The following is a 72,089-nucleotide window of genomic DNA, read 5'->3' as shown; positions in this document are numbered from 1 at the left end:
GCATTGTGGAAGGTCCAAAAATTTGATGTATGGATACCGCATGCACTAAGCCAAAATCACAAAAATCAGTAGATGGCCATATGGCCATCTCTGTTTGCTCATCATCAATTGCCTCGTGAACAATACTGACTATACTTATCCTTTATCATTAGTGGTGACGAGAAATGGTGTCTTTATGCTAACATAGGAATAGTTGAGCCCAAACAAAGCCAGCAACTCCCCGTCGCTCGCATCCACAGAAGATAATGGAGTTCATCTGGTGGAACAGGGACGGTGTGGTGTAGTACGAACTGCTTCCTCGAGGTGACATTTACTGTCAGCAACTGAGACAACTTGCAGTCGCAGTCCGAGAACAAGGATCAAGAAGTCTGTGTGAAGTGATGCTACTCTACGATAACATCCGCCTGCATTCAATTGGACTTACAGAGAACACTACAGAGGAGTTGGGCCGGGAAACTATTCCGCACCCTCCTTATTGAACTTACCTTGCACCCTCAGATTTTCACCTTTCCCGCTCTCTATCGAACAACCTTCAAGGAACTCCTTTCCGGATGAAAATGCGCTCCGATAATGAATCGATGAGCTCTTAGCCACAAAACGATATGATTTCTATGTTTGCGGAACATAAAAGTTATAAACAGTGAAGGAGAACGTAATACTGATGACTAAATGCTCTGTTATGTGTATCTGCTGCCTTTATTAAACTTGTGGAAAAACACTACGAACTTTTGCACCGACATAATAGTAGTCCCTATACTGTACGCTATTCATCTGTGTAAACGAAACATTCTCGTATAGAGATGGTACAGCCCAAACCGATTACCAGAAAATGAAATAAAAGTAATTCTGACTGTATCAGCCGGCCGGTGTGGCCGTGCGGTTCTAGGCGCTTCAGTCAGGAACCGCGCGACCGCAACGGTCGCAGGTTCGAATCCTACCTCGGGCATGGATGTGTGTGATGTCCTTAGGTTAGTTAGGTTTAAGTAGTTCTAAGTTCTAGGGGACTGATGACCTCAGATGTTAAGTCCCATAGTGCTCAGAGCCATTTGAGCCATTTGATTGTATCACGATTAGTAAAACAGATGAATGTCCTGTAAAAATTGTTTTTGGTTAGGCATTTACTAAGTATTCAAAACACACACACATTATATAAAAAGTAGTACGTGCGTATTCCTTTCCTAACACTAACCTATCCTTTCTTGAATTATCTTTTTTATAAGTGAGGCGCAACAGTTTGATATGTGCTCTGAGGCAAGAGCAACAGTACTATACATCTTTAGGAAGGTACACCTTTACTACTCGGATCTGTACTGATTACTATAGGATGTAAACGATAACTCCTTACGGCAGACCACATTGACGTAGTGGAAGTCGACACGAACAATTTGATATGAGACACTTCTGGTCTGTCAAGCTGGGAAACAGCTTCAAACTGGCCTACAAGAGCCACTTACGCTTCAGTGCATGCCTGGACCGCTAGATGTTGGAATATACTCTCGTATTGTTACGCCATCGGCTTAATTGTGCCGGTGTGGCCGAGCGGTTCTCGGCGCTACAGTCTGGAACCGCGCGACCGCTACGGTCGCAGGTTCGAATCCTGCCTCGGGCATGGAGGTGTGTGATGTTCTTATGTTAGTTAGGTTTAAGTAGTTCTAAGTTCTAGGGGACCGATCACCTCAGAAGTTAAGTCCTATAGTGCTCAGAGGCAATTGTGCTCTCAAAAACTGTAAAACTGACTCTTGTGAAAATTATACCTCACAATTTAGTGAATTTTAACAACATACGTTTAACAACTATACCGTTCTATTCCTCTGGTCTTCTTACTAAGTGACTACTGTACTTGTAAGGCGTAAAACCCTCTTCGTTCCCTCGGCCTACAATTTTTTTCCTCCATAAGTAGGCGTATTTTTTTTCTTCTAGATCGATGGTCCAGGAGTGTGCGCCTTCTAATTCTTAGTTTTAAAACCAGTGCGCGACACCTTGCAAGGAACGATACATGTGTTAGTTTACGCCTAAATATTAGACTGAGAAACTGTGTATTTTACTTAACGTTGGCTAAATTATCTAGATGTTGAGAATTAGTTCAGATTTGCAAAAACTTTTGTCCCTTAGTATGAAATGAAACATTTTCTGAAGGCCCTCGCATGTGGACCTCAGGTCATAATGCATATTTGTTAATTTCAATTTGGTCTTCGATAATGTAATACTGAAATAACCCTTGTTGTTACACTCTACAGCATTGCATGAAATACGCAGACGGCAAAAAAGAAAAAAAAATTCCCAACACCAAGAACCAGTTGTGCAACCTAAACGAAAGTTAGTAGACGTGTTTCTGCATCTTCTAACAACCCTACCACAACAAAGGTCCAAAATTAATTATGACTGTAGTGTTGCTCACGCTGCTAAATATTACATTTTCGGGGAACAACTAATTTATATTATGTGGCAGGTGTCATTAGAGCACAGTTAATAAAGTCATTCCTTGAAATAATGGATAAACTAGGCACTCATCTTTTTGTGTTTCCCACGCTGGTCTCGTTGTGAACTCATGGCTCAATCGTCGAAAGTCTAGGTAGTGATGATTCCAAGCTCGAATGCAAAGAGGCCTGGGTGTTGTTCTGCGATATCCAAAAGTTTTATAGATGTGTTTCATAAACCAATCTTGAATATTAAACTTTTTTCAAGTTAGGACAATGGTGATGTAAAAAAGTAATCAGCACTCCGATTTTAAGTTACACTTCTTTTATATTACTTTTGTTGCAATATCACGTAACTCGTTCCAAAACATCACTTCACAAAATACAACATACTTGAAAATATCTTCCTCACTGTTAAAGTTCACATTTCATAAACTGACTACAATTTACGTCTTTTTAACATGACGACCAAAGCTTGACTCTCTAATAACCGCTTACGCGCCCAAAAACCAGAGTAGCAAGTACGTCAATGATCATAGTGACAAAAGAAAGAATACACATAAGAATAATATCATTGCAATATATACATATCGATGTATCGAAGTACCTCTACATTAATGAAATCAAATCTGAATGTTGTCACAGAAATATGTTAACTATTTTACAGAAACACAGTAGAATATTGCTGGTATCGAGAGGTTGAGGTGAGGTGCCGTAATGGTTACGTAATTCAAGTACCATTACAATCTGAAAGACAATGTCTATTTAAATTTCGTGACAGTCGCATTAGAGTGGCGCTAATAGCACCACTGTGAGGATGCAAATCAGGTTTACTTTAAATACACGCTGGAAACATCGTGAGGGTTAGTTAACTTTGGGACTGGACGTGGTGGGTCGCTGTTAGACAATAATACCTTAAAGCGACAAAGATGTCATTTCAACATCTGACTGTGTTTGGACGAGGTCGTGTAATAGGGCTACGGAAAGCTGGATGTTCCTTCTGCGATACTGCAGACAAACTTGGCAGGAATGCAGGCTTCTGATTGCTCATCAGTTAATAAACTGACGGAAAAAGTCGCAACACCCAAACATAATTAATGTAGAGAGCTTCGAGCCAGACGCCATGTAGCGTGCAGTTCACTGACCTGACCCCAAACCACTGCCCTCTGCGACTTCAGTGGTCTCCAGTGGAAGCTCATTGGAGGACAGGATGGACGTATGTTGTATTTTCCGATTCAAGCTCGTTCGTCCTCGGTGCCAGTGATGGCCGCGTGTTGGCGCTTCAGTCTCGTGATTCGATATGTAATGCTGAAGTTTATGAACAGCATTCCAGGGTTTTTTTCCACCAGGATAGCGCTCGCTCACATACTGAACATGCTCTACTGAGTGTCGGCATGTTGCCTTGGACTGCTCGATCACCAGATCTGTCTCCAATCGAGCACATATGGGACACCAACTCCAGCGTCATCAAAAAACAGTATTAACCGTCCCTATATTGGCCGACCAAGTGCAACCGGCATCGAACTCCATCCCGTAAACTGACATCCGGCACCCGTGCGACAAAATGCATGCACGTTTGCACGCTCGTATTCAACAATCTGGCGGTTACATCGGTTATTAATGTACCTGCATTTCACATTTGCAATGCCTTATATCGCGCTTACATTAACCTATAATCTTGAAATGTTAATCGCTTAAATATGTTACGTAGATAAACGTATTTCCGAATGGTTAAAATGGCTCTAAGCACTATGGGACTTAACATCTGAGGTCATCAGTCCCCTAGACTTGGAACTACTTAAACCTAACTAACCTAAGGGCATCACACACATCCATGCCCGAGGCAAGATTTGAACCTGCGACCGTAGCAGTCCCGCGGTTCCGGACTGCAGCGCCAGAACCGCACGGCCACCGCGGCCGGCAATTTGAACAAAAAACCGAAAAGAGCTGCTCTGCAACCAGTTTCAGTAGTTAGGCCTTACAATGTTGACCAACTCCGAAAAAATGTTGAGACAAGGAATGCTTCAAACTGCAGGACTTGTGGCTGCATTCCAAGATTAGAGACGTGGGAGTCAAATGCGGAATGTGGAATGTATTTATGTATGGTGAGAAATAATTTTTTCCAACATTATTATGAAATGTAAAGACTTATTAACTGACAGAAACATATTATTACTCGCCAGAAATCACTGTATGATTATTTCCTTGCATTTATGACGTTGTTTTATCAATAAAATTCTGTATTAGAATTTATATATTTCAAAAATATTAACATTAATGAATCTATTTTCAGCGTGCACTAGCATATACAGTTTAATGTTTCAAATAAAATATATATCATTGAAGAAAGGGGAAAGAAAATACAAAGAAAAAACTAGTACGTTTTCACAATAACTGAGACTTGAGGTCCAGATACGTGAACTTCCATTTATGCCTTACTGAATTATGAAGAAAATATTTCATTTACATCTTTGGCAAACTTTCTATTAGTTTGCTGGAAAATATTAAAAGAAAAATTTCCTGCAACTTCTTTTTACCTCTGGTGTGAAGAGGTTAAGTGTCAATCGAATTTCGGACGTAATTAGTTTTCTCATTACGTGTTCAAAAGTTTGTTTTCTTGTTTCATTACCCTCGCGATAAAGCTTAACTTACTATGATTAACGAAATATGGTGGTATAATAGGGCAAGACTTTATTCAAGATCTCTCACGGCGCCCATGTTCTGTAGCTTTTGTATGCCATTTTGGGTCTGTTTCCGGATTTGACAGACCACAAGTGTCTCATATAAAATGGTTCACCTCGACTTACCCTACATCATTGTGATACGCGACAAACAGTAATCATTTACACCCTGTATGGTTTACAGAAAAGTTATTACTCTGCCTCCACCAAGCTTCATATAGGAACTAGGTCAATAAGTACACCCCCACATCCAGGAAATAGTGGTTGTCATTGTCCATCACTAAACAATCCGTATCTCTCACACGTGGTGCTCCCACGCCGCGCTCACGGCACCTTGTCAGCATCACAGACTACGCGGACGGTGGCGGGCTTAGCGTGTGCTGAGCTCGCGTGCCTGCTTTGTGTCGCGTGCGTAGCTGCATTTCCACTCGAGCGTGCCTCTGGGCATTCGCATGATCGTGGCTACCGTCTGTTGACAGAATGCTGTTTTGTTGCTACCCAGTCGAGAACAGCCAATGCAGCCACTGCAATAGTTCGCAAGGCAGCTCGTATCCTATTGCCGCCTCAACCGTCTCCTAGTAGCAACAGTAGCTGACCTTAATGGCATACACTCCTACTGACCTTTCCTATCCGCCAAAAGCGTCATACAGGCAGTGTCCCTACAGCTATGTCTGAGTAAGCCATTCGCTGTATAATCAAAAATGTTCGAACAAGCTTTCCCCATGGAGGCATGTTTAAAGTTAATATATTTTGACGTTTTGAGAACAATTTCCACGCAGTCCAAACGTTAATATCATCTCATTTTTCGTTGTCAATTAATCGACTGTATTAGTCGTGACAGCAGAGAACTACATTCATACAGGCAGACTGTTCATCCTCTCATACTCGGGTCACAGACTTTCCATATCAACATTTTTTCTTGGTGTGGTCTTCAGTGTGAAGACCGATTTGACGCATCTTTTTTCGCTAGTCTGTCTTGTGCAACTCTCTTGATCTCTGCATAATTGCTAAAAATTATACAGGTGGCAACGGGTATACACAGATCAGCCAAAACACCTACCTAATAACCAGTACGTCCACCTTTGGCACAGATAACACACCGTAGCATGGAAGCAATGAGGCCATGGTAGGTCGCTGGAGGCAGTTGGAACTACATATACACATACATTTCACCGAATTACCGTAAATTCTGGGGAGGGAGGCGATGAGTTCTGACGCCACGTTCAATAACATCCTACATGTGTTCGATCGGGTCCAGATCTGACGAGTTGGGGACTAGCACATCAACTGGAATTCGCCACTGCGTTCCTCAAATCACTCCATGCCACTCCTGGCCTTGTGACATGACGCATTATCTTATTAAAATTCCGCTGCTGTCGGGAAAAATGATCGTCATGAAGGGGTGTAGAGTCTATGCAGAATACTGTGGCTAGCAGATGCGCAGAGGGCAGGGATATGTGGCGAGAGCAGCAGTGGTGGCTGTGGGCAGGTGCCGTAGGGGAAATGTTGAGCTCTGGAACGGAAGTGCTGTTCCAGACTGAAGCCTACGCCCACATTTTTTGTATATATTAAGCGGGATCCCTCTTCCCCTACTCTTACATGGCGACCATTCAAAAAGATCTGTCTCCTCTGCTTTGGTTAGTATCTATATCTGCCGAAAGTACAGGAATTTGTTTTCGCCTGGTTTGTTGTTAACCATCTGCAACTTTCAGATAAGTTTCACCAGTGGCGAATTTTGAGTAAAGTCTACACATTTCTCTTGTTGCTATGTTAAAATTTGCTTCTTTTGCTAAAACACAGCGGAGTTTTTATCAGCTCACTAACATGTTGTGCAGAAACAATTGCGAGAGAATTCTGACACAGTGGTTTATTAAGTTTATGAAGTGAGGAAATGGAGAAAGGTAAGGTCAGTATTTTATAAAAAAGTACATCCTCGCTACAAAATAAACGTGTAATGTCTTCACTTATGTTGTTCCAAAACCCATAGGATTTCTCGTTTCACCAGCTAATGATGGCCCTTAAAAATCTTGCATCGAAAAAGTCTGTAGTTAGTGGAATAACACAGTAAATAATGAAGAATTGTATAATAATCATACGGCAAAATACTGTTCTCTTTGCATGCTATCATTTACCAAAATCCAATTCTGATATCTCAAACCGTTTATCAAATGTGAGGAATGTTGTGGATATTTCACTGGCGCGGGGCGATCGCCAACGAGTGTGCTACGTCAGATCACTTTTCTCGATATTGGTGACAGAGACCTGCACCCAAGTCTAAAGAAAAATTCAATATGTTAGCTAAATATCATACGCAGCAACATTATGCAATACGCACAAAGCGCAAAATCATAGCGACCCCTACTTTTCATTTCACACTTCTTCGAATTTCACACAATGTCTTACTTACACGTAAATATCACAATAACTATGAGCCTTACCTAAACCTTCAGAAAAGAGCTCAGCGAATTCTTTCAGCAACCTAGCTACACTGTCTTTTGCACTGAATGCAGTCACTGACAACACATTGTCCTGAGTTTGAAATCCAAACAAATAAAATCAATCAAGGCCAAATATTTTCTCACAATCGCGTGTTTGTAGCACAGTAAAAGTCACAGTTCGTGTAAGCGAGCGATACATGGCAGGCAAAGTACATTTTACAAGAACGGAAATGTCTCGTCCATTATAAGCTGTCAGGTGCATGCTGGTTTTAGACAGGAATGGGGAGCTTAACAGTTCATATGTGTTACGATTTAGCAGTGCAACAGAGGCACCAATGTCCAAGTGAAATTTCACACGCTTTCCATTAATATGCGAATGAACAAAAAGCATGTTGGGCTCGCGTAGCACTAAAGAAACTGTTTGCTTGCTAGTTTTGCTAAAGCCTGCAGCAGGCTTTGAATACACTACATTTATTACATGAGCCTTTTGACTATATTTATGTCAGTACATTTGTTCTGTTGCAAACATATGGATTGTACATGACCTGTCTTGCCACAAGCGTAACGTTCAAATGGTTCAAATGGCTCTGAGCACTATGGGACTTAATATCTATGGTCATCAGTCCCCTAGAACTTAGAACTACTTAAACCTAACTAACCCAAGGACATCGCACACATCCATGCCTGAGGCAGGATTCGAACCTGCGACCGGTAGCTATCGCGCGGTTCCAGACTGAAGCGCCTAGAAGCGTTCGCCCACAGCGGCCGCGACGGCCAAGGAGTATCGTATACTGGTTATAGACCATGTAGAAGCTACGGAGGATACGGTGGGTGAGTAGTAGTAGTAGTAGAAGGGTTTTGTGGGCGCACGACAGCAAGGTCTTCAGCGCCCGTTCAGTATCAGAGTGAGACGGGTGTCAAGAAAAAACTCAGAACATTTACATCTAACGCAACATAAAACGGAACATAAAACACGGGGAACAATCATTGAAAAATATGTGCTCACCCACACCGAAGCGTGGGATGAAGCAGGGCGTCAGCAGTAAAACATGGACAACACAGGAAGAAAAAGGTAGAGGGAGCTAAAACAATGGAGCACATGGAAGTGGCTGGCTGACCGCAAGGAAAAAAGGGAGGAGTCAGCCACTCTGCAATACACTAAAACCGCCAGCCTAAAAGCTTAGGCCAGAGTCCAGACACATCACAAAACTTAAAAACCCTAGACACACATGTCTCATCATTAGCTAAAACACAGGGCAGATCCCCATCAACTTGTGCTTCTGCCCTTGCATCACGGTATAAAACGCAGTCTGTCAAAATGTGCCGGACAGTGATGTGCACACCACAAGCATCACAAAACGGAGGATCCTCCCGCCGTAATAAATAGCTATGTGTCAGAGGACAGTGCCCGATCCGAAGACGTGTGAGCGCCACCTCTTCCCGCCTGAGCAGCCGGCAGGAGGAACGCCACGGCCGAGTGGTTGACTTTACTAACCGCAGTTTACTGGCCGTCACCGCCAGCCATTCAGCCTCCCACAACTCCATGCATTTCCTGTGGAGTGCAGCGATGACTGACTGCAAGGGGATAGGACACTGGACCACATCCTGCTCTCTGCAGGCCTCCTTGGCAGCCCGATCAGCCTGTTCGTTGCCCCATATGCCGACATGACCAGGCACCCAGCAGAAGGATACCTCTTTACCCCGCCGTTGGAGCGAGTACAGTTTGTCATGTATCAGCTGGACCATCTCTTCAGTCGGGTACAGGTTCTGCAGTGATTGTAAGGCACTAAGAGAATCGGAGCAGAGAAGAAAACGATCGCCCCGAACTCGATTCATCTGCTCCAGTGCCGTCAGGATCGCGTGGAGCTCCGCTGAGAAAACGGTATATTCAGCAGGGAGGCGAATCCGGGTAACATGAGCAGGGAACACCACAGAACAGCCAAGGAAAGTCTCCTGTTTGGAGCCATCAGTATAAACGACAGTGAAACCGTGATGCACATCTAAAATGTTAAAAAACAGAGATTGGAATGTAGAATCTGGTGTGCCATCTTTCTTAAAATTAGTCAAATCTAAAATAAGTTTGGGTCTCCGGAGGAGCCAAGGTGGAGATCTGCTCCAACCGCGACGTAAAACACGAAGACCAGCCATAGACATCGCACTGAGGCAATCCTGTGCGCGAATCCCATAGGGCTGCGTCGCACGTTGCCGGTTATGAAACAATCGTGCCAGAGGAGGCTGAGCAACGGTATGGTATGCAGGGGTGTAGGGTGTGGACAAAGTTTTATACGCCTGGCGCACTGTAAGTAGCCGTCGCCGCATATGAAGTGGCGGTTCACCAGCCTCTGCACAGAGGCTGGGGATGGGGCTAGTTCGGAATGCCCCAGTGGCCAACCGAAGCCCTTCATGGTGCACAACGTCCAACATTTTTAAGTAAGAAGGCCTCGCAGACCCATACACCGTGCACCCATAATCGAGCCGAGACCGCACAAACGCCCTGTAAAACTGGAGCAGACAAGTCCTGTCAGCTCCCCATGTACTGTGGCTAAGACATTTTAAAATACTTAAAGCCTGAAGCGACCGCCGTTTCAGGTCTTTAAGATGAGGTAACCACGTGAGCCTCGAGTCAAAAATGAGCCCCAGAAATCTCACCGTGTCTTTAAAAGTAAGAATAGTATCCCTCAAGCGCAACTCAGGAAAGGTTAAAAGCGAACGAGAACGGTTAAACAGAACACATACAGACTTCTCGGTGGAAAACTGAAAACCACTCTTCTTCGCCCAATCATCCAAACGCCTAATCGTAAGTTGCAACTGACGGGTTGTCGTTGCAAGGCTTGAAGAAGAGCAGAACAAAGAGAAATCATCCACAAACAAAGAACACTGGACAGGACTTTTCACTATGGACGTAATGCTATTAATAGCGATGGCAAACAGAGTCACACTTAAAACGCTACCCTGAGGGACACCATTCTCCTGCTCAAAGCGATCAGACAGGACGTCACCAATTCGGTATCTAAAATATCGTGGCGAGAGGAAAGACTGAAGAAAAAGAGGAAGACAACCACGAAAACCCCATTCGTGAAGCTGCTCCAGGATGAGACGCCTCCAAGTAGTATCGTAGGCCTTCTCGATGTCGAAAAATACACCTAGAAGGTGATGACGGCGTAGGAAAGCCTGTTGGATAGCCGCCTCCAGGAGGGCAAGGTTATCGAAGGTGGAACGAAACCTCCTGAACCCACACTGAAAGCGACTAAGGAGTTGCCGGGATTCTAACATCCAGACAAGGCGGCGGTTGACCATCCGCTCCAAGGTCTTCCCTATGCAACTAGTGAGGGCAATGCTACGGTAGCTACTTGGGCTCGAGCGGTCTTTCCCGGGTTTTAAAAAAGGGATTAAAACCGCCTCACGCCACGCGTCAGGAAAGTGACCCGACGCCCAAATGGCATTAAAAAGTGCGAGGAGGATGTCTTTGTTGCGCATTGTGAGGTGCCACAGCATACTGTAATGGATCCTGTCGTGGCCAGGGGATGTGTCACGAGCACCAGACAATGCAGAATCCAGCTCCCACATAGAAAATGGGCAGTTGTAAACTTCATGAGAGGTGGAATGGAAGTCCAGACTACATCTCTCAGCAACGGCCCTATGGCGCTGGAAACCTGGATCCTGACTGGTTGTTGCAGTAACTGTGGCGAAATACGCTGCCATAGTCTGGGCAATGTCTCGCGGATCCGTGTGGAGAGTGCCATTATTCATTACAGCAGCTATGGGGCACCGCCCTCCTCTGCCAGAAATTCTCCTGATGGTCTCCCACACAATGGAACTTTTGGTGGAACGATTAATGGTGTTCAGGAACGTTTGCCATGACCTCTTCTTGCTCTCACGAATAATGCGGCGACATCTTGCCCTCGCCACCCGAAAGGCTGCAAGATTCTCAGCAGTCGGCCGACACTTGAACCGACGCAGAGCCGCACGCCGGGTCCTGATCGCAGAGCGGCATTCGGCACTCCACCAAGGCACAGGTGGCCTCTTCCGGTGGCCTGTGGACTGTGGAATGGATGCTGCAGCGGCGTGGTGGACCGTTTTGGTAATATGATCCACCCACATCTCAACATTCGCACAGTGGTCGAATTGGGCCAACTGGCTATAAAGTGTCCAGTCAGCTCCACTGAGCACCCATCGTGGTGGTCTCCTTTCGGGGCCCACGCCATCGGGCAGGTGAATCCAGATTGGGAAATGATCACTGCCGTGCAAGTCAGCGACCACTTCCCAGTGAGCACTGGCGGCAAGAGCCGGAGAGCAAAGCGAGAGATCAATGGCAGAGAACGACCCAGTCGCTGTGGAGAAATGAGTACTCTGTCCTCCATTGAGCAAGTAGGCACAGGATGACAGGAGAAGCCTCTCAATTGCTCTACCCCTGGGGCAGGTAATTGCAGAGCCCCAAAGCACATTGTGGGCATTAAAATCACCACAAATAATGAATGGCTGGGGGAGCTGGGTAAGAAGGTCGGTGAGGGCTGCTTCATCAAGAGCATCATGTGGGGGCAAGTAAAGTGAACATACCGTCAATGGATGACGCACGTGCACAGACACAGCGACGGCCTGTAGAGTCGTTGTAAGTGAGAGAGGCGAGGAGTGGTAGTCCGTCCTGACGAAAATACCTACGCCTCCTCTAGCTCTCTCTCCACGCAGGTCGTCCTTTTTATGGAGTGTGTAGCCTCGTAGCTCAGGGGAGTAAGATGGATGGAAATACGTCTCCTGGAGACAGAGACACAGTGGTCTACCCTGAGACAGTAGACGAAGTTCCTCCACATGCGTCCTGAACCCTTGCAAGTTCCACTGGAGTATGGGAGCCATCTATGTTGGGGGTAGCACCTTCATCCTGTCTCTCCGACGGGGCGGGGAGACCGCAGCAGGTGTAGGGGCAGGCGTGGGACGAGATGGTTGCCCCACACATACATCGTACTCCATCAACTCTGGGGAAGAGTCAGATGAAGCCTCACGTAAAACAACAGCCGCATGGTCCGAAGGTTTACCACGGGATTTGACGCGCTGTTGCTGCTGTACGGTAGCTTTCTGTGGTTTGGTGGACTTTGGGGGAGCTGATGTGGGAGTGGGAATTGGCGCACTGGGTGTGGGAACAGCCTCAGCTGTTGGAGGAGCTAGGGGCTGGCCCAAGTTCGCCACAGTACCTTTGTCTGCCATTCGAGTAGGGGCTACTGGCTCTGAAACACTGGGTGCGTTGCAAGTGCACTGACAGCTACAGGTGTTAGTGCCAACACTCACCACCTCGGTCTGCGTTGAGGCATCGACTTTTGGAGTAGGCTTCTGAACCAGGGAGGCAAAAGATGTAGCAAATGTGGGAGGTTGCATCGACTTAAAGATCTTCTTGGCCTCACCATAGGGGATACGCTGGGTTGTTTTTATTTCCTGGACCTTGCGTTCCTCTAAAAATATGCGGCAGTCCCTACTCCAAACAGGGTGGTTCCCAGAGCAATTAATACATTTTGCCGGACGCGAGCAACCAACTCCTTCATGAGCAGCCAGACCACAGTTTCCACAAGTCGCTTCGCCTTTACAGCCTAAGGTGGTATGCCCAAAACGCTGGCATTTGAAACAGCGCATTGGGGCCGGGAAATAAGGCCTCACACTAAGGCGAAGGAAGCCAGCTTTAACATGTTCAGGAAGTTTTGTGCTACTGAAGGTCAGAATAAAGGAGTCGGATTTGACAAGAGTGCCATCAACCCTCTTCATGATGTGTTGGACATCAACGATACCTTCTGGAGCCCACTCACGTTGCAGTTCTTCCTTGGGAATATCAGCTAGATCTCGGCATGTCACAACACCTTTGCTGTAGTTCAAGGTGCTGTGCAGTTCAGTGTCTATGGCAAACTCTCCAAGGCATTTAGCAGACTGAAGTTTATTGGCTTGCTGGGAAGTGGAAGTTTCCACTAGCAAGGTTCCATTACGTAAGCGCTTTACCGATTTTAAGGAGCCACAGATTCCCTCCAATCCCTTTTGTATATAGAAGGGCGAAACCTTCTCGAAACTACCCTCCTTCCGTTTCACAATGAGAAACACATTCGGATTACCAGAATGTATTCTGTTACCTAAGACTGGACTTTTTAAAGAAGCGCCGGAGTCAGGGGGACTGACTGCACGGGCCCTCTTAAGAGACTGGTGTTAGAACCTTCCAGCGGCCCACCCGTTCCGCTGGGAGGAAGAAAAGAGGAGTTCGAAGGATCCATCTCGGTCCCACGAGCAGCTAGGGAACTAGAAGTCCGCCTAGACAGAGCCCCGCGTGCCTAGGTAAGCCTTATACAACTGAGGTGCGGCAGGTTCCCCAGAGGTTGCCCGCTAACGACTGTTCCACCTCAACAGCCATGCATCTCATCAGCGCGCAGCACACCTTGAGATTGAGGGGTTTTTTATAGAGGTTTGTTCCATCCTCGCGATCCGGGCGGTCAAGCCAAGATCCCCATTCCCTGAGACACACAACGTTCCACCGCCGCGCCGCACGGTGGTCGCTGAAGTACGCGCAGAGCTTACGGTGACGGGGGACTGGTGGCGCCTACCAGTCTCCAGCTCAGGAACCCCGGGGTCGCCAAGCCCGTACCCAGCAAATGAATGCTGAGCCCCTGGGGGCACGGTGGGTGATAAGCAGTGACAAATTTTCATCCAAAGTGCAGGGAAAGTCCACTCGTTCGTTAGAAAGGCAAGGCAGGCACTACTTCAACCTAACTAACCTAAGGATATCACACAACACCCAGTCATCACGAGGAGGAGAAAATCCCTGACCCCGCCGGGAATCGAACCCGGGAACCCGGGCGTGGGAAGCGAGAACGCTACCGCACGACCACGAGCTGCGGACCAAGCGTAACGCTCTGCTTTTCTGAATGGGCAGTCTTGGAGTTTGTGTCCCGAATAGCACCGACTTGCATGACTTAATTCTGTTCGCCTGTTTGGAGAGCTATTTACGCGGCGTGGAGAACTGTTTACACGGCGTGGCTCATGCAAGCTGTTGCTGCCTAATGGGCTGGTCACGAGCAAGAGGCAACTCGAACCGACAAATTTTTGGCTACTCAAATGTGTCAGCTGATACGGCACCTGAATCGTGCTGATCTAGTATTTGCACTACGTGTTGAAACGATGGATCGGACTGTTTCATAATCTGTTCTCTAAGTTTGACATCAGTTGCACAGTACACGATCGCATCACGCAACATAACGTCTGAATATAAAACACAACAGGCACATTTGAATTTACATTTCCTCGTCATACCCTGCAAACCTGTTGCGCACTCAAGATAAATTTGTTCTGACCGATGGTTGCAATTAAAGAATTGATACCCAGCTGCTACCACATACACTTGTTGGTCATAATAGTTAGTTAGCGAATCTAGAACCTGCTCTTAGGAAAGTTCACTCGGAGTGGCGTTAGGGAACAGTTTCTGGATGAGGCGAAACACTACTCTTCCTACTGAGGAAAAAAATAATGAAGTTTCACAGTACCTGGTACTTTGTGAGCAATTACATGGGCTTCAAACCATTGCATGGCACTCAAAGCTACGGCGGATAGTGCTTGTTGTTCTGTTGGGCGCGCAGCACTGGCTAGTACCTGTTGCACTGTGTTAAGCAGTGTCGATGTCTGCTGGCTCTGAAACTGAAACATATGTGTAAGCTTCGTTGCATCAATTGCTTGAAGCTGTTACACCTGAGGAGAGGGTGGGAGAGTTGGGGTGGGGTGGCCATGTTGGAAGAGACAAATGCAATAAACAGACAAAGCAAGCAATAAAAATAACAGCACAAGCAAAGAAAATTTCTGCAACGCCCACCGGAAAACACTGATCAGCAAAAACACTATAGAGACACTATTAAAGGAAGTAAACACACCCTGGCAAAGAAAAGACAATGTAGAATTAAGGCACCAGCAAAACACAATAGTCCATGACAAAACAAAACAGAATCAGTGGTGGCTGTCAGCTTTGGGCTCCTTGTACACCTCGTCGCCAATGTTCTATCTTGCCTACTTCTCCAATATAGGGTGACTAGGAAACCAGCTTTCTCGGATCACTAGACAACAATTCAAGTAAATCATATTAATGGACTTTACAATAGGAAATGATCACAAAATAAGAAATCTCTTCAGTATAGACAATGCTACATAGTAGAAGCAAAGTAGCTAGTCTTGATGCTATTCTTGAACTCGGTGCAGTAGAACTTGCTGAACTTGGCTCCAGCCAGGCAGCGGAGCCTTTATGTCCTCTTCATGTAGAAGACGCTGTTGTCGCGTTGTCATCAAAAAAATGGCTCTGAGCACTATGGGACTCAACTGCTGTGGTCATAAGTCCCCTAGAACTTTGAACTACTTAAACCTAACTAACCTAACGACAGCACACAACACCCAGCCATCACGAGGCAGAGAAAATCCCTGACCCCGCCGGGAATCGAACCCGGGAACCCGGGCGTGGGAAGCGAGAACGCTACCGCACGACCACGAGATGCGGGCGTTGTCATCCTACAGAGGAGTCGGTCCACATGCAATTGGCTAGTGTTTTCTACACATCCCTCTCTGCTCTAACGTTCCTGACCGGCGTGCCGGCGCTTGACTTTACGCTGGAACAGTATAGAATTCCCGTTTTGCGCCTGTGCATCCACACTGCAACACCTGACCTGCTGATCAGGGGAAAATAAACATTAATGACTTGCTGTTGCCACATGTACTTGGAGGTACCAACAACCGAAAAACATACAACTAGTAATGGCTATAATTATTAGTCTGGAAATTAAGTAAATATTGGTGTAATGTTGTTCAGTACACCTTCCTTAGTCACGAATAGAAATATCTGCACTTGTAGCCGCTACACCCTGTATACGTTTGAGGTTCACCTCTGTACCTGAATGGTCAGTGTAGATGGCTGTTTTGCGGAGCATTCCCCATACTGCCAGGGATTTTTCCTTGATGGGAGGACTGGTACCCAGAGCACTCAGCGCTATGATGCCTATTGAGGGACTACTTGACCAAGCAGTAGCGGCACCAAGTTCTAGAAAATCGGCAAAACGGCCGGAAGTGAACTGTACTGCCCACATGCCCCTCAATATCGCATCCACACGAAGCTGCGAGGTAGAGGACAATACGGGAGGCGCTCAACATCTGTTGGACCTTGAAGGCCTGGACGAGGAGCTCGTTTAAGACACATTTTAATCTGCTTATCACATTCGTGCACTAGCCTCCAACAACTATTTTTAGCTCCCACACTCCCTACATTAAAAAAATTAACTGTTCCTTAACACATCAGTCAAGCTGCTCTTGCTTTTAGCCACGTGGCGCCATAGCGCCATAAAGCTCGTTTCATCCAGATTTGTTTGAGCATGTCTCCATTAGTTATCCGATCTACTCATCCAAATTTCAGTAGTCTACTGTAAAAAGCTACTCTTCCAATCTTGTCTGTACTGTTTACTGTCCACGTTTCACATCCACATAGGGCTACAGTTTCTACAAAAACTTTCAGTAAAGATTTTTCCGATGCTGTGGGGCGGCGAATAAGCTTACTTCACTGGTTTAAAGTTTTGATGCCGCCTTTAATCACATGAGCCTTGCAACTAATTTGGTGGTCAGCCAGAAAACGAAGGGAAACATACTGACCTTAGTTTCCGGACTGCACGGCCACATTCCGGTCCAGCCCACTGAAAAAAAAGTGTTTATTTCCCATTTCTTTGTGGGATCAGGAAGGTTAAAGTTCCAATCAAGATTTAATTTAATTAAAGTTTCTCACAAACAACACTTAAAATTGCGTTGTGTTCAATTGAAAACAAGTCTTTCTAATCTAACAGCACCTTTAGCAGTTCAGAGGCGACCTCTACGGTAACTTCCTACCAGATTATTTTTCGCCCTGACTTACATCACTCAGTTGAAAGTTCGCAATAAATGTTCAAAAATTAATGCTCGCCATAAAAGTGGAAATAAATTCACCACTTGCCACGCGGAATTGAATTTCACACGGACGGCACACTAACAGTTATTTTACCGAATTCTAAACGATCCAGGACGGTGTACAGTTCTCGCGAGTTCACTATCCGTTTTCACTGCCAAATACGCGCTTGTCACAGCTCGGCTCTGACGTCATCCGAGGCAGATCGCGACCAAGCGTTTAACTGGCGTGGACCTCATACTGTCTGAGAACGAAGTGAACCTTCCTACTGCTTCAGGGGCTGTATTTATAAGGTGCCGGTGCGGACTGCCGAGAAAACATCTGTTGTCTCTGTCTATTTGCATACGGCGGCAGTCCACAAATGACCGCTATCTCTGGCACATAATCTTTAATAATATAGTTACCAATTACTTCAGAAACTTCTTAATTTTTGCTGGTATGTAGATAAGCAGTTTGAAAGCACGTAGAAAGTTTCAGCTCGCTGGAATGAAAACTTTGCTTAATAGAATTTATTTAGTGGAACCAGCGGTAGATTGTTACCTCTGTATCATACTTTTGCTAAGACTTATATCAGTTGCTATTTATGTTACAAGTCTTAAACTTGGTGTAGCTCTATTATTTGATATATTTGATCATCTGTTATAACCAAAATCCTCTATCATTAAAATTTCAAGTACTTAATCTACAACACTTAGGTACATTTTAGTTACAAAATTAGTTTTTATTTAATTACTCAAAAACTATAAGAGTTAGATTAACGTGAACTCTCTGTTATTATTTTTGGGGTGTACAGAAGCATAAGACAAATTTTCAAAAGTCAATTATTTAGCGCCTCTGACTTTTCCGAAAAACGTGGATTCTGGCCTTAATTTTTGTTTTATGGTTTTGGAAACCAGCATCACTTATTTATAACTTCTAACTGCACCTCCTGATCAAATACTGGCTTCCTAGCGTCATTATTTAGCGCCTCTGATTTTTCTCTAAAACGGCATTTTTTCGTAAACTATTAAGTTTAGAACATCAAGACTTGGTATTTGGAACATTATTACACTAAACTATAATTTAACAAAGTTCTAAACATAAATTTTGATTTATAATTTCGTACTAAACTGTGGTGCAATACTTGTGCGCTACATGCAGACGCGTTAAGGTGACGTGGCGCTACTAGCAGTGAACTGGGGTAAGTCCCGGCGCACTCGCTCGCCTCTGTATCTCATACATGATACGGCGCTTGGTTTGCTTCAGTACTTAAATTTATAACAGATTGTAACATATTTATGTTATTCACAAAATATTTTCTTGTTATTGTTAGTGTGTACTTTATATCGCCTTTACTTTTGCTCTCGTCTTTTATTTTACTGCCCAGATAGCAAAACCCCTTTACTGAATTCATCGTCTCTTTTCTTAACGAAATCTCCCCATTGTCTCCTTACCTCATTCGACTACACTCTATTACTCTTGCTTTACTTTAATTGATTTCTACCTTATATCCTCTTTCCATTCGAGGCAACTGATCTTCCAACATCTCTGTTGTCTCTGATAGATTCACCAGAAGGCAACATTTAATAACACTCTTTTACCTGAAATTTATTTCTTTTTCCAGATTTCCCTTTGATTTCCTCGATTGATTGCTTAATGTACATAAGTTACAATAGTGTCTCACTCCTTTCACAACTGGCCGGCCGCGGTGGTCTAGCGGTTCCGGCGCTGCAGTCCGGAACCGCGGGACTGCTACGGTCGCAGGTTCGAATCCTGCCTCGGGCATGGGTGTGTGTGATGTCCTTTAGGTTAGTTAGGTTTAAGTAGTTCTAAGTTCTAGGGGACTTATGACCTAAGATGTTGAGTCCCATAGTGCTCGGAGCCATTTTTTTGAACCTTTCACAACTACTGTCTCTCTTTCTTCTCCTTCGACTTTTATAGCTGCAGTTTTATTTCTGTACAAGTTAAGCGTAAATTTTCTCTCGACATATTTTACCCATGAAACCTGAGAATTTTCCACTAGCTTGTTCCTGTCAGACTTCCCGCATTGGCTTCAAGCTACCATTCAATCCCTCTGTATGTAAAATGTATTAGTGTTTCGCAATCATGGTTTATGAAATCGATGGTTCTATAATACAGCTGGCAGTACCTGCATCTTTGGTACTGAAATTGCTACACTTTTTTTGAAGTCTGGAGGCATTTCATCAGACTCGTATGTTGAACAGTTTCATCATAGTCTGTTTTTCAAAGGTTCTTAACAGTCCTGAAGGAATTTCGGATATTTCACGTGCCTTTTTCGATTTAGGTCTTTTACTGAGCTGTCAATTTCTTTTCGCAGTGTTGCGTCACTTATCTCAATTTCATCTACCTACTCTTCCTTTTGTACTATATTGTCTTCTAATCCCTTTCCCACAGCCCTCCTATGTATTCCTTCGTACTTCTAGCCTTCAAGTATTTATTAGTACCGACTTTAATTTTCTAATATGTGGCACCCATACAGTCACGGATGCCTCTATAGGTTGATATTTCTCTTCTAATCATACCCGCGTAGCCTCTGTATACTTTCTGGCGCTATCATATTTGAGGTATTTATGTTCCCTTCTGCTTGCCTCATTTGCTGCACTTTTTTTTTCATTTCATTAATAAAATTTTATATCCCTTATGCTGTCCAAGAAATCCTCAATAGCTTTGTTCCTTTGACTAGTTTTATTCTGTTGCCTAGACTATTTCATCCAAAAATTGCCCATTTATCTTCTATTTTATTCCTCTCCCTTGTTTCATTTAGCCATTGCCTAATGCTCTCTTTAAAACTCTAAACAATCTCTTGTTGTTTCAAGCTATCCTAAGCCCATCTCTTTAACTTCGTAACTTTTCGCTTAATCTTTAGATTTAGCCTACATGTGTACATGTTATTGGTAATAAATTATGGTCAGAGTTCATACCTGCTCCTAAAAAAGGTTTTACGAATTAATACTTCCTTTCTGAATCTCCGTCTTATTATTATGTAATCTGTCTGAACCTCACACTGACTAGAACCGTAGGAAAATTTTAAGGAACGAAGCCACTTTCAGAGCTGCTGGCAATAACACGGTATAGGATTAATATCGTCTAAAAGAGTTCTCAGAATCGACCATTCGATACTGGTAAAGTTTTTCATATGTTCGGCTAATTCTAAGGTATGTAAAAAAATCCTGATGATGACAAGTTCAATTAAGCATAAGGGAAATATAGAAATTTTGTAGGGTGGTTAATGTACTTAAATAATAACTTTTACAATTCCTTTTATGTTATTAACCATCCTGTAACACAATAACAGGCGTAACCAATTTTGGGTTTACATAATCCATCATCTGACTTTATGTCATAGGCAGCATTTTTATACAAAGCATCGGCATACTGTACTAAAATATTCTCATCTCAGTATCACCGCCTACACCACAAGCCTCTAACACGTACAGCAACACCCTGGAATGCAGTACGGGGTCCACTGTTTGATCACGAGGAGCACAGACTGCCCTGAGGCAGGAGAGAGTTGCCGATCGAGTAGAGAATCACCCGCTCGCTGGAGGAGGTCACGACCACCTCTGCGGTATTGTCAGCTGTGCTGCCAAGCTACTATCGCAATTGCATCCAGAGACATCGCTGACAGTGGTATTCGAGTGACACACTCTTTGGGCTGTCAGCAATGCCAGATGTCTACTGCTTCGCATGAGAGGCAACAGGACACCTCCACCAAGCTGTTCCTGATGTACTACGGCCAAAAGCCAGAATAAAGAAGTTTCTTAAACAAATTAGTTTGGTGGCCAGGAGAGTATAGTAAACTCATTCTGGTGCTCTTCGAGCCACGCATGTACACTGCGAGCTGTGTGACCCATTGCAATGTTCTGCTGGTAAATTTCATCATGACAAGTGAAAAAAAGCTGCTTGCGGGAGGGGACATTGTCCCCAAGGTGAGGTGCACACTTGTGTTGATCCATTGTGCCCTCCAGAATGACGAGATCATTCAAGAAATGCCCTCCGGCCTGGACCCTCCTGACGACTGTTGTAGGGTGTTTGCTTCCAGGCGTTTCACAACGTGCAATCCAATGGCCATCTGACTGATAGAGTATATGAAAATGAAATGAAAGCATCGTATGGCATGGATGGCCCGGAGTCCCCACCAGGAGAAAAAATGTTCAAATGTGTGTTAAATCTTATGGGACTTAACTGCTAAGGTCATCAGTCCCTAAGCTTACACACTACTCAACCTAAATTATCCTAAGGACAAACCCACACACCCATGTCCGAGGGAGGACTCGAACCTCTGCCGGGACCAGCCGCACAGTCCAGGACTGCAGCGCCTTGGATCGCTCGACTAATCCCGCGCGGCCCACCCGGAGAAGTTAGACCGCTAAGTTTCAAGTTTTTTCAGTTGACACCATACTGGGTGACTTGCGAGTCGATGATGAAATGATGATGGGGACAACACAACACCTAGCCTTAGAGTGGAGAAAAATTCCCACCCAACCATAAATCGAACCCGGAACTGCTGCGTGGTTGTCAGACCTGCTGACCAATCAGCTAAGGGGGCGGACCGATGGAGCATAAAACGTGATTCATCTTAAAAGACCACCAGCCGCCACTCAGTTGACTCTCAGTTGCGCTACTGGTGCGCAAACTAGCCTTCGTCGCCTGTGAAGGGCAGTCAGAATGGGCGCCTGTGCTGAGGTCCATGTACAGCAACGTTCTGTGAACGGTCTTTGAGGAGACGCTGTTGGTAGCTCCTTGGTTCATCTGGGAGTGAGAGCGCGCAGCTCCATTGTGTATATAGCTCTGAGCACTATGGGACTTAACATCTGAGGTCATCAGTCCCCTAGAACTTAGAACTACTTAAACCTAACTAACCTAAGGACATCACACACATCCATGCCCGAGGCAGGATTCGAACCTGCGACCGTAGCGGTCGCGCGGTTCCAGACTGAAGCGCCTAGAACCGCTCGGCCACACCGGCCGGCTCCATTGTGTATCGAGGCATATAACAGGGTTCTGTTTCATAAAAGTTTTGGCTCAAAATGCTTGGCTGTGCTGTAACGCGATTCCTGTCGTAGGCAGAGAAGCACCTAGTGAAGTGAGTAAACTAGACACAGTACTGAGAATGAATATACCATCAATAGTTTCAGTGTAATTGGTAATTCGAGTGCAGATGACGCACATTCTCCAAATAGGGCAGACAAGTTGCAGGCACTGAAGACAATGCAAAGTGCACTTGAGAACCTGGCTAATATGTCTTCCAGAACAAGAAAAATAGACCAGACAATAGCTACAGATGAGTGCGAGATTGACAGTAAAAATAATCAGTGAACTTAGTAAATGCATAGAATAATTAGAGTATAGGAGTCGCAGACTGACATCTATGAGTACAAAACTGAAGTATAGTGAGCAGTGTCTGAAGCTGAAAGTGGAAGTGTCTGTTGAGAAAATAAAACACAGCAAAGGTATCAAAAGAAGAGAGTGCAGGAGAATGTGACTGAAATACTAGACAAATGTTTTCAACAGCGCTGATAAACAGCTTTCTGAGTGAAAAGAAACAAACAAAGTGGCAAATATAAGACATCTGCAAAACAGTTACCCTTTGTGCTGTATCTAGGAAGTGTTACTTGTTTTTAAGAAATCAGGTTGGTTTCCCACTACCAGGATGCTCCTCTCCTCTCCAGCCCCCGCCCTCTGCCGAGCCTTCACCATTGTGTCCACCCTACCCTCCACCACTACACCCTTCATCTCCTTTCCCAAGGTGGCTTCCGTAGACTCCCCCACCCGTATGATCACATCTCTCCCTCCATTTAACCCTCCTATCGACTCTGATCCTCGCCTCCCGCTCCCTTCCTCTGTCCTTCCCCGGGCTCCGTCTTCCCCCTCTTCCATCCTGTTTTTTCCCCACCTACCCTCTCTCTGCCTCCCTTCTCTCCCCTGAGTCCTTTTTGCTCTCCCCACCACTGCCTTTCCCCTTCTTCTCGCATCTGCCCACCACCCTTTTCTATGTCCTCTCCATCAGTTCCCCCTTTTTTTTCTTTCCTCTCCTCCCCCCCTTTTCCTCTTCATAGGTCTGGGTCCCCCCCCCCCCCCCCATCTGCCGCCGTGTCACCTGCAAAGTGATGTTATAAGTGAGTGTTCAGTGTTGTGCGTCCCCTGTCAGTCTAGCGAACAGCCACCATACTGTTGCTAATTGTGTTTTTATCTCTACCGAACAGAAACCAGAATGTCGCCATGTTTCTTAAATTGTGCATGTCTCCTTCCTGTGTGTCTTCTTCGCATCATCAACGCCGTATTTGTATTTTAAGTTCCACAACTTTCCGCCATTTTACTGCTATTACCAAAATCAGCGTTTTATCGCCTTTTTGATATTGTTTGTTCTCTCACCATTGTTTTTTTTAACTTTCTCTCAGCTGTAGAGAAGCGTATTAAGCTGTTGTCAGCCCACCACTCCCCAGGAGGGGGGGAATCGAAAATCAATAAAGATAAAAAAACACTACCAGGACTATTAATACTGAAAAGGTGGGCATCACACGGTTTCAGATACTTTCCTGGTTGCTTACAGATGTTTTGCAGCTAATAAACGCCCAGTAATCTGTATTGTCAAAAGCTGAATGCGTATGTGTGCTCTCGTTCGACGAAATGAACGTAGACCGCAGCGCTACATAAGATCCTGTTGAAAATCGTGTTATTTGTTATGGTACGTTTTATTTGTTATGGTACGCCGTTTGTTTTCAGGATTGAATCAACGTGTCTAGTATGATTTTGACACATAGGTAACAGACGATCAGTTGAACGCTGTCATCTGCTCCAGGCAAGATGTTGGCTACAATGTTGCTCAGGTACTGTACGACCTCGGCACAAAAAATCAAACTGTGTGTGAAGGTCCTAATGTGACACAGATATTTTCCTGCCTTACACTTCAGTCCGGAACCGCGCTGCTCCTACAGTCGCTGGTTCGAAGCCTGCCTCGGGCATGGATGTGTGTGATATCCTTAGGTTAGTTAGGTATTAGTAGTTCTAAGTCCAGGGGACTGACCACCTCAGATGTTAAGTCCCATAGTGCTTAGAGCCATTGGAACCTGCCGTACAAGTGCACAGTATGCAAATAAACGAATCTGGTTGTTTCCAGAGATTCTACATTTATTTAAATTAATGAGGACAACTGTCCTGATCATGGAACAACACTCCCACGAGGGTACGCTGTTAATAAATCTGTTGTAGAAAGACAGCTCACATTAGAAAGGAGTGAAATGAAGCTGTTTCCTAACCTGTCACATATTCACCTCACTGTCAAGGGCAGAGAACGTCAGAGGATTTATTGATCAGTGTAGCTTTTTTCGAGTATCACAATAGTGAAACATTGATTACGGCTGCTACTCTTGGGGCACAGTGCTCATGATATTCCTCCATCACATGAAACTTCTGTAGAGGCAGATGACGGGCTTTTGACATCAAATTTATTCATAGGAATTTTGCCCGACGTAAATGAAGCATTGGGAATGGTAGATGATGAAAGAAAACTGCAAGATATTAACTGTCCTATTGAATCAGCACCACAAGGATCAGCTGTCACAGAGGGTCCTGACTGCTCTGCAGAAGGATTTCGATATCTGGCTAGTGGCAACCGCGCACAACGTGCAAAGAAGTATGACGACATACTGGGAACATCGTCAAGTGATATTTTAAGTCGTTCTGCGACAGATGTGGAACATTTTGGCTGGACTGAAGTCCTGCCTCGCAGTGGACTTACAGTTCCAACAGACGACTGGTTACATAAAGTGTCACAGTAGGATCTCATTTTTAATTAAGTATTATTTTTAATTATTTTTAATTGTTTTTTAATTATTTTTAATTATATATTATTAATTAAGTATTTAGGAGGAAAGAAATATAGTGAACACAATATGCGCTGCTGCCCAAACCAGATATGCTGATTTTTCACCATAAATTATCAAACTATGTGGCAGAACAAGACTTTTCAATCGCATGCGCGTCCTCAGTCCGAAGCTGAAAATGCAAAAGGCAGTAGTAGCAGAAAAGAGAAAATCCCGGCACTGGCACTATTTATCCATTGTTGACATCAAAACAGGTAAATCAAATGTTTTAAACAATTTTCTGAGAAGTTACTGCAGTTATAAGTAGTTATTTGTGCTTAAAAGCCGCTCGTTGCGCACGCCGCTGCCACGCTTTGCTCCTATAATGACGTCACTGCGCCAGCCAATCGCAGCACATTTCGCTTCGGGCCCAATCTACCTTTTAATAACCTTGGGTGGTGGCCTCATTAATATGACTGGACCGTACAATTTCTCCCTGTTTGGAGAATGCTGCTAATTCGCAACGTAGTACTACATTAATGAATAACCACCAAATTGCTAATATGTTGTCCGCCTGCGTGACTGAGTGGTACCGGCACGGTAGAATGGCTCTGAGCACTATGGGACTCAACTTCTGAGGTCATCAGTCCCCTAGCGCTTAGAACTACTTAAAACTAATTAACCTAAGGACATCACACACATCCATGACCGAGGCAGGATTCGAACCTGCGATCGTAGCGGTCTCACGGTTCCAGACTGTAGCGCCTAGAACCGCACGGCCACACCGGCCGGCCGGCGCCGTAGCTCAGCGTGTTCGGTCAGAGGGTTTAGCTACCCTCTGTAGTAAAAAACTGAGTGAACGGATCAACGAACAACCTGAACGAGTGTCATCGGACGTCCACCACGAACAAATTCAACGAACAATACAGAACAAAATAAGATCAACAAAAAAAGGTAGTAACATGCTTGCCTACCATGCAGCGGGTACGATTCCCGGCCCGGTTGGAGATTGTATCCACTCGTGGACTGGGTGTTGTTTTGTTCTCCTCATCATTTCACCGTCATCACCGGCACGCAAGTCGCCCAATGTGGCGTCGACTGAAATAAGACTTGCACTCGGCAGCCGAACTTCCCCGGGTGGGGCCTCCCGGCCAACAATGCCACACGCTCATTTAGTTTCATTTTTGCTAATATGTTCTTTACTGTAGTCCACGAGTGGTTCCCGCATTTGTATTTAAGCCAGTTTTTAATGGTTCAAATGGCTCTGAGCACTATGGGACTTAACATCTGAGGTCAGCAGTCCCCTAGAACTTAGAACTACTTAAACCTAACTAACCTAAGGACATCACACACATCCATGCCCGAGGCACGATTCGAACCTGCGACCGTAGCGGTCGCGCGGTTCCTGACTGAAGCGCCTAGAACCGCTCGGCCACATCGGCCGGCAGTTTGTAATGAATCTGCAAATTCTTCAGTGGTGAAACTACGTGGCAGACTAAAATACAAAAACGATTAGCAACTGAAGAGGCTACTCATTAAGTTATGTGAATTTCTCACTACAATCAGTCGTCAGCGGTTTTCCTAAATTGCATTTCACCCGAAATATCTCGGATGCGCCGTTTCCAAGAAGCAAACGTGGTGTCATAGGATAATGACAGCCGATAAGTGTACCTCACCAGTTCCCATCACGTTGTGTACATCACAAATAAGATGTTTCATAAGGCTCTCAGCACTATGGGACTTAACTTCTGAGGTCATCAGTCCCCTAGAACTTAGAATTCCTTAAAAAAAATGTTCAAATGTGTGTGAAATCTTAAGGGACTTAACTGTTAAGGTCATCAGTACCTAAGCTTACACACTACTTAACCTAAATTATCCTAAGGACAAATACACACACCCCTGCCCGAGGGAGGACACGAACCTCCGCCGGGACCAGCCGGACAGTCCTTGAGAACTACTTAAACCTAACTAACCTAAGGATATCACAAACATCCATGCCCGAGGCAGGATTCGGACCTGCGACCGTAGCGTCACAGATAAGACAGTTACAATCACGGGAAATGAAGTGTAGATGATGATGGTCCGAAAGAAACAGTTTCAGTTTTTGTCAGAAGCGCCATAAGATGAAGGCTCGTAGAAGAAGCAAAAGTAGCGGATTTTCTGTAACAGTGTATGGTAACCACTATAAAAGCTAAATCAGTGCATTGGATTCGACTTTTAGCTGCGATTCCTGCATATTACGGCTGCGTTGTCTCACTTGGTACGAATAAAAACAGACTCCATTTGCCGCTGTCAGCGTGGGTCGCGCATTTGCCGCATCTAGGGACGCCACGTGCCTGACCTTAGACGGGAGTCGCCCTGCTGTCTAGTCCTGTGCACAGTGACGCATTACGCGCTCTACATAACCCTCCGTTGCGCTGCCATTAAGAAAAGCGAATTAAGGCTTTTAATATTGGCCACTAAAGGATATGTTGTTACTGTGATCATTCAGACGGGTGTCTAATGATGAGTTTAATAAATTGCAGCAGAAAAGGAAGTGAGAGATATTATGTTTTAACGTCGCGTCGACGACGAAACGCGAGCTCGGGCTTAGGAAGGATGGGGAATGAGATGGGACGTCGCTAACAAAGTAAACATCCCGGCGTTCGCCTTAAGCGATGTAGCAGGTCACGGAAACAAGTCTTAATGGTCGAACGCGTAATTGAACCTCTAGAATAATTGCCGTAGGACTAGATAAAAAAAATGGGGCAAGAAGACAGTATCACGGCCGTGGGCAGGTGTAACGATAGAGGAAGCGAAATTTAGTTCTCATTATGTTAGTGTTGCGCAATAACATAGGTCTTGGGTCACTGTGATATGTGAATGAATTTTGTTTATGCAGCATCATTAACAGAGACTGCTCTGTGAATTTCATACAAGTGGATAAACTGAAATAAGATTAGGCCACAAAATTCTCACGATTTTCGTTGATTTCACTGTTGGTGAAAATTGTGTTTTCACTGTTTTATTGGTCATGTGTCATTTTTGTAGCCCAGACAAGGGGATAATAATTCGAAACCTAATTAGTAAAATTCTAGTATTGGTAAGACGTGCGTGTATTTTTACCCTGCAAAATACACTACTGGCCATTAAAATTGCTACATCACGAAGATGACGTGCTACAGACGCGAAATTTAACCGACAGGAAGAAGATGCCATGATATGCAAATGATTAGCTTTTCAGAGCATTCACAAAAGGTTTGCGCCGGTGGCGACACCTACGATGTGCTGACATGAGGAAAGTTTACAACCGATTTCTCATACACAAACAGCAGTTGGTCGGCGTTGCCTGGTGAAACGTTGCTGTGATGCCTCGTGTAAGGAGGAGAAATGCGTACCATCATGTTTTCGACTTTGATAAAGGTCGGATTGTAGCCTATCGCGATTGCGTTTTATCGTATCGCGACATTGCTGCACGCGTTGGTCAAGATCCAATGACTGTTAGCAAAATATAGAATCGGTGGGTCCAGGAGGGTAATACGGAACGCCGTGCCTCGTATCACTAGCAGTCAAGATGACAGCCATCTTATACGCATGGCTGTAAAGGATCGTGCAGCTACGTCTCAATCCCTGAATCAACAGATGGGGACGTTTGCAAGACAACAACCATCTGCACGAACAGTTCGACGACGTTTGCAGCAGCATGGACTATCAGCTCAGTGACTGTGGCTGCGGTTATCCTTGACGCTGCATCACAGAAAGGAGCGCCTGCGATGGTGTACTCAACGACGAACCTCGGTGCACGAATGGCAAGACGTCATTTATTCGGATGAATCCAGGTTCTGTTTACTGCATCATGATGGTCGCATCCGTGTTTGGCGACATCGCGGTGAACGCACATTGGAAGCGTATATTCGTCATCGCCATAGTGGCCTATCACCCGGTGTGATGGTATGGGGTGCCATTGGTTACACGTCTCAGTCACCTCTCGTTCGCATTGATGGCACTTTGAACAGTGGACGTTACATTTGAGATGTATTACGACCCGTGGCTCTACCCTTCATTCGATCCCTGCGAAACCTTACATTTCAGCAGGACCGTATGTTGCAGGTCCTGTACGGGCCTTTCTGGATACAGAAAATGTTCGACTGCTGCCTGGTCAGCACATTCTCAGGATCTCTCACCAATTGAAAACGTCTGGTTAATGGTGGCCGAGCAACTGGCTCGTCACAATACGCCAGTCACTACTCTTGATGAACTGTGGTATCGTGCTGCATGGGAAGCTGTACCCATACACGCCATCCAAGCTCTGTTTGACTCAATGCCCAGGCGCATCAAGGTCGTTATTACGGGCAGATGTGGTTGCTCTGGGTACTGATTTCTCAGGATCTATGCACCCAAATTGCGTGATAATGCAATCACATGTCAGTTCTAGTATAATATATCTGTGCAACGAATACCCGTTTATCATCTGCATTTTTAATGGCCAGTAGTGTACCATGTATTAAACTGCTTATCGGAAATGGAAGAAAAAAAACATTTGAAGTTTTTGAAATTTTGGAACCAGTATTGAAAATTATGGATGTGAAGGACGTCTCAAAACCTTAGCCACAGATTAAGATATTTCTAAAGTGCTTGATAATCACTGATGATGCAAAACTTTATGGCATTGGGTGTAGATAACACACTACGTACCCCGCCTGACAAAAACCGCGAAGCACCCAGATGACATGTGCCGATAACAACGTAACTTCATACACATTATATAAATTGTTAGTTTGTAAGCAGACTGCAGTATCGCTTCCCATCCCGCATATCCCATGCTGTGTGCGACTTCGTACGCAGCAGTAAGGAGAGGTGGCCTACAGCGTGGTGCAGAAACTGTCGTCGTAGGAAAGCCGGACAGGAGAAGAAATGATCAGCGAGCAAATTAACACAGTAAAGAACAGATTTACTTAACTTGTATTTCTCCAAACGTATGAAGGCTCATTACAGTGAAGCAGCAAGAAACAGACTCCAGTCATCATTATATAAACGAGGATGCTGCACCAACAAAGGTGTCGTAGCACAGTTGGTTTAAGTGCAAATGGGCTGAACTGCTGCCGCCGGCCGTGCTACACTATGTGATCAAAAGTATCAGGACACCTGGCTGAAAATGAATTACAACTTCGTGGCGCCCTCTATCTGTAATGCTGGAATTCTGTATGGTGTTGGCCCACCCTTAGCCTTGATGACAGCTTTCACTTTCGCAGGCGTAAGTTCAATCAAGCGCTCGAAGGTTCCTTGGGGAATGGCAGCCCAGTCTTCACTGAGTGCTGCACTGAGGAGAGGTACTGATGTCGGTCGGTGAGGCCTGGCATAAAGTCGGCGTTCCAGACTTCCCCTAGGGTGTTCTGTAGGATTCAGGTCAGAACTCCGTGCAGGCCAGTCCATTACAGGGATGTTATTGTCGCGTAACCACTCCGCCACAGGCCGTGCATTATGAACTGGTGCTCGATCGTGTTGAAATATGCAATCGCCTTCCCCGAATCGCTCTTCAACGGCGGGAAGTAAGAAGATACTTAAAACATCAATGTAGGCCTGTGCTGTGATAGTGCCACGCAAAACAACAAGGGGTGCAAGCCCCTCGATGAAAACCCCGAGCTGGCCGGGGTGGAAGAGCGGTTCTAGGCGCTACAGTCTGGAACCGCGCGACCACTACGGTCGCAGGTTCGAAGCCTGCCTCGGACATGGATGTGTCTGATGTCCTTAGGTTAGTCAGGTTTAAGTATTTCTAAGTTCTAGGGGACTGATGCCTCAGAAGTTAAGTCCCATAGTGCTCAGAGCCATTTGAACCATTTTTTGAAAAACCCGACCACACCATAACACCACCACCTCCGAATTTTACTGTTGGCACTACACACGCTGGTAGATGACGTTCACCGGACGTTCGCCATACCAACGCTCTGCCATCGGATCGCCACATTGTGTACCATGATTGGTCACTCCACACAACGTTTTTCCACTGTTCAATCGGCCAATGTTGATGCTACTTACACCAAGTGAGGCGTCGTTTGGCATTTAATGTGTGGCTTACTAGGAGCCGCACGACCATGAAATCCAAGTTTTCTCACCTCCCGCCTAACTCTCATAGTACTTGAAGTGGATTCTGATGCAGGTTGGAATTCCTGTCTGATGGTCTGGATAGATGTACACCTATTACACATTACGACGCTCTTCAACTGTTGGCAGTCTCTGTCAGTCAACAGACGACGTCCGCCTGTGTTCTTTTGTGTTATACGTGTCCAAAAATGGTTCAGATGGCTCTGAGCACTATGGGACTTAACATCTGTGGTCATCAGTCCCCTAGAACTTAGAACTACTTAAACCTAACTAACCTAAGGACATCACACACATCCATGCCCGAGGCAGGATTCGAACCTGCGACCGTAGCAGCCGCGCGGTTCCGGACTGCGCGCCTAGAACCACTAGACCACCGCGGCCGGCTGTTATGCGTGTCCCTTCACGTTTCCACTTCACTTTAAAATCGGAAACAGTGAACCTAGGGATGTTTAGGAGTGTGTAAATCTTGGGTACAGACGTATGACTTAAGTGACACAATCACCTGACCACGTTCGAAGTCCGTTAGTTCAGCGGAGCGCCCCATTCTGCTCTCTCACGATGTCTAATGATTACTGAGGCCGCTGATATGGAGTGCCTGGCAGTAGGTGGCAGCACAATGCACTTAATATGAAAAATGTGTTTTTAGGGGTGTCCGGATACTTTTGATCACATTGTGTATATTGCGACGGCAGAGGGCGCTTGTAGTACAGAACCGTTGGAGGTGTGGCTCAGCTGACGTTTTCCATTTGGTCCGCCAAATCCCGTGTGATAGCTACTGGCGTCGAACAGGAACTTGCAATTCCATTACCAACGTAACGGACCTGTGGGGAGGAATCGATACGTGATGCCACATCTGATCGATCGTCGTCACTGGTGAGTACAGAACGCGATTATAGAGAGTCGTAGGAAGCTGTTTTCTCGGATAGCTAGACAACATCATATTAATGGAGTTTATTACAGTAACTGAATTGACAATACGTAACTTTGTATTTACAACGAGTTGTCGCAAGCAGTGGGCGACATCTAAATAATCAGGGTCCTTCGAAATATACAATGTCCATGCAAGTAATTGATCACAAGTCTCGGCTCTTCTAGAGCAGCTCTACTAGGGCGACTCTTCTAGTCCTCTCTTCTAGTGCAGCCGAGGCTAGGCGGCGAGTCGCTTTTACTCTCTTCGTATAGAGACCGCTCCTGTCGCGGTGACGTCATAGGCAGCGTGCTATTGGCTGATGTCGTCTCACAGCCCTCTCTGCTCTATCGTTCTTGATCTTCGTGCCGGCATTTGTCATTACGCCGGAACAGAAGTGAAAATGACCGTAAGGAGAGCAATGAGAGATGTGTTCAGTGACTTCGAAAGTAAAACGACGTCAACCGCTCTGAGTAAAAACACTAAGAGGTTTTGATCGTATGTAAAATCAGTAAGTAGGTCAAAATCGTCTATCCATTCACTCAGTGACCACACTGGCACTGAAACGAAAGATGACAAAGAGAAGGCCGAAAAACTGAATTGGTCTTCCAAAATCGTTTCACAGTAGAAGCTCGTAACACGGTTCCTCCTTTCAGTCATTGAATGAACGTCAAGATGGCAGATATTGAGATAACCGATAGCGGAACAGAAAAATAACTACATTCGCTCAATAGTGGAAAAGCGTCAGGACCAGATGAGATACCTATAAGATTCTGCAAAGATTATGTGAAAGAACTTGCTCCCCTTCTAGCAGTGATTTATCGTAGATCGTTTAAGCAACGAAGGGTACCTAGCGACTGGAAGAAAGTACAGGTCCTTCCTGATTTCAAGAAGGGTAGTAGGACAGATCCACACAATTATACATCTATATCGTTCACGTCAATACGTTATAGAATTATGGAACATGTTTTATGCTCAAGAATTATGACATTCTTAACATGGATTCCGCGAACAGAAATCCTGCGAAACTAAGCTCACTCTGTTCCTCCATGATATCCACAGCGCCGTAGACAATGGCGCTCAGATTGATGCCGTGTTCCTTGACTTCAGGAAGGCATTTCACGCCGTTCCGCACTGCCGTTTAGTGAAAAAATACGAGCTTATCGAGTATCGGAACGGATTTGTGACTGGATTCTGGACTGCCTTGCACACAGAACACAACACGTCTCTCGTAACTGAACAAAACTGACAGATGTAAATGTAATTTCCGGTGTACCACAAGGAAATGTTATAGGACCGTTATTGTTTCCAATGTATATAAATCATCTAGTAGAAAGCGTCGGATGCTCTCTAAGGCTGGTCACAGGTGATGCAGTAGTCTGTAACAAAGTAGCAATGCCAGAAGGCAGTGGCCGGCCGGGGTGGTCGAGCGGTTCTAGGCGCTGCAGTCTGGAACCGCGCGACCGCTGCGGTCCCAGGTTCGAATCCTGCCTCAGCCATGGATGTGTGTGATGTCCTTAGGTTAGTTACGTTTAAGTAGTTCTAAGTTCTAGGGGACTGATGACCTCAGAAGTTACGTCCCATAGTACTCAGAGCCATTTTAACCATTTTTGAACCAGAAGACAGTAACGATTTGCAAAATGATCTCCAGAGAATTGATGAATGGTGCAGGATCTGGCAGTTGATGCTGTACGTACGTAAATGTAACATATTGCACATAGGAAAAGAAACCCACTACTGTATAGCTACACTATTCATAACGAACTGCCGGAAACCGTATCTGCCTTCAAATATCTAGGAGTAACTATCCTCAACGACCTAACTAACCCAAGTGGAATGACGATATACACTGAAGAGCCAAAGACACTGGTACACCTACCTAATATAGCGTAGGGCCCCAGCGAGCACGCAGCAGTGTCGCAACACGACGTGGCATGGACACGCCGAGTGCCTGAAGTACTGCTGGAGGGAACTGACATTATGAATCCTGCAGGGCTGTCCATAAATTCGTAAGAGTACGAGGGGGTCCAAATCCTTTCTGATCAGCACGTTGCAAGGCATCCCAGATATGCTCAATAACATTCATGTCTGAGGAGTCTAGTGCCCAGTGGTAGTGTCTAAACACAGAAGAGTGTTCCTGGAGCCAGTCTATAGCAATTCTGAACATGTGAGGAGTTGCAGTGTCTTGTGGGAATTGCCCTAGTCCGTCGGTATGCACAACGGACATGAATGTATGCAGGTGATCAGACAGGATGCTTATGTACATATCAAATGTCCGAGCCGTATCTAGACGTATCAGGGGTCCCATACAGGGTGAGTCACCTAACGTTACCGCTGGATATATTTCGTAAACCACATCAAATACTGACGAATCGATTCCACAGACCGAACGTGAGGAGAGGGGCTAGTGTAATTGGTTAATACAAACCATAAAAAAAATGCACGGAAGTATGTTTTTTAACACAAACCTACGTTTTTTTAAATGGAATCCTCTGCTCACGCCCGACACTATTACAGAGCTTCCACCAGCTTGAACCTGTGCGGTGTCCAAGGATTCATAAGGTTGTCTCCAAACTCGTGCACGTCCATCCGCTCGATACAATTTGTAACGAGACTCGTCCGACCAGGCAACATGTTTCCAGTCACCAACAGTCCAGTGTCGGTGTTGGAGGGCCCAGGCGAGGCATAAGGCTTTGAGTCGTGCAGTCGTCAAGGGTACACGAGTGGGCCGTTGGCTGAAGAAGCCCATATCGATGATCTTTCATTGAGTGGTTCGAACGCTGACACGTGTTAATGGCCCAACATTGAAATCTGCAGAAATTTGCGGAAGGGTTGCACTTCTGTCATGTTGAACGATTCTCTTCAATCGTCGTAGGTCCCGTTTCTGCATGATCTTTTTCTGGCCGCAGCGATGTCGTAGATTTGATGTTTTACTGGATTCCTGATATTCACGGTACACTCATGAAAGGGTCGTGTAGGAAAATCCCCACTTCATCGCTACCTCGGAGATGCTGCGTCCAATCACTCATACCCCCACTACAACAACACGTTGAAACTCATTTAAATCTTGGTAACCTGCCATTGTGGCAGTAGTAACCGATCTAACAACTAAGCCAGACTCTTGTTGTCTTATATAGGCGTTGCCCACTGCAGCGCCGTTTTCTGCCGGTTTATATATGTCTGTATTTGAACATACATACCTATACCAGTTACTTTGGTGTTACAGTGCAAGCCAGGGCTTCCCAACCTTTTCAGCTGCGGACCCCTTCTTCAGCCGAAAATCCATGGCGGACCACTAGTCAGTCAAGAGCACAGTAACTTTAAATTTCAGAGCGAAACCCATGGGAACTGAAAGCTTCTTAATGCAAGTGCCATGTTCCCAATGACCCCTATCCCCCCCCCCCCCCCCCGAAGTATCAATAGTCTTTGGTTTAGAGATGAATCAAAACAACTTGAAATTAACGACCCAGTCCAGTTTGAATTCCCACTGTATCCAGACACTTACTAGTGGATGTACTCCCTTTGTTCAACACACTATAGCCTGATTAAAACTACTTGGTAATTGACATTTCACAAGTTGGAGCTGCCTTCCTCCAAGAGCAATCAACGTTACTTCCAAACTGTACGCTGTTGACAAGCTGCCGCTTGCGGTCTGTTCACTTCCACTATTTGGCTACTGTTGTGTAAGGAGCATGCATATTTCGTAACAGTCGTGCGTTCGTGTGTGTGTTTGTGTGTGTGTGGTTTTTCGTGAAATCCGAAGAAAAATGTTCAAATGTATGTAAAGTCTATGGGACTCAACTGCTCAGGTCATCAGTCCCTAGTCTTACACACTATTGACCTAAGTTTAACTTCCGCTAAGGACGACACACACACAAACACACACACATGCCCGAGGGAGGACTCGAACCTCCGGCGGGATCAGCCGCACAGACCACGACTGCAGCACCTTAGACCACTCGAAACGTCGTTAGTCCTTAAAAAATCATCCAATAAACGGAATATTTCAGCTCCTGTTGTGTTGGCAGGTAGTGGTCTGCACAATAAGAGGTCCTCCTCAAAAGATCCAGACTATTCATAACGGACAAAAGCCAATAAAAACTCTAATCCTGCAACATCAGTGGATTCATGTACCTGCAGAGAAAATGAGTTGTGTTGGATGCGAGAAACAAGAGTGTCTTTGACGTCATTTGACATGTCAACAATGCATCTCTCGACAGTATTGTTTGACAATGACACCGAAAATACAAGCTTTACTGCCTTTTCGTCTAGCATGCAAGAAACAGTATCATTAACACCCGACTTTATGAGATTTTCTGCAATGGTATGAGCTTTGCCTGTTTTTGCCCTCGATAACTAACCAAGAAAGAAGCTTTGAATGAATTTTCATTAATTGTTTTTGCATGAGTTTTCATGCAATGCTGAGAAGCAGAAAGTTCAGCACTCTTCCTTTTGAAAAAAATCGATGTTTTAGCCTGGAAATCCGGGTGAGTACCTTCAAAATGACGGCGCAATTTAACTGGAACCATTGAACTGTTTGAAAGGACTCGTGCAGAAATGACACACTGAGCTTTACCCTCCTTTGTCTCCATAAAGCCCATTTCTAAATAGCTTTCGTTTTACTTACGCTTCTTGATTATTACACTTCCACAGGATATTGCAACCAATGGAGTACTTGCAGCGTTTTCACATAATAAATCCGGCTGTGGAGTTTCTTTTGATTGTTCTTCCTTTGGTTGTCCTCGCTCCTCATTTATTTCCACTGGGAACTTCCCTTGTTAGTGAAGGCGATGGAGAAACTGCACCCTTCTTCAATGATCCTGAATTCAGCCACCGATCCATGTTAGAAGTAATAAACTGGTCAAAATCGACTTATGAAATAGGTAGTGCACTGACAAAGCAAGTTTAACATATAACGATGCCTGGAGCCGCATACGTGCCAGAGAGCGCTGTGATTGGTCGACAAAGCTCGCTCCGCGCATGCGTAAAAGGTTACAGCGCATAGAGCGCCGTGAGCCGGCGCACAAACGACCCGCGTATTGTTGCGAAACAGTCGAGCAGAGAAGCCGCATTCTCCGGCACTAAACTGCGTATCCGTTCTCACTTAGGAACTGCAAAGGCTGCTTGAGAATACGACCTGAAGTAAAAGTACCCATGTTTTTCACACGAAAAAAAATAGTGATGAATTTGATTTTCACATCATTATTCAATAATTTTACTCCTTATTTTACACGATTTGGTGAAAGGTGGCCGCGGACCCCCTAGAAAAAGCCGGCGGACCCCTAAGGGGTCCGCGGACCACACGTTGGGAAGCCCTGGTGTAAGCCAAATAGTGGTAAAAGCAGTTGCCAGACTCAGATTCACTGTGTAAGGCTTTGAGGACAGAACAACAACTGTGTAAGCTGCAAATATTTTTGGTTTAATGTTGCAATCTGCCGGCCGAAGTGGCCGTGCGGTTAAAGGCGCTGCAGTCTGGAACCGCAAGACCGCTACGGTCGCAGGTTCGAATCCTGCCTCGGGCATGGATATTTGTGATGTCCTTAGGTTAGTTAGGTTTAACTAGTTCTAAGTTCTAGGGGACTCATGACCTCAGCAGTTGAGTCCCATAGTGCTCAGAGCCATTTGAACCATTTTTTTGTTGCAATCTTATCACAGAAATACACGCAATTACACAGATTACAATGTGACAATGTTACGACAGTTGTCAAACGAACGCATCTCGTCAGAAAGTGAAATAATCCTAAACACGACTATGGTAAATTTTAACTATAAGTTTCTTTACAAAACTATTCTTACGACTACATCATGATGTTGGCCAGTAGTATGATAAATCACCGTCCGCAGCTCGTGGTCGTGCGGTAGCGTTCTCGCTTCCCACGCCCGGGGTCCCGGGTTCGATTTCCGACGGGGGTCAGGGATTTTCTCTGCCTCGTAATGACTGGGTGTTGTGTGCTGTCCTTAGGTTAGTTAGGTTTAAGTAGTTCTAAGTTCTAGGGGACTGATGACCATAGATGTTAAGTCCCATAGTGCTCAGAGCCATTTGAACCATATGATAAATCACCCGATCCCGGTTCAAAGTTCGGTACTATTTAGGATGACAATCAAGCCTACGGAGGATGGTTGGTTTTGTGACAAGTTGAAGAAAAGATTACCCAAGGTCACTCGAGTTTACCGTTAATGCAAGCTGGTGAACCAACAAGCTTACGCCTCTGCTCACAGTATTTACCTTAGCTGCAATGAGCTGTCATCTGCATGGCTGCTCTCGTCCTCTGAAATTCTTATAAAAACTAATTAAGGCTTTGCTGACTTTTCCAGCAGAAACTCTCCCTGTGTTTCTCGTTATGCGGGAAAACAAGTACTCATCCCTAGTCTTGAAATATGGCGATATGCACGTGCATGGCTGGAGCAGCGTGCATGTTTAAATGCCCTCTCAGTCCTCGCAAGAACAATTAACTAACTGGCTGGAACGTTTCACCACATTTAGAGCTTAACGACGCTACAGCTAATATCTAGCTGAATGTCAGCTGCAGTCAACGCAGTATCAACACAAATTTCTCCTCTGCATTGTACAGAGCGTTATGTGCCCCATTCTGCACTTGACGCCAGTTAAGAGAAGAGTCCCCGAAAATTTCGCTCTTCTCTTTCTCGTAGAGAAACTGTCTCCCCATCTGGGTTCTTTCCTTCTCCATGTTCAAAATGGTTCAAATGGCTTTGAGCACTATGGGACTTCACTTCTGAGGTCATCAGTCCCCTAGAACTTAGAACTATTTAAACCTAACTAACCTAAAGACATCACACACATCCATGCACGAGGCAGGATTCGAACCTGCGACCGTAGTGGTCGCGCGGTTCCAGACTGTAGCGCCTAGAACCGCTCGGCCACTCCGGCCGGCCCTTCTCCATGTCACAGCTTTGTTCTGTCAATAGGAGCATTCCTCTTATCTTGTGGAAACTCTGTCTGTCAATCGCAAGTGCCCTACCATTAAACTGCGTCGAAATCTCGGCATTTTACTCCTTCCTATTTCGTTTTCGCCAGTCGGACGTTTTGTGCCCGCTCCAGACGCCTAAAAGTTACAAGAGTGCATTTCATGTGTACCACTCGCTGTTCACATGATCAGCTGCATCACTGGTTTCGTTCGTATCCATATGGAATTCCGAAATGCGGTTTTCTAAAGCTTCTTTCTGTCCTACTTCTGGTGGCCCGTTACTTGCTCTCCGGTATGCATCACCTGTCCAGTCGCTGACTCCCACCGCTGGATGCCCCATAAGAGGTTTTCGTGGTGTCTACTGTGGTGCGGCCTCTGCTTCTGCCTTCGGCAGTTTCCACACAAAACGTTTCCTCTCGCTGTTTGCTTCATCTTCTGCTCATTGAGATGCATTATATAGGAGCGGTGTTTTAATATCGTCGATTGAGTGTCATCCCTTTTGCATTACATACTTAGAGGCAAACCTACTCATAAACACCGAAGTACGTTAGCTATCATATTCACCTTCCAGTTACGAAGTATAAAACTCTCATGCAAGGTGCAAAATTGACCTTCATTTATTCTGCCACCTTACAACTGGAATAATCTTAAGGAAATGTGACTCATCCACGAAGGAAGTGGCTTATAAGGCGCTTGTTTGAGCCATTCTTGAATATTGTTCATCTGTCTGCTATCCCTGCCAGATAGGACTGATAGAAGAGATAGAGAAGATCCAAAGAAGAGGAGCATATTTCGCCACGGGATCGTTTAATCGGTACGAGAGCGTTACAGATATGCTCAACAAACTGCAATGGCAAACATTACAAGAGAGGTGTTGTGCAGCACGGAGAGATTTATTATTGAAATTTCGAGAGTGCACTTTTCGGGAAGAGTTGGACAATACATTACACTACTGGCCATTGAAATTGCTACACCACGAAGATGAAGTGCTACAGATGCGAAATTTAACCGACAGGAAGAAGATGCTGTGATATGCAAATTATTAGCTTTACAGAGCATTCACACAAGGTTGGCACCGGTGGCGACACCTACAACAAGCTGACATGAGGAAAGTTTACAACCGATTTCAATACACAAACAGCAGTTAACCGGCGTTGTCTGGTGAAACGTTGTTGTGATGCCTCGTGTAAAGAGGAGAAATGCGTACCATCACGTTTCCGACTTTGATAAAGGTCGGATTGTAGCCTATCGCGATTGCGGTTTATCGTATCGCGACATTGCTGCTCGCGTTGGCCGAGATCCAATGACTGTTAGCACAATATGGAATCAGTGGGTTCAGGAGGGTAATACGGAACGCCTTGCTGGATCCCAACGGCCTCGTATCACTAGCAGTCGAGATGACAGGCATCTTATCCGCATTGGTGTAACGGGTCGTGCAGCCACGTCTCGATCCCTGAGTCAACAGATGGGGACGTTTGCAAGACAACAACCATCTGCGCGAACAGTTTGATGACGTTTGCAGCAGCATTGATTATCAGCTCGGAAACCATGGCTGCGGTTACCCTTGACGCTGCATCACAGACAGGAGCGTCTGCGATGGTGTACTCAACGACGAACCTGTGTGCACGAATGGCAAAACGACATTTTTTCGGATGAATCCAGGTTCTGTTTACAGCATCATGATGGTCGCATCCGTGTTTGGCGACATCGCGGTGAACACACATTGGAAGTGTGTATTCGTCATCGCCATAGTGGCGTATCACCCGGCGTGATGGTATGGGGTGCCATTCGTTACACGTCTCGGTCACCTCTTCTTCGCATTGACGGCACTTTGAACAGTGGACGTTACATTTCAGATGGGTTACGACCCGTGGTGCTACCCTTCATTCAATCCCGGTGAAACTCTACATTTCAGTAGGATAATCCACGATCGCATGTTGCAGGTCCTGTACAGGCCTTTCTGGATACAAAAAATGTTCGACTGCTGCCCTGATCAGCACATTCTCCAGGCCTCTCACTAATTGAAAACGTCTGGTCAATGGTGGCCGAGCAACTGGCTCGTCACAATACGCCAGTCACTACTCTTGACGCCGGCCGAAGTGGCCGTGCGGTTAAAGGCGCTGCAGTCTGGAACCGCAAGACCGCTACGGTCGCAGGTTCGTATCCTGCCTCGGGCATGGATGTTTGTGATGTCCTTAGGTTAGTTAGGTTTAACTAGTTCTAAGTTCTAGGGGACTAATGACCTCAGCAGTTGAGTCCCATAGTGCTCAGAGCCATTTGAACCATTTGAACCACTACTCTTGATGAACTGTGGTATCGTGTTGAAGCTGCATGGGCAGCTGTACCTGTACAAGCCATCCAAGCTCTGTTTGACTCAATGCCCAGGCGTATCAAGGCCGTTAGTACGTCCAGAAGTGGTTGTTCTGGGTACTGATTTCTCAGGATCTATGCACCCAAATTGCGTGAAAATGTAATCACATGTCAGGTCTAGTATAATGTATTTGTCCAATGAATATCCGTTTATCATCTGCATTTCCTCTTGGTGTAGCAATTTTAATGGCCAATAGTGTACTTCCCCCTACATACGTCTCGCGTCATGACCATGAGGAAAAAATTCGAGAAATTAGAGCTAATACAGAGGATTGCCGACAATCATTCTTCCCGCGCACTATTCGCGAGTGGAATGGTGTTGGAGGGCTCAGTTTGTGTTACAAAAAGTATCCACTGCCACACACCATAATGTGGCTTGCGGAGCGTGATGTAGATGTAGATGAGCGTGTATCATGCAGCCTCGATGCCACAGCTGCAGAACACAATTTACAGTATTTTGTCGAAATAATTAAAATTCTAACCACAGAAATTATGTATTTCACATCAGTGTTGACGGTTAAGTATCGGTTATTTATTTGCGAGTGATAATTTCGAAATCGTGTGTCATGTGAAGAGAACAACAATGAACCGAATCGCGATGGTTATGGGAGACGCAAAGTATACTGGACAGTGATTCATCTGGAAATTCTAAAAGAGAGAGAGAGGGACGTATAATCGGTTTGAACAAATTTCACGAGCGTAGATACTTTATCGTACTGCCAAATCTTCCAGCACCCGCATCACGATTGTTCACGCATATGCTCGTGAAAATAACTTGCAATGCCACTAAAAACGATTAATTCTAATTGCAAGAAATGTGCCACTCGTCTAAACTTATGACAATCTGTTTGAATACTGGATTTCATGTGCAATGAGCCAAGTATCTGAAATGAGTGGTAAACGTTACGACAATACACTTCATTACATTCCATTAAGCTACATGACCAAAGTGCCTGGAAATGAGTACGTCGATCATTTTGATAATATTAATTGTGATCAGTCAGACCACATTTACAGACCTCGATTAACAGAATATATTGGGATCTTACCAGAGAAAGTTGGATCTCATCGAGTGTCTCCCCAACCTGTTAAATGATAAACATTGGTGACAGTGGGAAAAGCAAGAGAATCCCCTTGTGTGAGTGCTTCCCTTACCTGTGAAATGATGAACATTGGAGGATTCCGTCTATAGCAGGTAGCGTGAGAAGCAAAAGTACAGACACTGTGAGAAAAACGGGTACGCAGGGCTTAGGCATGCACTCATAAAATATCTGACTCTCGTCCCTGTTTTTATGTGATTTTGTTCAGCATTCGAAATGAGAAAGAGCAGTTTTTATGAAGTATTATCCCCTGGGCGTGATACAAGGCGATGTGTGCTCCAGACATGTGATCTTCGGTGAAGAGGTGCCGATTTTTCACTTGAAAACTGTGAATGACTTGGAATAAAATGTGACAAATATTCTGATTGTTGTGTGACGTCAGACAGACCCTACGCAGCACGGAGCTAGGAGCTTGGACTGCAGTGGTATACTCGTCTCAGCGTCTGTCCCCTTAGCTGAGTGACCAACGTTCAACCAATCGCATGTGATCTTAACAGTAATCAGAATTTTGAAAACTGTTCAGAATCTGCATATGGTTGCAGCCTGAGTTTCCTGGAGTAGTATTTCTGTATACCACTTCTAATTAGTTCTGTGCTGTAGTGCCGCAGAAAACAGAAGTACCGCTGGGAATAGCTTCTATCCTGATTTCTCCATCGTATTTTTCGTGCGCGTAACATCTGCATGTTTAATGCGGCACCAAAAAAAAAAAAAAAAAAAAAAAAAAAAAAAAAAAAAAAAAAAAAAAAAAAAACAGCATGAAGAAAATCTCTTGGTGATACATCAATGTTGAAAAGATCAGTTAGTAAACGCACGAAAAAGAACTCTGATGTGAAAGTGGTTGACGAAACTTCAAAGCGAAAAGATGTTTCGCCGATGAAATACACTCCTGGAATAGGAAAAAAGAACACATTGACACCGGTGTGTCAGACCCACCATACTTGCTCCAGACACTTCGAGAGGGCTGTACAAGCAATGATCACACGCACGGCACAGGAACCGCGGTGTTGGCCGTCGAATGGCGTTAGCTGCGCAGCATTTGTGCACCGCCGCCGTCAGTGTCAGCCAGTTTGCCGTGGCATACGGAGCTCCATCGCAGTCTTTAACACTGGTAGCATGCCGCGACAGCGTGGACGTGGACCGTATGTGCAGTTGACGGACTTTGAGCGAGGGCGTATAGTGGGCATGCGGGAGGCCGGGTGGACGTACCGCCGAATTGCTCAACACGTGGGGCGTGAGGTCTCCACAGTACATCGATGTTGTCGCCAGTGGTCGGCGGAAGGTGCACGTGCCCGTCGACCTGGGACCGGACCGCAGCGACGCACGGATGCACGCCAAGACCTTAGGATCCTACGCAGTGCCGTAGAGGACCGCACCGCCACTTCCCAGCAAATTAGGGACACTGTTGCTCCTGGGGTATCGGCGAGGACCATTCGCAATCGTCTCCATGAAGCTGGGCTACGGTCCCGCACACCGTTAGGCCGTCTTCCGCTCACGCCCCAACATCGTGCAGCCCGCCTCCAGTGGTGTCGCGACAGGTGTGAATGGAGGGACGAATGGAGACGTGTCGTCTTCAGTGATGAGAGTCGCTTCTGCCTTGGTGCCAATGATGGTCGTATGCGTGCTTGGCGCCGTGCAGGTGAGCGCCACAATCAGGACTGCATACGACCGAGGCACACAGGGCCAACACCCGGCATCATGGTGTAGGGAGCGATCTCCTACACTGGCCGTACACCACTGGTGATCGTCGAGGGGACACTGAATAGTGCACGGTACATCCAAACCGTCATCGAACCCATCGTTCTACCATTCCTAGACCGGCAAGGGAACTTGCTGTTCCAACAGGACAATGCACGTCCGCATGTATCCCGTGCCACCCAACGTGCTCTAGAAGGTGTAAGTCAACTACCCTGGCCAGCAAGATCTCCAGATCTGTCCCCCATTGAGCATGTTTGGGACTGGATGAAGCGTCGTCTCACGCGGTCTGCACGTCCAGCACGAACGCTGGTCCAACTGAGGCGCCAGGTGGAAATGGCATGGCAAGCCGTTCCACAGGACTACATCCAGCATCTCTACGATCGTCTCCATGGGAGAATAGCAGCCTGCATTGCTGCGAAAGGTGGATATACACTGTACTAGTGCCGACATTGTGCATGCTCTGTTGCCTGTGTCTATGTGCCTGTGGTTCTGTCAGTGTGATCATGTGATGTATCTGACCCCAGGAATGTGTCAATAAAGTTTCCCCTTCCTGGGACAATGTATTCACGGTGTTCTTATTTCAATGTCCAGGAGTGTAGTTGCCTAAAAGATCAGCGTTTGATCTATGAAAGAAAATTGCAACAAAAAAACTCAAAAAAGAATGTGGAAACGATGATCATGTAGCTAAGTAAAATCTTAAAAAGTCAGAAAATAGAAATAAGGCTGCTATGCCACATAAAAAAAACTTTTAGGAATAATATGCCAACATTCCCTCCAAAAGTGGAAATGGCGAAAGCAAACATAAAACCTGAAAAGGTACACCAAAGCTCATTTAGGAAACCCATCTGTAACAAAACAGAAGTTCTAACTTTCGTTCATGTGAAATCGCCAGATTCGACTGACAATGAGCTGTATTCGACAGCTGTGGAAGAACTTGGATCGTCCAGTAAAAAACTGACTACAAAGGATGAGCAAACGAATAAAGCACCACTACCTCCACCTGGTGTTGAACACTTTCATGCAGAAAATATGGGTGACTCAGTTCATGTTCCAGAATATGCTACGGATATATTCAGTTACCTCAAAGAAAGAGAAGCAAAGTTTGTAATTGGTAACTACATGGAGAGGCCAACCAGTATAAACACTAAGCTTGTCGACTGGATGGTGGAAATACAAGAGAATTTTGAGCTCAACCATCAAACATTATACTTTGCTGTTAACCTTACAGATTTATATCTGTCAAAGGTTACTGTATCCAACGAAACTTTACAATTAGTTGGTGCAACTGCCATCTTTATTGCCAGCAAATACGATGAATGAATGGCCCCAATGCTCTATGAAACGTCATATGAATGTGATATAACATATGACAAGAATGAACTCATAAGGATGGAAATAAATATCTTGAATAATGCAGGATTTGAATTGGGCATCCCACTCTCATACAGATTTCTTATTAGATACGGAACGTGTTCCAAAGTAACGCTACCATTTCTCACATTGGCACGTTACATCCTTGAACTCTCTCTTACGGAATATACATTTGTGTCCGAATCGGATTCAAAGTTGGCTGCAGTTGCTGTAGTACTAGACTTAGCAATGAAAGAAAAATCAGGGTGGACAAAAACCATTCACTATTATTCTGGTTACAGTCTTGAAGAAATCAAGGATCTGGTTTTTAATTGAATGATATGTTGCAGATGAAGCCGAAGAAATCGTTGTCCACAGTAAAAAAAAATATTCCCACAAAATATGTTCTGAAGTTAGTGGAACTCCGCCTGTGATGAACACAAATGCCATTCTAGAGGTGCATTGCAGTAATCATTGTTGTTCAGTTCTTCATTGTTTACTGTTTTCTCTCTCATTATAAGTTTTACAAAGTCTGTTATTAATAGACCTTTACTAAGGTTTTATACAATTAGAGAGTGATACTTCCAATGTAAAAACGTTTTTATATTCTTTGCTTTGAATCAATACACAGTTTTAGATGTACATATTTCAGTGCTGCATTTTACGTTTCTTGAAAATAAAATTTTTGAAATGAATGTAATCAGTCGTCTATTTACTTTTAAGTCATTTTTGTATCGCCAGCAAAGCACTGCTAACACAAATCTTCCTTAAAATTATGAATCTGCTGCTTGGCACCACTACTCACCATCATTGCTGATTATATCGTAAAAACTTACAATTTTATGTATTTATGACAACAGACTGCAAGAAATTCCGTAAATAGTGTAAAATTTTTTCTTTGTGATCAAAAAAAAGAAACAAACAAACAAAAGAAAGAAAAAAGTGGTCAGTGCGTCTGACTGCCGTGCAGCGGGTCTTGGTTCGATTCCTGGCTACGTAGGAGATTTTCTCCAGTCGGAGACTGGGTGTTGTGTTCCCTCATCACCATTTCATCTTCATTATCGACACGCAAGTCACCTGAAAAGACTTGCAACACAGGTGGGGACTCCCGGCCATCAACGCTATACGATCGTATGTACACTCGTCTGAGCGCAGTGCAAAGAACCTGCGTTGAAGAGTGATTCTATTATTCCATGATACATCACCTGTGGCGCGGGCGACGTTTATGAACAGTGAGATCTACTACAAAGCGACCGTTGCAATAGCTAATCGGGTGGACAACAGGCGGTACTGCTGCATATCAATACGGCGACGCTTCGAGGTTCTGTGTCATCAAAACCACGCACGCCGCTGTGCAGACAGCTGTCTATTGTAAGTGTTGATTAGGCGCTGTGATTTCTCACGGAATTAAAATATCGGTGTGTAACTGACTGGCAGTGCGGACATTCATCAAATAATTTCAGTAGGTTCACACAGTAATAATTGAAAATACTGACGGCAACTTATAATGCTGGTATTATACCTTGGCACTTATTACATAGTAATGTAAATATCGTTACCCCATCTTTCCGTAGTAGCCCACGCTAATTTTTTAATGCAAAGCCAAATCAGAATTGAATCTATTGTATAAACATAGGATTTTCCAGTATTATTTCATTGTGTGTACGTCTGGTGTGCTTCTCTGTACTGAATACAGTGTTTAACTGAATAGTGCGTTGCAGTTTGACTTATTGTTCTCCTTTAGTTACTGTAGACGAGAGTCATTGTAATTCAATTTTGCCATTATACAGGGTGATTCTTTCCACCGTCTACAAACTCTACGGATTGATGATGAATAATAAAGTTCTAATGAACTTACGCCCGCAAATGCATGGTTTCCATACTAAATATCATTTATTCAGTTATACTTTGTTACAGAGACTGTCTTCCCTGGTCGATGGATCGGATGAAGGGGTCGAGTTGCATGGCCTGCTCGTTCACCGGATCTCAAGCCATGTGATTTCCGGTTACTGGGCCATCTCAAAAGTACTGTGTATGCAGAGCCCATTCCAGATGTGGAGACACTGGAACAGTGTATTCATGTTGCGTTTGACAGCGTTCGGATGCAGCCTGGCTGACGTGAACGTGTGAGACAAAACATGCTACGGCGTCTATACGCATGTGTTGAGGCACATGTAAACCACTTTCAACACAAGACCGCAGTCTGTGTAACAATATATGATTGAATAAATGGCCTCTAGCATGGTAACCATGTATTTACGGACTATTAGGCCTACAACTTTGCTTCCGCCGTTTTGTAATAGACGGCAGTAGTGGAAAGTAGTGGTGCAAGTCGTTCGTAAGTGTCATGCAGTAAGCTTAGGCATTTGAGAACATAATGCCATCAAAATATCAGTCGATTTTTGATTGCATTATAAAGTTATTCTGAATATATGAGCCCAGTTCTCGTCATCTGCGGGAGGTTTTAATTTTCTGCTTTGATATGAAGAAATCTCCGGCTGAGGCTAATAAATAGATGAGTAAGACCTATGATGAGACGCCTGTTAGCGACAGAACTTCGCAGAAAACGATTTCCATGCTTCAAGAATAGTGATTCTGATGTTAAAAATCGGCATGGTTGCGAAAGAGAGAAAGCTTTCGATGCTACTGCAACCGACGGGAACAATCGCAGGAGATCGTTATCGAAAACAATTCATGTGTTTGAGCCGAGCACTGAAATACATGAAAAAATGATTTTGCAGCATGACACTACACGACCCCATGTCGAAAATCCCAGCAAAACATACTTGGAAACGTTTAAATGGGAAGTACTACCCCACCCGCTGTATTCTCCAGATATTCATCCCTCGGACTGCCACCTTTCTCGAACTATGACACACGACCTAGAAGATTATCACTTGCGGTCATATGAACAACTGAAAAATTGGATCGATTCATGGCTCCCCTCAAAAGATGCCCAGTTTATACATTGCGAGATTCGTATGCTGCCCTAAAGCTAGGAGAAAGCAGTGGCCAACGATGGCCAATACTGTGAATCGTAAATTTTTTGTAAGTTTTTCGCAATAAAGTCTCGAACTTCGAGAAAAAACGGCGGAAGCAAAGTTGTAGACCTAGTAAGTTCATTAGACCTTTTTTTCCGTATCCTCTTATGGATCAATCCCTGGAGTTGGCACGCAGTGGAAAAGGTCACCCTGTATTCTTCTGTTCGTGTGATATTTCAGTTCATGACGTCAGATAAAGAAATCAATGCAGCTGGAATCATCAGGAATGTACATATGGACCTGTCGGGCGAAAATGATCAAACAGAGATGAAAAATGAAGCAGACAGTGAGATGTCGAAAGATTCCGGTATAGGGGACTGCAGTTTGTTGATATACGTGGGAGGTCCAAATATCCTGGATACACCCAAACGGGAAGAGTGTAGGTCTGAGTGTGACGTGTTCACAACTTTAATGAAAATGCTGAAGAAGGAATTTGAAGAGAGTTTTTTTTCATTTTGAGTCATCGGTCTGCTGACTCGTTTGATGAGGCCCACCATGAATTCCTCCTCTGTGCAAACTTCTTCATTTCAGAGTAGCACTTACGCTCTACATCCTAAATTATTTGCTGGATGCGTTCCTATTTCTGTCTTCCCCTACAGTTTTTACCCTCTATAGTTGCCTCTAGTACTGTGGAGGCTAATCTCTGATGCCTTAACACATGTGCTATCATCCTGTCCCTTCTTCTTGTCAGTGTTTTTGATGAGTTCCTTTCTTCGGTGATTCTGCTGGGATCCTCCTCATTCTTTATCTTATCAGTCCATCTGATATTCAACATTCATCTCCAGCACCACATCACAACCGCTTCGATTATCTTCTGTTCCGGTTTTCTCACTGTCCATGACTCACTACCATAAAATACTGTGCTCCAAACGCACTTTCTCAGAAATGTCTTCCTCAGATTAAGGACTATGTTTGACACCAGTAGACTCCTAGCCAGGAAATCTCTCTTTGGCTGTCCTAGTCTGCCTTTTATCAACCCCTCGCTTCATCTGCCATGGCTTATTTTGCCTCTAGGGTAGCAGAATTCCATAACTTCGTTTATTTCGTAACGAACAACTTTGGTATGAGGTTTCTCCTTACTTTAATTTCTGTTACTTCTCATTACTTCTGTCTTTTTCCCGTTTAACATCAATCCATAGTTTTTATTCGTTAGATTTCATTCAACAAATCGTACAGTTCTTCTTCGCTTTCACTGAGGATAGCAATGTCATCAGCAAATCTTATCATTGATATCCTTTCACCCAGAATTTTAATCCCACTCTCAACCCTACTTTTATTTCCTTCATTGCTTCTTCGATGTACAGATTGAAGAGAAGGGACGAAAATTTGCATCTCTGTCTTACACACTTTTTAATCTGAGTACTTCGCTCTTGGTCTTCCATTCTAATTGTTTCCAATTGGTTCTTGCACATTTTGTACGTTACTCGTCTTCCCCTTTAGCTGAATCTTATTTTTCTCAAAATTTGGAACATCTTGCACCACTTCACATTATCGAACCCTTTTTAAGATCGATAAATCCTATAATCGTATCCCGATCTTCCTTCGGTCTTGCTTCCGTTATCAAGCGCAAAATCAGAATTGCCAATCTGGTGGTTTTACCTTTATGAAAGGGTAACTGATCGTCATCTAACAGATCCTCAATTTTCTTCTCAATTCTTCTGTATATTATTTTGCCTGCGGCTTGGATGCACGAGATGTTAAGCTGATAGTGCGATAATTTTCGCACTTATCTGCCGTTGCTAACTTCGGAATTGTGTAGATGATATTTCTAACAGCTATCAGTTAAATTTCGAATACGCGATAAGTCACACAAATCTAAAGGCTGTAAATTCAACTACATACTTAGGAATTACAGTTACAAATATCCTAAATTGGAACGATCTCATAGATAATATTGTGGGTAGAGCAAAACAAAGACTTGGATTCATTGGCAGAACACTTAGGAGGTGCAACAGGTCTACTAAAGAGACTGCTTACACCACGCTTGTGCGCCCTATTCTGGAGTATTTCTATGCGGTGTGGGATCCGCATCACGTGGGACTGACGGATGACATTGAAAAAGTACAAAGAAGGGCAGCTCGTTTTGTATTATCGCAAAATTGGGGAGATAATTTCACAGGCCGGCCGCGGAGGCCGTGCGGTTCTGGCGCTGCAGTCCGGAACCGCGGGACGGCTACGGTCGCAGGTTCGAATCCTGCCTCGGTCATGGGTGTGTGTGATGTTCTTAGGTTAGTTAGGATTAAGTAGTTCTAAGTTCTAGGGGACTTATGACCTAAGATGTTGAGTCCGATAGTGCTCAGAGCCATTTGAACCATTAATTTCACAGACATGATACGTGAATTGGAGTGGCAATCATTTTTCTTTGCGACGGGATCTTCTCATGAAATTTCAATCACCAGTTTTCTCCTCGGATTGCGAAAACATTCTGTTGGCACCCACCTACATAGCGAGAAATGATCATCACGATAAAATAAGAGAAATCAGGGCTCGCACAGAAAAATTTAAGTGCTCGTTTTTCCCGCGTGCCGTTCGAGAGTGGAACGGTAGAGAGGCAGCTTAAAGGTGGTTCAGTGAACCCTCTGCCAGGCACTTTATTGTGAATAACAGCATAATCACGTAATGTAGATGTCTGAAAGTCTAAACTAATGACTAAATAGAACAAACTAATAAGAAAATAGAACAGAATAGTGAGCAAATGGAATGTAATAGTATGCAACTGGAGCAGAAAATTATTGCAAAGATTGATAAACTAGTAAAGCTATAAAGAAGATGGACGATGGAGATGAGCAAAAAACAGTCGCGCTCTTTGATCGGTTCGATCGATTGGTCACAGAGCATACGAAACGTTGAGAGAAAGTCGACTCTGAAATCGGAGAAGCGCAGAAAGAACTCAGCGTGAAAACTGTGGTCTTCAATGGGCGCCTGGAGAGACTGGATGGGGAAGTACAGGAGTTCAAACATAGGGTGCATGCTGTTGCATCAAAACAAGCCATTAGCGTATGCCATGTGGAGCCAGTGTGTGATGACGTAGCCAAGACACGATCGCAATGTTAAGTAAGGAGTTGGGCAACAGGTAAAAAATCAATGAAATCATTATTACGCGATGAAGGCGTAGCAGTAAGAAACATAGTGGGTATACAGCATGAATTCTTCCTCAGGATCGAAAATTTTAGAAAATTCTATCCAAACGGAATATTGCACCCGTGGGACTATTTAGATCGGTTTAAAGGTGTGCTACCTGAACTACGGGATGAAAAGCTGAATATACGCTTTGTTGTGTCGAGAATGCAGGGCGAAGACGAAACTTGGGGAATGAAATCGGACAAAAATGCAAGACTTAAGCTGACATTTAAAAGGAGTTTTTAAAACAGTACTGCTCCACGTGAAAGCAAAATGTCGTGCTAAACAGTTTATATGTGACGCCAGAAGTTTTGATAGAGAAGGTGACCGAAACCTAAGCAGGTACACTGGGCCGCTTCTGGCCTACGGTAAATCAGTGATTACGTCATCCTAATGATGCTGACCCCTGACCCTTGTTAAGAACGTCTGGTAATTGGGCTGTTATGTAACTGCTCTCTCTCTCTCTGGCTCGGCCCTCTCACTCTCTCCCCCAAGTACTTGATGGCCAATGGGCCGGGTGCTTCAGAAGCCATCTAGTTTATGCGCAGTGCCAGTGCAAATCGCTCGACTACAGCAGCTGCAGCAGCAGCAAACAGCAGGCAGTAAGTCTTTGCAAATATTAGTATTTGCCAAATACTGGTATTGGCACGCAGTCAGTATTAGTCATACATTGCACATATACATATGTCTGTAGTATCGAGTACAAAAAAATTGGTTCAAATGACTCTGAGCACTATGGGACTTAACATCTGAGGTCATCAGTCCCCTAGAACTTAGAACTACTTAAACCTAAGGACATCACACACATCCATGAACGAGGCAGGATTCGAACCTGCGACCGTAGCGGTCGCGCGGTTAGAGACTGAAGCGCCTAGAACCGCTTGGCCACATAGGCCGGCTATCGTGCACACAACGTATAAAAGGCCAGTGCATTGGCGGAGCTGTCATTTATACTCAGGTTATTCACGTGAAAAAGTTTCCGTCGTGATTATGGCAGCACGACGGGAATTAACAGACTTTGACCGAGGAATGTTAGTTGGAGCTAGAACAATGGGGCAGTCCATTAGGGAATTCAATATTCCGAGATCAAAAGTGTCAAGAGTGTGCCGAGAATAGCAAACCGTGACCTGGTCAGATGAGTCCCGACTTCAGCTGGTAAGAGCTGATTGTAGGATCCGAGTGTGACGCAGACCCCACGAAAGCATGGACCCACGTTGTGAACAAGGCACTATGTAGGCTGGTGGTGGCCCCGTAATGGTGTAGGTTGCGTTTACACGGAGTGGACTGGGTCCCGGTTATGATACGCTACTTGGAGGCTATTTGCAGCCATTCATGGACTTTATGTTACGAAAGATCGAACTTTTTTCAATGACAATTGTTTGCGACTGGTTTGAAGAATATTCTGGAGGACTCAATCGAATGATTTGGCCATCCAGATGGCCGCCGTGAATTTCACCTAGGATTTATCGGACATAGTCGAGAGACAGATCGTGTAGAAAATTATGCACCGGCAACACCTTCACAAATCTGGACTGCTATAGAGGCAGCATGGATCAATATTTCTGCAAGGTACTTCAAACGACTTGTTGAGTCCATGCCACGTCGAGATGATGCTCTACGCCGGCCAGGATAGCCGAGCGGGTCTAGGCGCTACAGTCTGGAACTGCGCCACCGCTACGGTCGCAGGTTCAAATCCTGCCTCGGGCATGGATATGTGTGACGTCCTTAGGTTAGTTAGGTTTAAGTAGTTCTAAGATCTAGGGGACTGATGACCTCAGCAGTTAAGTCCCATAGTGCTCAGAGCCATTTTATTTTGATGCTCTACGCTGGGCAAAAAGAGGTCCGACACAAAATTACGAGGTATCCTACGACTTTTGTCACCTCAGTACATTGATGCTACTATAATCTTTGCCGTAGTTTTTCAGCACTCAGTTGCAATGTCACTTCCAACAGCGTAACGTTAGTGCGAGCTGCATTGTCAATATTGCTTGTTCACCAGGATAAGTTCAAATGGCTCTGAGCTCTATGGGACTTAACATCTTAGGTCATCAGTCAACTCGAACTTAGAACTATTTAAACCTAAATACCCTAAGGACATCACACACATCCATGCCCGAATTAGGATTCGAACCTGCGACCGTAGCAGTCGCGCGGTTCCGGACTGAAGTGCCTAGAACCGCTCGGCCACAGCGGCCGGTACCAGGATAGGTCTGGCGTCTGCCAGCAAGATAACTTTTTTGCATCAGCGCACAGTGGTGTGGCCAGATAGTTGAAAAACTAAAAATTAATATTTCCATATGTAGGTCTGCCGGTCGTGATGCGATGTAAGCAGCAGCAGTGTCAATACGCAGTGGTTTGTGGGGTAGTTAGTTGAACAAAATTAATATTTCCATATGCGGTCTACCAGCCGTGATCCAATTAACGTAACGCACATATCTATTGTTTCCATAGCAGCAGCCTGCGCCAATACACAGCGTTGTTGGTCGGTAGCTGGAAAAAATTATGTGTGTGTGGTGAGCTATAGGATTAACAACGCTATACGAGTGCAGAAGCAGTATTACTATTATTTGGTGTTCTCCATCGCAATTGTGCGAGGTTGCAGACCATCTGTATGGGTGCCCGATCGACAATACTGCGGCAAGAGAAGTGGCATAAGATCCCCAAATACCTACTCCTCCATGATAAGGAAGAATGTTTAACCAGTACTACACCGCGTTATTATGACAAAATACACTACTGGCCATTAAAACTGCTACATCACGAAGATGACGTGCTACAGACACGAAATTTAACCGACAGGAAGAAGATGCTGTGATAAGCAAATGATTAGCTTTACAGAGCATTCACACAAGGCTGGCGCCGGTGGCGACACCTATATCGTGCTGACATGAGGAATGTTTCCAACCGATTTCTCATATACAAACAGCAGTTGACCGGCGTTGCCTGGTGAAACGTTGTTGTGATGCCTCGTGTAAGGAGGAGAAATGCGTACCATCACGTTTCCGACTTTGATAAAGGTCGGATTGTAGCCTATCGCGATTGCGGTTTATCGTATCGCGACATTGCTGCTCGCGTTGGTCGAGATCCAGTGAATGTTAGCAGAATATTGAATCGATGGGTTCAGGAGTGTAATACGGAACGCCGTGCTGGATTCCAAAGGCCTCGTATCAATAGCAGTCGAGATGACTGTCATCTTATCCGCGTGGCTGTAAGGGATCGTGCAGCCACGTCTCGATTCCTGAGTCAACAGATGGGGACGTTTGCAAGACAACAATCATCTGCACGAACAGTTCGACGACGTTTGCAGCAGCATGGACTATCACCTCGGAGACCATGGCTGGGGTTACCCTAGACGCTGCATCACAGACAGCAGGGCCTGCGATGGTGTACTTAACGACGAACCTGAGTGCACGATGGCAAAACGTCATTTTTTCGGATGAATCCAGGTTCTGTTTACAGCATCATGATGGTCGCATCCGTGTTTGGCGACATCGCGGTGAACGCACATTGGAAGTGTGTATTCGTCATCGCCATACTGGCGAATCATCCGGCGTGATGGTATGCGGTGCCGTTGGTTACACGTCTCGATCACCTCTTGTTCGCATTGACGGCACTTTGAACAGTGAACGCTACATTTCAGATGTGTTACGACCCGTGGCCCTACCCTTCATTCGATCCCTGCAAAACCCTACATTTCAGCAGGATAATGCACGAACGCATGTTGCAGGTCCTGTACGGGCCTTTCTGGATACAGAAAATGTTCGACTGCTCCCCTGGCCAGCACATTCTCCAGATCTCTCACCAACTGAAAACGTCTGGTAAATGGTGGCCGAGCAACTGGCACTTCACAATACGCCGGTCACTACTCTTGATGAACTGGTGTATCGTGTTGAAGCTGCATGGGCACAGCTGTACCTGTACACGCCATCCTAGCTCTGTTTGATTCAATGCCCAGCCGTTATTACGGCCAGAGGTGCTTGTTCTTGGTACTGATTTCTCAGGATCTATGAACCCAAATTGAGTGAAAATGTAATCACATGTCAGTTCTATTATAATATATTTGTCCAATGAATACCCGGTTAACATCTGCATTTCTTCTTTGTGTAGCAATTTTAATGGCCAGTGGTGTATATCGATAAACAAGAAGCACAGCGTCACAAAACAACATAAGCAACGAACCAAATACGCAGTCACTACATTCTCCCTGGATTATTAGTGTGTATCGTCATGATGGCGATTCAGAGAAACATTTACAAAGACCGTCTAAGCCTGGCTATCGTCCACTTCTGCTCTGTGCAGTGCCGCACCGTATCATGAATGTATATCCTGCTGTACTCGTCGCTGCTCCTCTCTCTCTTCCCGACATTGTATAGGGTAGGAAATCGTCGAGGAAACGCACTTTATTTACTAAAAAGAAAAGTGTGTCGCAGTCCCCGGTGTTCACACGCTAGTGGTCGGCAGACTACCTGGCCGAAGGCTGGCACGCCACAGCCGCAGTCCCCAGTAGGATTGTCGATATTTTTAAAATTTCGGGAATTCGATATATCTATATTTAAAACAAATATCTTAATAGGCTCATTATATAATGAGAAAAACAGCTTCGATATATAGATATGCAGATGGAAAAAGATATCTACAAACCTGCCTATAAAAATATTGGCTGCTCATTGTAAATATACTGCCAGTTTTAGAGCTGTATATTTAAGTACTGATTTATTATTAAAAGCTATGTACATCAATAAGTTAGCAGTCTGCCTATGACCCTTAGAGTAAGAATTGAAAGAAACGCGATGCACGTTCACGCTTGGCGAAAACCACTTTTCTAACAATGGTAACTGCATGGAAGTGGCACAATAAAAGGTGTCCGATAGGTCCGTCGTTCGGTTTCGTCACATATCGGATTTGTCCGGAACACTTCACGTCGACTTCCCTGTTTTTCAATTTCTGCCGACGCCAGCGACCTAGCAGTTGTAGTGTGAAAATTGCGTGGTGAAGCTAAGCGTTGCAATTTCAGCTGGCTGTGCCCAGCTCCAATTACGTCAGCATTTCCCCTCACACGTCTCCACCTACCGCAAAGACCAGTCTTGTCATTTAGATTTTTGTTCATCATTTTCAGCAGCTGTTTTTGAAGAATGCCGATGTGAAGAAATAGCACACTAGTCGTAATAAAAATTGTTTTTAACGCAACTGGTGTGCTATTTCTTCACATCGGAAATCTTGTTATTCCCCTCACACAGCCATCCCCCCCCCCCTCCCTCGTGCAATCGGACTTCTTCTTTTATGTCACACATACAGGGTTATTACAAATGATTGAAGCGATTTCACAGCTCTACAATAACTTTATTATTTGAGATATTTTCAAAATGCTTTGCACACACATACAAAAACTCAAAAAGTTTTTTTAGGCATTCACAAATGTTCGATATGTGCCCCTTTAGTGATTCGGCAGACATCAAGCCGATAATGAAGTTCCTCCCACACTCGGCGCAGCATGTCCCCATCAATGAGTTCGAAAGCATCGTTGATGCGAGCTCGCAGTTCTGGCACGTTTCTTGGTAGAGGAGGTTTAAACACTGAATCTTTCACATAACCCCACAGAAAGAAATCGCATGGGGTTAAATCGGGAGAGCGTGGAGGCCATGACATGAATTGCTGATCATGATCTCCACCACGACCGATCCATCGGTTTTCCAATCTCCTGTTTAAGAAATGCCGAACATCATGATGGAAGTGCGGTGGAGCACCATCCTGTTGAAAGATGAAGTCGGCGCTGTCGGTCTCCAGTTGTGGCATGAGCCAATTTTCCGTGGGCTACGCGTGAAACTTGCCCGCACGCGTTCAACCGTTTCTTCGCTCACTGCAGGCCGACCCGTTGATTTCCCCTTACAGAGGCATCCAGAAGCTTTAAACTGCGCATACCATCGCCGAATGGAGTTAGCAGTTGGTGGATCTTTGTTGAAATTCGTCCTGAAGTGCCGTTGCATTGTTATGACTGACTGATGTGAGTGCATTTCAAGAGCGACATACGCTTTCTCAGCTCCTGTCGCCATTTTGCCTCACTGCGCTCTCGAGCACTCTGACGGCAGAAACCTGAAGTGCGGCTTCTGCCGAACAAAACTTTATGAGTTTTTCTACGTATCTGTAGTGTGTCGTGACCATAAGTCAATGAATGGAGCTACAGTGAATTTATGAAATCGCTTCAATCATTTGTAATAGCCCTGTACTTGCTTTACAAAGAGAAAGATTGGACGCGATGAAAGCTCAGAAAGTAATAAGACTCCTTCACAACGTGAAAGTAAAATTTTGCTCTACTACAATTTCGAAAGCAAAATTTCAAATATTTACCTAATATTGTGAAAAAATATAATATGAAGTAAAAACATCGGCGATCGATAGAGCCATTTTGATATGGGTATATAGGGGAAAAATATCACCAATTTGTGTCGACATATTTTGGAAAAATATCGAAATATCAATATTTTATCAACACTCCTAATCTCCAGCTGAGGACCGCTTCCCCCTCACACTCTCCATACGTCGACAGTGGAGTAATAAGCAGGCAGGCAGGATGTCACCAAGAAGCGGTGAGCAGCAACTGCATTCAACACTACTGATTTCTTATTACAAAAATTCTCTATTTCTTGACGATGCATCCACAAAATGAAACGATGGTAACGTACACTGGGGTGACAAAAATCACGGGATAGCGATGTGGACATATACAGATAGCGGTATTTTCGAGTACACAAGGTATGAAACGGTAGTGCACTACCGAAGCTGTCACTTTTACTCAGGTGATTCATGGGGAACGATTTCCGACATGGTTATTGTCGCACGACGGGAATTAACAGATGATAAAGCGGTATGGTAATTGGAGCTAGACCCATAGGATATTCTACTTCGGAAATAGTTTCGGAATTCAATATACCGAGATCCACAGTGTCAAGAGCCTGCCGAGAATACCACATTTTCGGCATTACCTCTCACCACAGACAACGCAGTGACCGACGGCCTTCACTTAACGACCGAGAGCAGCAGCGTTTGCGTAGATTTTTCAGTGCTAACAGACAAGCAACACTGCGTGAAATAACCGCAGAAATTAATTTGTGGCCTATGATGATTCTATCCTCTACGACAGTGCGGCGAAATGTGTCGTTAATGGGCTATGGCAGCAGACGACCGACGCGAGTGTCTTTGCGAACAGTACGACATCGTCTGCAGCGCCTCATCTGGGCTCGTGACCATATCGGTTGGACCCTACAAGATTAGGAAGTCGTGGCCTGTCCCAATTTCCCAATTTCAGTTGATAAGAGCTGATAGTAGGGTTCGAATATGGTGCAGACCCCACGAAGCCATGGATCAAAGTTGTCAACAAGGCACTGTGCAAGCACTTGGTGGTTCGTTAATTGTGTGATCCGCGTTTACATGGAATGGACTAGGTCCACTGGTCCAACTGAAACTATCACTGACTGGAAACGGCTATGTTTAGTTACTCTGAGACCATTTACATCCGTTCATGGACTTCACGTTCCCAAACAACGATAGAATTTTTATGGATGACAATGAGCTAAGTCACTGGGTCACAATTGTTCGCGTTTGATTTGCGGAACAGTCTGGAAAATTTGAACGAATATCTTGGCCACCCAGAGCGCTCGACAAAACTCCCAAGGAACATGTATGGGGCATAACCGTCAGATCATTTCGGGCACAAAATCCTGCACCGGCTTCAACTTTGCAATTATGGACGGCTATAGAGGCAGTATGGTTCAATACTTCTGCAGGGGACTTCCAATGACTCTTTGAGTGAGTGCCACGTCGAGTTACTGGTCTACTTCAGGCTTAAGGCAGTCCGATACGATATTAGGAAGTCACCTCAGCTTATTACCGCCATTGGCTTGGTCGTCCCTTACAGTAAAAAAGTTCTCGAAAATCGAAGCCATACCCCGAAACGTGTCACAGCATATGCATCAGTCGTCCTGATTAGGAAATGCAATTTACGTATCGTAGTAAGCACCTCTTTTTCTGACCAGCATAGCATTCGCTGATTTATAATTACAGACCACAGAAGCTTGTTGTTCACCGTCCCGCGATCCTACGACGAGTGAAAGATACCTCTTTCATTAAGCCGCAAGGGACTCAGACTGCTGGGTCAAAACTTACAAAAAAGATCAGTCTAACAGGTATTTCGTAAGTCACTTCTCTCCTACATCATAAAGTGCATTTCTACAAGTTAATTTGGTCCCAGGATATGCTTTTACGCATCCTACATTATGCGGCCCCAGATGCTTACACCTACGTAGTTTATAGCACACCCTGATCTCTCGTATGATCGCTATGCCAGATATATGATGGTTGTGGAATCACGGTCCACGTTGAATGTATTTTCTCTCAATAGTGCTTCCTGAGAAATACATCGCCCTTTTCTTCCGTTAGCCGGCCCCTGTGACCGAGCGGTTCTAGGCGCTTCAGTCCGGAACCGCACTGCTGCTACGGTCGCAAGTTCGAATCCTGCCCCGGGCATGGATGTTTGTGATGTCCTTAGGTTAGTTAGGTTGAAATACTGTAGTTCAAGTCTAGGGGACTGCTGAGCTCAGATGTTATGTTTCATAGTGCTTAGAGGCATTCGAACCATTTTTTCTTCCGTTATGTATCCGTGCATTAATATGACTTCTATATAGAGCGTTGCGCAGTAAAGCGATACCTACAGCAGAAGTTCCATCAATCCCATACTTTATTTAGATGATTGTGTGTCCCCTGTCACATGATTCTCCCACCCCCCACCCCCGCCAAACGCATACGACACACGCTGTCGACGAACTACTTACATACATTTAGCCACTACTTTAATATACGTAGACAGCCTTCCCAGATGCTCAAGTACCATCAATTTATAACAAGCACGTTGGTCATTTTTTCCACGTGCTGTTCGAGTGTGGAATGACGTTAATGCACATGTGCAAACTCGATTCTCGCCTAGTTACCAACAGTGCGATCTGTATTTTTGATACACTATCCAATAAAAACAACAACAATAAAATCAGGACGCTTCCACAGCCCTGTCATGACTACGGACGTCGAAAAGCGACCGACAGCGCTTACGCCAACAGGTCCTTAAAACAATAAATACACTCCTGGAAATTGAAATAAGAACACCGTGAATTCATTGTCCCAGGAAGGGGAAACTTTATTGACACATTCCTGGGGTCAGATACATCACATGATCACACTGGCAGAACCACAGGCACATAGACACAGGCAACAGAGCATGCACAATGTCGGCACTAGTACAGTGTATATCAACCTTTCGCAGCAATGCAGGCTGCTATTCTCCCATGGAGACGATCGTAGAGATGCTGGATGTAGTCCTGTGGAACGGCTTGCCATGCCATTTCCACCTGGCGCCTCAGTTGGACCAGCGTTCGTGCTGGACGTGCAGACCGCGTGAGACGACGCTTCATCCAGTCCCAAACATGCTCAATGGGGGACAGATCCGGAGATCTTGCTGGCCAGGGTAGTTGACTTACACCTTCTAGAGCACGTTGGGTGGCACGGGATACATGCGGACGTGCATTGTCCTGTTGGAACAGCAAGTTCCCTTGCCGGTCTAGTAATGGTAGAACGATGGGTTCGATGACGATTTGGATGTACCGTGCACTATTCAGTGTCCCCTCGACGATCACCAGTGGTGTACGGCCAGTGTAGGAGATCGCTCCCCACACCATGATGCCGGGTGTTGGCCCTGTGTGCCTCGGTCGTATGCAGTCCTGATTGTGGCGCTCACCTGCACGGCGCCAAACACGCATACGACCATCATTGGCACCAAGGCAGAAGCGACTCTCATCGCTGAAGACGACACGTATCCACTCGTCCCTCCATTCACGCCTGTCGCGACACCACTGGAGGCGGGCTGCAGGATGTTGGGGCGTGAGCGGAAGACGGCCTAATGGTGTGCGGCACCGTAGCCCAGCTTCATGGAGACGGTTGCGAATGGTCCTCGCCGATACCCCAGGAGCAACAGTGTCCCTAATTTGCTGGGAAGTGGCGGTGCGGTCACCTACGGCACTGCGTAGGGTCCTACGGTCTTGGCGTGCATCCGTGCGTCGCTGCGGTCCGGTCCCAGGTCGACGGGCACGTGCACCTTCCGCCGACCACTGGCGACAACATCGATGTACTGTGGAGACCTCACGCCCCACGTGTTGAGCAATTCGGCGGTACGTCCACCCGGCCTCCCGCATGCCCACTATACGCCCTCGCTCAAAGTCCGTCAACTGCACATACGGTTCACGTCCACGCTGTCGCGGCATGCTACCAGTGTTAAAGACTGCGATGGAGCTCCGTATGCCACGGCAAACTGGCTGACACTGACGGCGGCGGTGCACAAATGCTGCGCAGCTAGCGCCATCCGACGGCCAACACCGCGGTTCCTGGTGTGTCCGCTGTGCCGCGCGTGTGATCATTGCTTGTACAGCCCTCTCGCAGTGTCCGGAGCAAGTATTGTGGGTCTGACACACCGGTGTCAATGTGTTCTTTTTTCCATTTCCAGGAGTGTATCTCACACCAAACTGCGTTCCAGTGAAGGCTTACCCCAGCGCATACGGCTTATGTCAGCGCGTTAGATATGATACACTGTTATTAACAAGCCAACATCTTGACATATTGTCTGTAGTGAGGTCCTTCTACATAATGGAATCTGATTGATCTATGCAGTCATTCAGACAAAATAGTAAAAAAAGAAAACGGTCATTTCTCTTACAGACAAACAGTCTTGACTTTGCACGTTGTTTCACGTACAATTACATTATTTGTCAGCCCCTCCCCCCACCCCCGTACCTGTACTAATCATAGATCTTCTGCAATTCGCTACATCCCACCAGTTCTGCTGTAAGCAGCATATCTCTCTGTTCGTGCGTATACCATTACTCTCCACCCGAAAACACCTTCTTAGGCAGTAAATCTAACTTTTTAGATACATTCTAAAGTGGCAGTTGAATTACACTATTGTCTGGGACAGATATACATACCGCGACACCAATCTATGAGCAGCGTTTCGATAGTTGTGATCCGCAGTGAGAGATCTGTAAGCATTCATGTTCACCACAAAAACACGTTTGAAAATCGGAATCATTTTCCAAGAAACGTGTCACGCAGGCGATAAATAATTCCAATTTAGATCTGTCGGGGTCGGCATTCATAGGTATTTCATAACGGTTTAAAGCCAGTGGTGTAGTGGTGAACTGTGACACAGACTCTTATGTTTTTTGTATCGTTAGAGCAGAGCTGGTATACACAGGTGAAACCTAGGGAGTGTTACAATTAGGCTCCATCAACATGTGAATGTTACGACAATGTTTCGCGAACTGAAATGGGAATCCGTGGAGGGAAAGCGACATTCTTCTTTCAAGGCGGTGTTGACAAAATGTAGCATTGGACTCAACAGTATTCATGCAAGATGAGCCACCACCGCACATCGCTCGTGAAGTTCACTTGCTTCTCCGAAACACATTTGGAAACGATAGAATTATCAGCAGATCGTTTCCAAATGCCTGGCCGACACGATCACCTGATCTCATACCCTGTGAGTTTTGGTTGTGGGGCTACCTGAAGGACAATGTTTAATTGGAAAACATTCACACATGTGCTGATATGAATCGCAACATATCAAGAGAGGTAGCCAGCATACATATGGACATGCCTTTTTCTGTTGTGCAGAATGCACTCTTGCGCTTTAAGACTCTTCTGGACACTGATGGCCATATTGATCCCCTTTTGTAGCAGCGTACCGGTATGTACTGGTATGATGTACCGTAGCAGCACATTGAAAACGTTTCAATTGAATTGATTCAGCACTATTTCTCTTCCCCATGTCCTTGACGTTAATGCTACCAAATTTGGTACTCGTACGGTAATTAGTTTCTACATCTACATCTACATCTACATCTACATCTACATACATACTCCGTAATCCACCATACGGCACGTGGCGGCGGGTACCTCGTACCACAACTAGCATCTTCTCTCCCTGTTCCACTCCCAAACAGAACGAGGGAAAAATGACTGCCTATATGCCTCTGTACGAGCCCTAATCTCTCTTATCTTATCTTTGTGGTCTTTCCGCGAAATGTAAGTTGGCGGCAGTAAACTTGTACTGCAGTCAGCCTCAAATGCTGGTTCTCTAAATTTCCTCAGTAACGATTCACGAAAAGAACGCCTCCTTTCCTCTAGAGACTCCCACCCGAGTTCCTGAAGCATTTCCGTAACACTCGCGTGTTGATCAAACGTACCAGTAACAAATCTAGCAGCCCGCCTCTGAATTGCTTCTATGTCCTCCCTCAATCCGACCTGATAGGGATCCCAAACGCTCGATCAGTACTCAAGAATAGGTCGTATTAGTATTTTATAAGCGGTCTCCTTTACAGACGATCCACATCTTCCCAAAATTCTACCAATGAACCGAAGACGACTATCCGCCTTCCCGACAACTGCCATTACATGCTTGTCCCATTCATATCGCTCTGCAATGTTACGCGCAAATATTTAATCGACGTGACTGTGTCAAGCGCTACACTACTAATGCAGTATTCAAAAAATTACAGGATTATTTTTCCTATTCATCTGCATTAATTTACATTTATCTATATTTAGAGTTAGCTGCCATTCTCTACACCAATCACAAATCCTGTCCAAGCCATCTTGTATCCTTCTACAGTCACTCAACGACGACACCTCACCGTACACCACAGCATCATCAGCAAACAGCCGCACATTGCTATCCACCCTATCCAAAAGATCATTTATGTAGATAGAAAACAACAGCGGACCTACCAAACTTCCCTGGGGCACTCCAAATGATACCCTCACCTCCGATGAACACTCGCCATCGAGTACAACGTACTGGGAGTTTCCTTGTCAAACGTAGCATGAAGGCCGCTGCAGAATCTTGTCGTAACAGAGCTGGCCGTCAGCCACTTTATGTCGACAAATAGGGCACCGTAATATATGCGCAAGCGAGTTGCAAACCAAGGATGGCTGAGCACAGCGGTAAATTGCCCCGTGCAGCGAGGAACGGTGTAGTAAGCGGGTCGTTTCCACCACACTGGAGCGAGTCTCATTGTTCCGGGCGACGTGACTAGACACCAAGTTTAAGAGAAACAAATGGGCAGTTACGGAGTATAAATGAGGAAAAATTCGACGACAGGACGTCATTTTATTCGTGGACTTTGTCATCGCTGGGTACCTGCACCAAAAATGGTTCAAGTGGCTCTGAGCACTATGGGACTTAACTGCTGAGGTCATCAGTCCCCTATACTTGAACTACTTCAACCTAACTAACCTAAGGACATCACACACATCCATGCCCGGGGCAGGATTCGAACCTGCGACCGTAGCAGCAGCGCGGTTCCGGACTGAAGCGCCTAGAACCGCTCGGTCACAGGGGCCGGCTAACGGAAGAAAAGGGCGATGTATTTCTCAGGAAGCACTATTGAGAGAAAATACATTCAACGTGGACCGTGATTTCACAACCATCATATATGCACTAACTAACTATGCTAAGTGCATATATAGCGATCATACGAGGGATCACGGTGTGCTATAAACTACGTAGGTGTAAGCATCTGGGGGCGCATAATGTAGGATGCGTAAAAGCATATCCTGGGACCAAATTAACTTGTAGAAATGCACTTTGTTATGTAGGAGAGAAGTGACTTACGAAATACCTGTTACACTGATCTTTTTTGTAAGTTTTGACCCAGCAGTCTGAGTCCCTTGCGGCTTAATGAAAGAGGTGTCTTTTACTCGTCGTAGGATCGCGGGACGGTGAACAACAAGCTTCTGTGGACTGTAAATATAAATCAGCGAATGCTATGCTGGTCAGAAAAAGAGGTGCTTACTACGATACGTAAATTGCATTTCCTAATCAGGACGACTGATGCATATGCTGTGACACGTTTCGGGGTATGGCTACTATTCGGTCGAGTAGCTCCTCAATTGGCATCACGAGGCTAAGTGCACCCCGAAAAATGGCAGCAGCGCATGGCAGCCTTGATGGTCACCCATCCAAGTGCCGACCACGCCCGACAGCGTTTAACTTCGGTGATCTCACGGCAACCGGTGTATCCACTGCGGCAAGGCCGTTGCCTGCTTGATATACAGGGTGAAGAAAATTCGCGTGCTCGGACTTCGCAGCGCGATTCCTCATATACTAGCAATACAAAAGTGTCTGACAAAACTTCGTCCCTTGCATATTTCGTGCAGTAAATGGATGTTACAGACTGGCAGTCTGGCAACAGTTTAACCTCTTGTATGGTAAACACCTCTGTCAGGATATTCCAGTAGCGCCGCGCAGTTGGTGCAGTGGATAGCGTTTTAGGTTAGGATGCAGGAGGTAGAGGGTACGATTGTGGGTGGTGGCTTATAAAAGCACGTTTTCTGGCGTGTTAACCGTTACGTAGCAATTACAGTGGGTCTTGTACAAAACGTCATGCATTTACGAACTACGAACACAGAAATGGCAATCCAATCGTTTTCACTGGTCAGCTTCTAAAGAAACCTTTCGCACGTCGTGGACGCGAATTCTTTCGCTCCACTGCATCTACTAAAGCCTAAGCTTGGTTTTTGAGTACTCTTCCCCAATGGTCCCTTCGATTAATACGAACCATTATTCTTGCCACCTTCATGTCCATTACATTTCTTTAGGGCCTTACGTCACCAGTATGGCTAGAAACGTGCTTTGCAAATAATTTCGATAGGCCCCATTGACGAGTGTACACAGAAAACAGATTTCGAATCTAGTAGATGCTGTGGCACGAAACAGTTCGCGTCCACGACGTGCAAAACGCTTCTTTAAAAGCTGACCAGTGGGAATGATTGTACTTCCATTTCTGTGTTCGTAGTACATAACTGCAAATATTTTGTAAGAGACCCATTGTAAACGATTAAGACACCAGATGCCGTACCACACAGATTACTTTTAGCAAATAAAAACAAATAAGTTTCGATCCAGAATAGACCCCAAAACGCTATCCACTGCAGGTGCACAATACTACTGAAGTTTTTTCGTGTAGGTAGTTATCGTACATAAGATTAGAGTGTTGCCAGACTGCCTATCGTTAACGTCCATTTACTGCCCGAAATATGCACAGGACGAAATTCTGTGAGAGAAATTTTTGTATTGTCAGTTTGTTCTACCAGATAACAGGTATTTCTAATTGTTCCACCACTTAATAGTTTATAGTTCTGGGTGAGCTGTGACTCCATTAGTTTTGATAGCAGATATATAATAGACACTAAAATCCTTGGCAAAGCAACACTGCTCTCCTTTGATGTATAAAGTATGTACAATTGCATCCCTGTTGATGAAACCACAAAAATTATTGAAGAAAACCTGAAAACACACAGCCAGCTCCCTCAGGAGCACACAGATGAAAGAATAAAATTGTTACAGTTAATAACACCACAAAATTATTTTGAATTTAATCAAAATTTTACGTACAAGAACAATGTTTACCCATGGGATCACCTATTTCAGGAACATCAGGCAACATTGTCATGAATCACATAGAAAAATTAATATTTGAAGACATAATAACAAAGGAAAGGTACAACGTCATCTACTGGTACAGATAAATGGATGACATAATATGCATGGTACATGAACCTAAAGGGAGAATACAGCAAGTACACGAACACACAAATACTGTACACAGAAACATAAAGTTCACAACAGAAGAAGAACAAGATAAGTCACTCAACTTTCTAGACATAACTAAAAAAAGACAATAATAAACACACATTTGACATATGCAGAAGACCCACAATAAGTGACATTATCTTAAATGCAACCTCAAACCAACTGCAGAACCACAAACAAGCAACAATCGGATACATGTTAAACAGGTTGAATCGGATCCCCCTAAACAATTCTGATTACCAGAAAAAGCTAGCCATTATAAAACAAATAGCATCAAAAATGGACACAAAGAATCAATGAGAGACAAACTAAACAAAAAATAAAGACACAAATAACTCATGCAACTTGCACTACAACAAATAAATGGCATATAATGACCTACCACAACAAATTCATACATAAAATAGGTAACATATTCAAAAAAAACAAGGCATAAACGTTGCTTAAAAACCAAATAACTCAATACAAAAGCACATCCCAAAACTGAAATCAAAACCAGACAGATACCAACAATCTGGTATCTATCAGCTCGGTTGCAGAGATTGTGGAAAGATATACATAAGATATACATTGGAATGACTGGCAGGACATTCGACACATGATATAAAGAACATATCAGAGCATTTAAACACGGTACGAACCATTCAACATTTGCAGATCATCTAAAACAAGAACACCATAGACCGAGAAATATTGAAAAAGATATCAATGTCATAAAAATCGGCAAAGACAGACACCTCCTCCCTTTCCAAGAAAATTTCCACATATGAAAAGCGTTAACACAAAATAAACAGTTGCTCAATGAACAAATAAATAATGGAAACAAGACTCTATATAAAATAACTGATGAAATTACATGAAAAAGAAAAGAGGCTATTCCATCCTTCACGGCCCCCCTACCCCCCACTCTCCGACAACCATATCCTTCCCCCCCCCCCCTCACCACACACTTTCATTTCACTTCTTTCACTTCTTCCTCCACACCTTCTCCTCTAACTCACACTCCATCACACCTCTATACACTTATGTCCATCCATCATGGTTTCCCCTGCCCTACACCGAAAAAAAACCCTCCTTTACTCCTTCCCTACTCTTACACAGTATATACGAGTAAATACACAAAAACATAACACAGGCCAACGATGGAAAAACATTTTTGCTGAAAATACCTTATTATTATGTTTTTCAGGGTGGGAAATCCAAATAAGATACTTAAAAAACTGTATCACCCACCATTTCTTCACATTTTACAGTTAAATTTATGAAATTAAGCGATTTTTTAAAAGAATTTAACAGCTTTTATGTAGTTAAAATAGTTTAAAAAGGAGGTATAATGAATGTAGATGACGTTGGTAGCACTGCTGAAAAACATTTCCTAGCAAAAAAGATCGATTCTATTTTTGTGTTAATAGATGGTGTTTTGCTTACTGTAAAACTAACCTCACTTTCCCGTTTCCTGTAGATGTGCTCAGTACAATATCTAATCGTGGTAGTTAAAACTCTGCTGATAGTTTTTGTTATATTTATGGTGAATTTGTGATTAAAAAACACCAAACAAACATTACAGATTATGTGAAAAAGGTTTATCTATTATACTTTGGATCTAAACTTGGTGATCAAGATAAATCTTGGGCGCCACATAGGGTGTGTTATATGTGTGTTGAAGATCTGAGAAAATGGCCCAAAACGGAGAAAATACCCTTTAGATTTGCTGTTCCTATGATATGGAGTGTTCCAAGAAATAATTCCGATGATTGTTACTTTTGCAGTGTTGATATTACTGGTCATAATAAGAAAAACAGACGGTAATAAGCTACCCTAACCTTCCGTCCGCCATCCGAACAGTACTACATGGTGTAGATTTGCCGGTTCCTAAACCACCAGATGATTTAAATTATATTACAACATAAGTATTTTCTGATGTACAGTGTGATTTACAGGGTGTTTCAAAAATGACCGGTATATTTGAAACGGCAATAAAAACTAAACGAGCAGCGATAGAAATACACCGTTTGTTGCAATATGCTTGGGACAACAGTACATTTTCAGGCAGACAAACTTTCGAAATTACGGTAGTTACAATTTTCAACAACAGATGGCGCTGCGGTCTGGGAAACTCTATAGTACGATATTTTCCACATATCCACCATGCGTAGCAATAATATGGCGTAGTCTCTGAATGAAATTACCCGAAACCTTTGACAACGTGTCTGGCGGAATGGCTTCACATGCAGATGAGATGTACTGCTTCAGCTGTTCAATTGTTTCTGGATTCTGGCGGTACACCTGGTCTTTCAAGTGTCCCCAGAGAAAGACGTCACAGGGGTTCATGTCTGGCGAATAGGGAGGCCAATCCACGCCGCCTCCTGTATGTTTCGGATAGCCCAAAGCAATCACACGATCATCGAAATATTCATTTAGGAAATTAAAGACGTCGGCCGTGCGATGTGGCCGGGCACCATCTTGCATAAACCACGGGGTGTTCGCAGTGTCGTCTAAGGCAGTTTGTACCGCCACAAATTAACGAAGAATGTCCAGATAGCGTGATGCAGTAATCGTTTCGGATCTGAAAAATGGGCCAATGATTCCTTTGGAAGAAATGGCGGCCCAGACCAGTACTTTTTGAGGATGCAGGGACGATGGGACTGCAACATGGGGCTTTTCGGTTCCCCATATGCGCCAGTTCTGTTTATTGACGAAGCCGTCCAGGTAAAAATAAGCTTCGTCAGTAAACCAAATGCCGCCCACATGCATATCGCCGTCATCAATCCTGTGCACTATATCGTTAGCGAATGTCTCTCGTGCAGCAATGGTAGCGGCGCTGAGGGGTTGCCTCGTTTGAATTTTGTGTGGATAGAGGTGTAAACTCTGGCGCATGAGACGATACATGGACGTTGGCGTCATTTGGACCGCAGCTGCAACACGGCGAACGGAAAACCGAGGCCGCTGTTGGATCACCTGCTGCACTAGCTGCGCGTTGCCCTCTGTGGTTGCCGTATGCGGTCGCCCTACCTTTCCAGCACGTTCATCCGTCACGTTCCCAGTCCGTTGAAATTTTTCAAACAGATCCTTTATTGTATCGCTTTTCGGTCCTTTGGTTACATTAAACCTCCGTTGAAAACTTCGTCTTGTTACAACAACACTGTGTTCTAGGCGGTGGAATTCCAACACCAGAAAAATCCTCTGTTCTAAGGAATAATCCATGTTGTCTACAGCACACTTGCACGTTGTGAACAGCACACGCTTACAGCAGAAAGACGACGTACAGAATGGCGCACCCACAGACTGCGTTGTCTTCTATATCTTTCACATCACTTGCAGCGCCATCTGTTGTTGAAAATTGTAACTACTGTAATTTCGAAAGTTTGTCCGCCTGAAAATGTACTGTTGTCCCAAGCATATTGCAACAAACGGTGTATTTCTATCGCTGCTCGTTTAGTTTTTATTGCCGTTTCAAATATACCGGTCATTTTTGAAACACCCTGTAGATGAACCAGATGGTGATGAATTCCATTGTAATACAGAAAATCTAGAGCCCAAATTGTTTACTCAGCCAGAGCTTAACGATTAGGTTAGGAATCTGGGCTTAACGAAAATAAAAGCTGAATTGTTTGGCTCTAGATTCAAAGAAAAGAACTTATTGGCAGTTGGAACCAGCATATACATGTATAGAAATAGTGAGCAGCAATTTTCCAAGTTTTTTCAACAAGGAGGTGAATTAGTGTACTGCTCAGACATTCCTGGTATGATGAATGAGTTTGGTATTGAATACAAAAAGGAAGACTGGAGGGTGTTTATTGACTCATCCAAAATTAGATTAAAGGCCGTTTTATTGCACAATGGTAGCATTTATGCATCTATACCTGTTGGACATTCTATACATATGAAAGAAAGCTATGAGAACCTAGAAATAGTGCTAAATAAAACAGGCTACTCTGCTCATGAGTGGATGATATGTGGTGATCTAAAAGTAACATTTATGCTCCTTGGTCAGCAAGGTGGCTTTACCAAATTTCCATGTGTCTTGTGTGTATGGGACAGTAGGGCTAGGGATCAACACTGGTGCAGAAAGAACTGGCCTGTGAGGGACTCTTTAAAACCTGGTGAGAAGAACATTCCACACAGAAACCTTGTGGATCCAAAAAACGGATTCCTACCACGTCTACGTATAAAGTTAGGCCTAATGAAACAGTTTGTAAAGGCTTTCTCTAAAGATGGGCGATGTTTTAAGTATCTCTGCCAAAAGTTACCACACCTTTCAGAAGCTAAACTAAAAGGCGTTTTTGTCAGACGTGCGGTTCGAAAGTTGATGTTTGTTGTTAACTTTGAATCCACAATGAACTTAAATTCCCGGAAAATATGGGAGATGTTAGTGAGAAGCAAGGAGAGCGTTTTCACCAGGATATTTACGTGATGGAAAAACGAAAAACGCTACCAAGACCGCTGATACACCAACATGATGGGGAACTACTGTTGATCACTTCACCGAGAAGTTCAGCAAGCGACTCATCGTAGAAGAAGCTTTATATATATATATATATATAT

The 72,089-nt window shown here is 44.7% G+C and overlaps 1 protein-coding gene across 1 annotated transcript; it reads left to right on the top strand.

Annotated features, from left to right (window-relative positions):
* Window positions 1–45,131: 45,131 nt before the first annotated feature.
* Window positions 45,132–45,665, top strand: LOC126184023 (G2/mitotic-specific cyclin-B3-like). Its single transcript, XM_049926376.1, has one exon. It carries the CDS (start codon window positions 45,132–45,134, stop codon window positions 45,663–45,665), a length of 534 nt encoding a protein of 177 aa, XP_049782333.1.
* Window positions 45,666–72,089: the final 26,424 nt, after the last annotated feature.

The sequence above is a fragment of the Schistocerca cancellata genome, chromosome 4, assembly GCF_023864275.1.
Source record: "Schistocerca cancellata isolate TAMUIC-IGC-003103 chromosome 4, iqSchCanc2.1, whole genome shotgun sequence".
Lineage (NCBI taxonomy): Eukaryota > Metazoa > Arthropoda > Insecta > Orthoptera > Acrididae > Schistocerca > Schistocerca cancellata.
The sequence above is the reverse complement of the archived record's forward strand: the minus strand, read 5'-3'. Positions and strand labels throughout refer to the sequence as shown.

What these genes read in the sequence shown, in the direction of transcription:
- LOC126184023 (XM_049926376.1), top strand. Translation starts at nt 45,132, where the DNA reads ATGGCGAAAGCAAACATAAAACCTGAAAAGGTACACCAAAGCTCATTT.